Source organism: Poecilia reticulata, chromosome 14 (assembly GCF_904066995.2).
Source record: "Poecilia reticulata chromosome 14, P_reticulata-male-v2, whole genome shotgun sequence".
Taxonomy (NCBI): domain Eukaryota; kingdom Metazoa; phylum Chordata; class Actinopteri; order Cyprinodontiformes; family Poeciliidae; genus Poecilia; species Poecilia reticulata.
In genome coordinates this window covers 22,025,291-22,084,531 of record NC_088843.1, presented here as the reverse complement: position 1 = coordinate 22,084,531, position 59,241 = coordinate 22,025,291, and the positions used below count along the sequence as shown (strand labels likewise).

Below are 59,241 nucleotides of genomic sequence, written 5' to 3'. Positions count from 1 at the left end.
TCGTCCTTTTTACTTTAACTCTTAACTTTTAAACTCTTAACTCTCAACTTTTTTAACTTTAACCTTTGACTATCTTTACTCCTATGAACAACTTGAAAGCAGTTAGACAGACCAATCAAAAGCAGTACGAACGACAACTCAGTGACAAGCAGACAAACCTGGGAAACAGTACAGACAACGGCTGATAACTGAAATTTATACAGACCTGAGAAACAGTACAATGGTGTGTATTACCTTTCATATGGGCCCTACACCAGAGTACTGTTCCGTCTGCGCCTGAACGGCCAGTCCAATATCCACTCATGTGTCAACACAAAACCGTCCTCTGCTACCAAGTGTTGGGAATAAAAATCCCGATCGATGAATCATAATTTGTATTAACACATGGAGGCTGTGGCTCACTGGGACTGCACTAGCTGGAAGCTTTAGGACTAGCGGAGGGATAAGGGACCTAAAAAATTACCGGGCCCCTTACGTGCATCAGCTGCTGGAAACTGTTGAGTGGGGCGAGAGGGGCGCTTGTGTCGCGTTTGTCTTTTGATTTTTACCCAGGAAGCATTTCGGCTAAACCGTGAGTGAAACAGTCATTGGGGCTGACACTTGTCAGCAGCGACAAACGTAAACAATGGAGGGAGGAGAGAGATGCGCATTTTGTTGCTGGACAATCAGGAACTATTTTGAGTTTCTGTCAAGTCCGATTATTATAAGTGACTTTGGGTTTGTTTTTAAGTCGTTGCAAATTGAATGAGTCGCGGGTTGCAGTTTCTTTGGGCTTGTTTTTAAACATGAAGTTACTCATTTGGGCTACGACATAAACAGAGACGCATAATGAGACCCAGATGTTGTCTGACATCCAGGTAGTTTTAGTCCGGCTCTCCCTGTTCACCATTTCCCGGATGAACAGAGAAATGTTCATCTGTGTCTTTGTTAATATCCAGGTAATATAAATACATTTATAAATGTAAATATAAAAAATATATTTATTGCCGGTACTAGCCAAACGGGCTTAAATTTCTAATTAAATTTCATTTAAGCCTGTTAAATTTCAGTACCAAAATTAAATTTGGTCAAACTGAAATTTTTATTTCTGCACCAACCAATCAAAGTGAATTAAAATTTCAGTTTGACTGGTTGAAGCAGGCGGTGTTGTGTTGACGGCCCAGTTTGATCCGTCCGTGTTGTGTTCAGGGCCTGTACGACGTGACGGCGTAGTTGTGCCTGCAGCCGTCTCCCATGGATCAATAATACAGCCCTGATGTATTTCACATAATTAGAGCTGCAGATATGAAACCAGCGGCGCATTTTCTCTGCTTCTTGCCACAAATTGATCTCTCTGAAGGAATGGAATTGATTTTCCCTGGGAAACGAGCCTCTCTCTGCATCCTGCGGAGAGAGGCGGAAAGCAGAAAACTCTACTGTTTGGACAGTGTGTGTCTCTGCCAGATTAAATCAATAGAAAACAAGACAAAGTGTCCGACGCCTGGACACCGTGCTGCAGTATTTCACCGGGCTGCAGGTAGAGCTGAGGGTTTTCTGTCCAGCAGCACCTTCACATGGACGTCTGGAGATACGGCGGAAACAACCACAGCTGCATTTCCTGTAAATATATTTGGTGTTTGGTTCACTAAAGAATGAAAGTTAAATATGAAGAGCCATTTGTAAAGATACGATAAATAAAAATTAGCAGCAATAATTTGTGTTATTTAATATTTCACCAGAGAAAAAAAATAGGTGTCATTTTTCATCAAGTTATTCATTTATAAATGTCACAGTTTAAATAAATAGTTCGTCAATAGACAAAGTATTTAGTTAAAAATCTAAATATTACTATATTTACCTCCAATTTAAATATTTAGCTCTGATTTAATTATTTTGTTAAATATTAGGCTGGCTAACTAATATTAGTCTGCTAGTGTCACACTAAATATTTAGTTTACAATCTAAATATGTAGCTTGATTGAAATATTTAGCTACCCAGCTATATGTTAGGTTTGCTAACTAATAATAGTTTACTAGTTTGAAAATATTTAGTTTTAGCCTAAATATTTAGCTAGCTCTGATTTAAATGTTTAGCTGCCAAGCTAAGTATTTAGTTAGCTAAAAATTTAGTTTGAATCTGATTGATTGTTTCGCAAGCTAAATGTTTAGCTCAGAGTTTAGTTTTTACTAGTTTTAGTTTTAAAGGTGAAGCTAGCTAAGTAGCTCAAACCTCCATATTTAGTTTTGAGGTAAATATTCACTAAGGTCCCTCATTAGTCTCCATCTTCCTCTCATATTTTACTGTCTGACAGACATAAAACCAGAAAAGACGGATTTGAACCGCAGACCTGTTAGCTTATCACACCTGTATTAGAAACACTGACTGTGCTGAATGAGCTGAAACACGTTACAGATTTGATCAGAATTTACTAAAGCTAACCCTGGTAGCTGCTGAGTCACCCTTGATTAATCCCTCAGTTTAACACAGCATGGTGAGACTTCACTGCAGAAAGGTGAGGAAGAACTGAGTGAAGATGTTGAATGAATGGATGCTGTTGTCATGAGTCGCTGCTGTTTGGTCCAAACATGGATCCAAGTGTTCCAGTGATCCATGATGGATCCATCAACCAGCAGAGGGAAACAGGAACGGCTCCTCCAGAAAACCAGGAGATCTCTAAATGCCTTCAGACTGGTAACGATGATGATGATGCTCTGTATGCGATGAAGAAACTGTTTTTCAGAAACTTGTCAGTGTCAACTTAAAGGGTGATGACAGAGCCAAATCCTCTTATACTCCAACCCTCGTTGACCCGTCTGGATGCTTTCTGTGCATCTCAGCTGAAATCCTCCTCAGATTTAAGACGGCTCTCATTCCCTCCGTCTCTTTAAGAACCTGGACTGAGGAATAAACAACGTCCACCTCCAGCTCTTCCGCTGTGGAAAAGCATTGAACATATCCTAATGTTTCCCAACATACCATTAAACTTGTTCCTATTTCCTCAGGTAAACAACCTCTGCATCACTACGGCAAGTCAAACGGCTCAATTTCTTCTTTGCTTGTTCAGAAAAAAGCTTTTAGATTTGAATTCAATTCATTTGAAAAATCCCTTATTTACCCCAAAAGGAAATTAAATGACATTGTAACTCAGATCATCCAAGAGTCTCCAGTGGCAGTCAGTGTTACAACCAACCTGAATAGGCCTCTGACTGAAGACTACTGCTGCATAAAGGTCTCATGACTGTCATGGTACACTAACAGCTCAACATCCAGCAAGCAGTAAAATATAATTAGCAGACAGTGCTAATCCACCTCATTTGCTTTGCTTTTCCTCTTTAAACCTCTGTGTAGTTGTTTGGTTAGAAAGATGTTGGAGTAGGGGATAAGACCCCCATCCTTTACGACTGATGGAAGAGATTAACTTTCTTTTCTCTGCCTTCATGAAGCCTCCTTTCAACTTCTCAGGGCTTTTTTATGTCAAGTAATATGTCATTATTGCATTTCAGGAAATGCTATTACAACAAAATTATCTCATTAAAGTCCCAGCCCTAAAAAAAATCTATTAAAAATCAGTTTAATTTCTGTAAATATTGTGACGTCTCACCTTTTTATATGAAGGTTATTAAAGTATTTTAGGTTCTTCTTGGAGAAGCTGCAGTTGTGTGGGTTTGTTAAAACTCTGGCTTTAACCAAACAGAAATCGTTCAGATTGCTGCAGGAATCATCCCAGGAGACACACACACACACACACACTACCTGTGCTTTTCATGTTTTTAGCTCGTTAACTTCAAGGTGTGAAGGATCCGGATTGATCTGGAGTTCAATCCATTATCCGTCCACTCAGTCTCAAACTGGAGAGACGGGAATCCATCAGAGTCAGGACTGGTCTGGGATCTGAACACCAACTCCTAAAGTGTTTGTGACAACTGCAGCGCTGTGAAGCGTTTCAGCTGGCTGCACTCCACACCACTAATGTGCTTCCCTCCCTGAAAAAAGCTGCTCTGAGCAAAGCTTTCATTTAGGGAAGTTTCAGCTGAAACATTTTGATTTGGCCAAAGAAAAGGAGAAAGTTTTCAAATACAAGGTGATAAAGTGTGAGCGTTGGTCACCATCATGCATATGGAGGATTCTGACTTGTAAAAGTCACTTACATATCCAGTGGGAATACAGTGGGCGGACATGTGAATTGCTTGTCTCAATGAATAAATATCTGAGCTCAATGAGGGGTGACTCATTTCATAGAGTGCAAAAGGAAGAAATTGTGTTCGCCTCCGATTTATCAGGCTGTCAGTAAAGCTGAATCAGCTGCCGTCTCCACCAGATGTCTTATTGTCAGGACGCTCTCCGAGACATATTTAGAGTCAGACTTTCTCTGAAGAAGAACGCTGATGTTCCCGCTTCCTCAATGACGACGATCCAACAGCAGCGACAGATTCTGGGCTCTTCTATTCGCTCAACATACACCTTTAGCTTCTTTAGTTCAGTTTATCATGAATAGTTCATGATAAACTGTTAAACCTGACCTGTAAAAACAGGATGTTTGCAACTTCTGTTAAAGTCAACAGCCATGATAACACTGATATGATCTAAGCTAATTACAAATGATGCTAATGCAGGTGAGTAACTAAGGAATGACGAAGATTCTGCTGCTGACATGTTGTCATAGGGGCCCCAAAAGGCCTGGGCCAGCCGTCAGCACGGAAAGGTCTAAAACCCGCAGAGCTGTTCTCCTCACTATTTTCGTGTTTGCGTCAGTCTGAGGAGTCGCTGACTTTAGCGGAGGACTGGAGCTCTGCCCCGCGGTTCTGACTGACTCAGTTCGTCTGCCGCTAATCCACGGCTTCGTTCATGTCGTTGCGCTACCGTGACAGTGCGGCCTGCGCGGCTCTCTGGAGTCACGAAACAAACCGGAACCGCTTCTCTGCGGCACCGCAGGCCGGAAAACTCCCAGCACGGAGCTAAGTGGGATCTCACTGCGGAGTTTAGTACCAGCTAGCTGCAACTTAAAATCAGGACGCTAAACTTTACAGGAAACAAGTGAAAAGTGTGTAAAGTTACACAATAAAAGGTGTGTGTTAATTTCTCAAAGTCATATCTTCACCATTTTATTTCTACATTTATTAATGTAAGAGTTCCAAACTAAATATTTAATTCACAACAGATCAACCATGTTCAGCTGTGTGTGTTTGCTGCCCTCTGCTGGTCACTGAAATTCAAAAAGGTAAATCACATTAAAAATACAACAGAAAACTCAGAAAACTGATTTTACCTGGTAGATTAAATTACGTCGTCAAGATTCTGACTTAATTTAAGAAAAATAACGAGCAGCTTTGTTTGTTTTTTTATGACCAAACACTTAAATAAATGCTAAAGTTTCTTACTACTGCCACTTTGACACTTAATCAACATTATTATATTAATCACAGAAAACTGAAACAATAAGACAACAAGCCAGATTTAACTGACATTTAATTTTTATTAATGTTTCTAAAAGTACAGCACAGACAAATTAAATCCACAGTTACAATACCGTTACAGTACTTTAGTGAAGCATACAGAATGAAAACATCCATGCAGATTAAAGCAGAATACTGGAGCCTAAATTCATCTAGATTACAGTGGAACACCACAGATTACCAGATTAAATGAAAATATTTTAGAGCAAAGCAAAGCAGCAGGACGAGGTGAAATCAGAAACATTCAGCGGCTGCTAAACACCGACTAGAAGCTTCAACTCGGCCCAAACGACCAGCAGTGGCAGTAAACATTGATGCTGTACATTTTATCTTCTGTAAGGATTTTCACACAGCGGTGATGAATATTAAAGCAAAGCAACAACCTTAAAGGAAACGTGCAACTTAGAGCAACTGAGAGCTGAGACAATCAAACTGCTGCTGAGCCCGTAAACGGGACATTTACGTCTCTTTAGTCTGAATAAAACACATTTATTGTTTCAGATTAATAACTGTCAAATCTGAAGGGTCACAAAAATATCAAGTTGAGAAATTAAAATAAGAAACTAAAACTTTTAACAATCTTTGGTTGTTTCTGACACTTAGTAGTGAAAGTATAAAGATTTAAACGTTTAGTTTTCTTTTTTTTTATAATTTCTGGAGAATTAAACAGATTCAGTTTGGAGAAACCTGGCGAGTCAAGCTAACATTTCCATCTGCTACAGGTAAGATACTGACTGCAAACAGCTCCACATGACCACACGCCAGTTAGTCCAAACTATCACTTTGAAAAATGATTAAACTTTAACTCTGAAGTCCTGATTTATCTTATTTACATGGTTACAGTTAAAACTACATTCCTCCAGAGGAAATAAACAAAATAAAGTAAAAAAAAAGTGACCCAGTTAAACTTATCCTTACATTTTAAGTTTTTATTTTTTGCTCTTAATAGACCTTTGTATCTCTGTTAAATATTCGAAAAGTACTTTTAATATCTTCACATCCATCTGATTAAATGTTTAGTATTTGCATAAAGCATTAAGGAATATTGTAGATTTGACAGTTTGACTAGTTTAAGTTCTAACAAATTCTAATTTGATAATTTAAACACGTTTTTTAAATATCTTATCTGAAGATATGCACACCGGAGAGACAATGACTGGAACAGGTTTGTTTAACCTTTGACCTCTTGGTGTGTGTGCAGCAGCCTGACCTTCAGCTCCGACCCACAAAGCGAAACAAGCAGGCACGCGCGGCGCGTTTACGGAAACCAAAGGAAATTATTGCTTTGGCTGAAACAACTATAGAAACATTCAGGAAATGAAACAGATTCAAACATTCAGAACAGAAGAAAATGTGCAAAACTTCTGAAATGTGAAATATTTATAAGTAACTCAACTTTCATATTGAAATATTTAAACACCATTTAGCATTTTTTGTTTTGTTTTGTTTTGTGTTTAATATTGAGCTACAAACTAACTGCTGCTGAGTGTTTTTGGCAAGAAGACGTCTCTCGTGTTCAAGTGTCCAGAAAATGTAAATTACAATCTATGGCAGTTTCAATAACACAGGTACAAGGTGAAGCAGCTCATTAAGTTCATAAAACCACCAGGAGCTTTTCCTCTAAATACGTCAGAAACATCTGAACACAAAGCGTGTCGCTAACGGCAACATCCCAACAGATGAAATGATGAAAATGTTCATGTCTGAGGTGAAACGGCTGCGATACAATCGACACGATTCCTTAAAGCAACGATGAAACGGAGAGAAACGGCTACAATCGCCAAGGTCGTCCTGATGCTGGTGGTCTGAGCTGCAGCCGGAGGCAGTGAATGAGACGGGAAGGTCAAACTGATTCAAGGTCAAACTGGTCCAAGGTCAAAGAGACTGAAAGGTCAAACTGATTCAGGGAAATAACCAGATTATAGTATCTGCACCTGGCTTTAGCACGAGGATAACTCCACCCTAACAGATACTTTCCACACTTTCTGCTGCGTTTGAACTTCTCGTCCACATGCTAACTGCTAACTGAGTCTTTTTTGTTGCTAAACTTATTTCTGTTGAAATGGACCGCAGAGATCTGGGCTAAGATCTGGATTTATTTGGTTAAAAAAGTTCTTTATTGTGTTTAAAGTCCAGTTCTGTTGGTGAGGTGTGAATGCTAAGCTAACTCTGGTCCTCCAAACCTTGGTCTGGGTTTGGTTAAAGTGAACTCTGGTTTGGTTTGAATACTTATGAGAACACCAAGCGGGCCAGAGACCACTCCAAAAGCAGGAAGTGGACTATAGCACAGAGCATTCTGGGTAAATACAACCAAAACAGACACGCTAGGCCAGCGGGAGAAATGGCTTGAGGCTTTTGGCCAAAGACAAGGAGCAAATGCTCAGCTAACAGCAAAACACACAAAGAAAGACGGGATGTCCAGGTGAAAGACGGAGGAAGAATGAAAAGGTGTGCTATGTAGAATTAGGTAGGTAACATTACCAACTCCAGACTCCCCCTAGTGGTCTGGAGGACTTCTTATTTGTTTTTTGTTTTCAGTGTTTCTCCGTCACATTTTTTTTTTTTTTGTTTGTGTGTTTTGGAGTTTGCATTGCAACGCTTGCACCTTCTCTGCCACTAATTCAAATAAAAGAGGAGTTTCATTATTTTGGGAGAATGATGAGTTGCAGTGGAGGCCCGCAGTTAGAGGACGTCAGAAAATATCTGTGAATACCACAGATCTGCTCTAAACATTTAGAACGGCCTAATCTAACAGTTCACACATCAGATGTACCTCAATATGGATTAATACACACTGTAAAAACCAAGTTAGCAATACAGCTGAAGCTAACATTTAGTCTTCATTATCTCTCCCCTATGAGGGGTTCAGCCAATCAGCAGCCAGGAAAATAAATTCTGATTTGCATTTTGTTTAGGATAATTTACGAGGATTTTATTGTACGAAACAATCCATGAATTATTTGGAGTTACGTCTCACAGAAAAATGTGTGAACACTAAAAGTAGGCGGGGCTCCACTGAACTCTCAGGATCAACTTCCTGTGTGATATTTTAACTTCTTCAGTCAATTATCGCCACCTGCTGGCCCAGATTCTGGTGTTGCTGTGAGTTTTCATGTGGACAGACGTGTCAGCCTGACTTGCAGACGGTGTGGAGGCCTGAGGGCGACCAGGAGCAGGCGGAGCGCCGGGGACGGTGAGCTGCTGGCAGTGACGCCATGATGCTAGCTGGGGAACGCCTCCAGCGGGTCGGGGAACCGTCAGCGTGACGCTTCGCCGGCCCGCTGGAGGTCACCTGGGGGTCGGGGGGTCACAGGTTGACCAGGTGGAGGTCGGAGGCGGAGAAGTGGGGGCACAGAGCCATGTCTGGGTTCTTCAGCTGCCGCAGGATCCGCCGGTGGAACTTGGAGCGGACCCGGTTGAACTCCATTATGTCACTGGGATCCTCCTCAATCCAGAACCGCTGGAACTCCTGCATCAGGTAACCTATAGATAGATAGATAGATAGATAGATAGATAGATAGATAGATAGATAGATAGATAGATAGATAGATAGATAGATAGATAGATAGATAGATGTTTCAAAACTAAATATTTAATTATCAAGATAAATGTTTAGTTTGAGGCTATTTATTTAGCTTCAAACTAAATATTAGCACAAAGCTAATTGCTTGGTTTAGAGCTAAATATTCAGGTCAGTTTCCTAACTAAACATTTAGCTCCATACTTAATGGTCCTAGCAAGCTAGGCATTTCATTTGAGGCTAAAATTTAGCAGCTAAATATTTATTTAGAAAGATAACTCAATATTTAGTTAGCTTTAAATATTTATTTATTAAATATCTAGTTAAGCTAAATATTTAGCTTGATTTTATTAGCAAGCTTAATATTTAGGTCAAACTAAACATTTATCTAACCAACTTAACAACTTGGTGAAAATTTGACTTTTGGAATTGATCCCCTCTGTTTTTCTCTTCTGAAAAACTAAATAACCCAAATTATCTCTGCTAATTTTTTATTGTGTAACTTTACAAAAGCTTTTAATAGACTGAGTATCTAATGCTGTAATGCTAGCTCCTACATCCTCTGTCCCTCTGCTGTGGGAAGTTTTATTTATTACTGAACAGATAATTAACATTATTACGGCAATTATGAGCCAAAATTTACTTTTCTAACAAAATGACAACTTTTTTGTTACATTTTTCAGTTTTGGTCTTCAATGTTTTTGTTCCCAGTTGTTAAAATGTGATTGTTCTTGTTGTTGAGTTGTTTTTTTGTGTGAGCTCACAGAAGATCTGCTGGAAGTGCTGCAGGCCGGCCATCTCCGGCGCCACATTGTACAGGTGGGTCTTCAGGGCGCCGCTCACCAGCAGCGAGTAGGCCAGGTCCGTGATGTTGATGCCCACGATGGCGAACGAATATCTGGACGGAAACAACAGACGGTGAGCTACGATCGCAGGATCAGAACCTAAAGTTTGGACCAGTAAACTTCAAGCAGAATATTCTGTCTGAGCAGAGTCTGCAGCAGAACTCCAGTCCAGCTGAGCCGTTTGTTCCCCAAACCTTCAGGTTCCCTGAACCCACCGTCCCTTTAAGAAGCATCCACACCCCACCAGAGCTGAGTACTAGTTACATTTACTCAGTTACATTTACTTGAGTAACTTGTTTGAAAAACTGTACTTTTAGGAGTATTTTTACTACGCTGTACTTTTTACTTATACTTGAGTAATTTTATTATGAAGTATTTCTACTCTTACTGGAGCAAAATGTCTGGATTTTCTACCCACTGAATGAAAAACAAACATGTTTTAACCAAAAACTCACCAAAGACTCATCTGCAGTTTTTATTAAAGTTTCAGTTATTTTACTGAAAGATCATTTTTCTTTTGCCTGATTTTGTTTTGTTTTTTTTGCTCCTTATATGAATTATTGTCATTTTTGTCCTTAAAACACCAAAAATTTCCCCGTAATTTGATAATTTGGTCCATCTGATTATGTAGTTTTTAAATACTAAATTATTAATCATTTGATCAGTTATCATTACTTGAGCAGACTTTTTACCAAATACTTTTTGACTTTTATTTGAGTCATTTCTTGGCTACTTTTTACTCCTAGTTGAGTATACATTTTGGGAACTCTGCCACCTCTGAAGCCAGTAAATATCACATCACATTACAACCAAAAACAATGGCATTTATTGTTTTGATTTTTTGTGACAGACCAATGGAATGTGAAGGACAAACCTCCAGAAAACTGCAGATATGCTGAAACACTGAGTTCATTTAACTAAAAGCTAAAAGTCAAATCTTTAGAGTTGCTTTTGAACCATAATTAACTGATCATTAATTAAATTTGTTCTCAAATCAGTGACTGTATGATGATGCTGTGACTTTTTATTTTTGTGGTTTTTTGATGTAAAGCTCTTTATTGCTGTAATGTGTTATACAAATAAAATTAGCTGATTGATTAATCATTTAAAACATTTTAAAACCAGTTGAGCTGAACCTGCGGGTAAGACACTAACTGCTCATAACCGCTCCACTGACTCACAGACTCACCCGATGGCTTTGTCAGGGACCTTCTGCTCCCAGTCAGGCTGGTTCAGCTCACTGTGGACGACACGCCGTGAGTCACGGTGGGAAGCAGCACACACACGCACACACACACGCACACATGCACACACACACACACATACTGTAAGCTGCTTACACGAGCTGGTTCAGAGACGTGTAGAAACTCTGAGCTGGGGTCGCTTTAACGATGCAACATGAACTAATAAATATAAATACTGTAATAAAGTCTCAGCGGTTCTGATCAAATAAAAGCCGCTGCTGCATCAGCAGACCCAGAATTTATTTTCAACTGAAAAACCAAACACACACTGAAAAAAGTGATTCAGTTTTTGCTTTTTTGTCATATTTAAAGGTTTCAAATGATTTAAATATCAAACAAATCTAAATAAAAACAAATATAATTGCTCAGGAAAAAATATATTTTTACGAGTATTTTACTACCTTGAAATTTTTACTCATAGTTGAGTGAAGTTGTTTGTTCTTCATGCATTTAATGAAAAACAAACATTTGGTTTTAACCAAAGACACAAACTAAGAGTTTATGTCAGAGTGAGACATAAACTCACTCTGGGTTTATGTCTCATAAACATATGTACAGAAGCTTCTGTACAAGCTTGTACAGAAACAAAGCTTGTTTCTGTACAAGCTTTGTTATTTTAATGTTATTTTCTATCTGCTGAAACTTTTGTGGCTTTAAGAGGTCAAATAAAAACACAAACACCATAAACTTTAACCATCCATCCATTTTCTTTACACCCTTGTCCTTTAGTGGGGTCGGGAGGTTTGCTGGTGCTCATCTCCAGCTAACGGTCCGGGCGAGAGGCAGAGAGTACACCCTGGACAGGTCACCAGTCTGTTGCAGGGCCACACAGAGACACACAACCATGCACACACACACTCACACCTAGGGGCAATTTGCAGAGGCCAATTAACCTGACAGTCATGTTTTTGGACTGTGGGAGGAAACCGGAGTACCCGGAGAAAATCCACGCATGCACAGGGAGAACATGCAAACTCCATGCAGAAAGACCGGGGCCGGGAATCGAACCCAGAACCTTCTTGCTGCAAGGCAAGAGCTCTACCAACTGTGCCACTGTGCAGCCAATAACTAATAACTAGCTAACTAGCTAATAAAGATGGCAACGATCAGGCCAGATTATTATTATTCTTTGTCTCATCTCAACATTTATTTGATGATCTGAAACATTTAAATGTGACAAAATGCAAAAATTAAACAAGTCTGTATTTTACCGCTTTCTTTTTTTAAACTTAAGACCTTTAAGTAACAGAGAAACTATTTAAATGCAGTTTATCTACATGAAACATGACCCTGAAGGACAAATCAGTGAAAGGTCAATGCAAGTGAATGAAAGTGAAGGTCAGTACCTGGGCTTTCTGTGAGAACTCCTAGATGGACAGAAAGTAAAGGAGTGCGCAGAAATGAAGGTGGAGAGCAAAACAAACAGAAGAATCTTCATTTGAGAAATGAGACGAGTCAGTGAGAAGCAGCAGCAGTCAGAGAACAGTGAGGCAGCGATGGCATGGAGCGAAGCAGGCAGAGAGATGGAGGCTAGCGGCGGCTGGTCTGACTTTAACTAGCCAGTAACACAGACTGATCTCAGGTCAGGAAACGTCACGCCAACATACTTGTGCTTTGGCTGCAGTGAGTCCTGGAGCATCTGCAGCGCCGCGGCTCTGTCATGTTCTGCAAAATACCTGCAGAGACCCAGAGCAGGTGGACAGACGCTAAGCAAGGCAAACACTGCAGCTAGCTTCCTGTGCAAACCAAGAACGAGTTAGCGTGTTTTCAGATTAACAGCTGTAAACTAACAGGAGCCGTTTGTCAAAAACACAGGAAAAATTAACAGCAATAATTTCAGTTAATTTGCCTGTAAAAAGAGAAAAACTGCCAGCCTCTCACTGTTTTTATTCATTAATATATTTATTCATTTATTCACCTTAATATTTAGCTGGAAGCTAATTATTTCATTAGCAAGCTCCAACTAAAATGTTTAACTCAGAGCTAAATATTTAGTTTGAGGATAAATATTTAGTTAGCAAGCTACAATTTAGTTCATAAAGTTTAAAACTAGATATTTAGTTTGAAGCTTAATATCTAGCTAAAAATCTCTAGCTGGCTAAATATTGAGATGGAAAGTTCAATATTTAGCTTTAACCTCAACATTTAGCTCTGAGCTAGCTAATTTAGCTTGTAAGCTAAATATTTATGAAGCTAACTGTGACATTTATAATTGGATGAATAACACAAACATGACTTTAGTAAGTAAACTCCAGTTTTTGCCTCTAATTAATTTGAATTATTGTTGTTAGTTTGACCCTGTTTCCAGGCGCCGCCCCGTAGTGTGACAGTTTGTTGGTTTTCTGGGTTCTGAGCTTACAGCAGGTTCTGCAGGCCCAACAGGCCCATCCCTCTGAAGTCAGTCTTGGGATCGCTGCCTTGGAAACCGATTTCGCACCACTGCTTGGAGATGCGTCCGGTGAGGGGCGTGTCGGGACGCAGCTCCTTCCACAGCTACGACACAGAACCAGAAGCTCACAAAGCCATGACATCATCATCTGGGCTTTCCCAAATAGTTTAGAGGTGCAGCAATACTAGTGCATGTAAACATCTGAATATGGAGAAAGCCGCACTGGGCTCCACAAGCTAGGCTTAAAGCATCATAAGCATTAGCTATGCTAACGCTGCAGTGCTAATCATAAATATTAGCTATGCTAATGCTACAGTGCTAACCATAAACATTAGCTATGCTAACGCTACAGCACTACACAGACTGCTGCACACAGTCTTCATCCACTTCAGAATAAGAACTTGAATATAAATGTCCAAATATATTCAACAGTTGATAAGCAAAACTTTACCACAGATGTCTAAATTTATTGAACTAAAGGTTTACAAAACAGACAAGTGAATTAGCGCTGTAGAAAATATTCAAAAAATTTAACTTAGGAGAAGTACCCTAAACATTTTAAAAGTTGGTAAAAAAGCTAAATCACAAAGTAAGTAATTAGCTCCTCTATTAGCAGAACTGTGCCCACCACTGAATTAATAAACCAGTTGAATATTTCCTCTGCTCATTCTGGGTTTTCCCAGCAGACGGCTGTACCTTCATCAGCATGCTCTCATGCTCGGCGTTTTCAGAGTCGTACGGCTCCCTGCGGAGCTTCTCCACCTCGGCCATCAGACTCCGGTAGCCCACGATCTGCAGCAGGCTGGCCTGCAGCGAGACGCCCAGCCTGGAGGCACAGAGACAGCCGGGGTGACCTCTGACCTCAGTAGTTACCACTACACTCAGGATAAAACGGAGTCGTACTGCGGGTTGGTGTCCGGGTTGATCTTCTTCAGGGCCATGATGTTGTCGATGGTCTTCTCCACCTGGTCAGGATGGACGCTGAGGGCCGACCGCAGCAGCTGCACAGGAAGAGAAGAGGGAGATGTGAAGGAGAACAGGCGGAGAACAGGTGTGTTTATTTATCCGACATGGTGGCACTGCAGATGGTACCTCATACTTGGAGTAACGCAGGGACGACTCTGAAAGGAGAACGTTGAACAGCGTTAGTGAAAATGATGAGAATACCAAATAACTCTGTAATTATTATCATATTAATGCAGCGCTGCAGGTCAGACAGGGATCAGGATTTTAAAACTGAATTTTCCAAACATAGAAGGAAACAGAGATTCAGTTTTTACACAACATTCAGCAGCTTTTTTACTTTTTTAAATAAAATCTAGATTTAAAAACATCTTCTTGTTTTTACTCCTGTCGGTTTTATGTTTTATGTGTTTTTAGGCTCATATTGCCATTTAAAACAAATCCAGTAACTATGTTACCTTCAGTGTTTATAATAATGGTACATATATCTAATGTGATTTAAAACTTTTCACTTCATGATTTAACTCCTTGAAATTAGGAAACTCCTGCTCTTTCTGAAGCTCCGCCTCCAGGAAGTCATTCCAACATGGCTCCTCTATTAACCCTTTAATGTTTTTACCATCGCAGCTCTGAGCAGCACCTGAAAGGTAGACTTTAGCAAACTGCAGATGTTTGCTACTTGCTGCTGGCTAGTCTAGAGGAACTGAGTGGGTGAGGAGCTGTGCCTGGAGGGCGGGGTTAGGTCCACCCAGGCATTTTAACAGCTGAATGGCTGCCATGGAGATTGAAGGATTTCTCAAACATGAAAGAATCAAAGCAACAATGCATGTTTGATTTTGATGAGAGAATAACATTTTAATATGATGGAAAGATTAAAAAAGTTAATTTTACATGATGCTGTTACTTTAAAGTTTTAACTGAAAACATAGAAATGTGGAGGATGCTTCCTGACCTCTGACCTCTGCAGCTGCTGTTCCAGGTTATTAATGGATTCATTTCTGAACAGGTTCTAAACTTGAGGGAATCTTTCACTGCAGACGTTTGTTTCCTATTCTTATGTGACGTTAAGCGCCGCGCAGTGTGCAGGTATGGCGGTGTGCAGGGGCAACACGCAGGGGCAACACGCAGGGGCAGCACGCAGGGGCAGCAGCATGCAGGGGCAGCAGCGTGCAGGCGGCGGCCCACCTATCTTCAGAGTCCTGCGCGCTCCCGGCTTGTTGCTGTAGCAGATCCTCTGCAGCTCACAGCGGCCTGTAAACTTCCTGGTGACGAACTTCAGGCCTCGCCACAGACATTTACAGTAGAGGAAGACGAAGAACTGGGTCACCACTCTGCAGAGGAGGAACAAAAAATAAACACAAAACACACAGTGTAAAATCATGTGAAGTCTGATTTTACAGATTTTATCATTATTTCTCATTTTAAAAGGTGAAAATTAGAATTCATTTGGTACATAATAACATTAAGATTGTTCATTATTTTAGTTTTTTGTTTTGTTATTACAAGCAGATTAAGACTCAATGCTGGGGGGTTTTTTCAGTCTGAAGATGTTTTCACTTCCGACAAAAAGTTTCTGAACTGATTTGATTTCATATTTTCTACAAACTCTGGAAATCTTTCATTTTTAAAGTTTGTGGATTGAAACGTTTTTCTGTGGTAAATCTGGACGATCCAGATTCTAGACTTTTACTGATCCAAGTTTGTCCAGATACATAAAATAAGTCCTTTACTTTACGGCTTGCTGTCTGGAAAAAATATGATCAATTTGAGTTTTTATAAGTTTAAATTCCAATAAACATTAGAAGTGGAAGACATTTCAAATATTCAAAATAAATAAACAAAACAACAGAAACAACAAATAAGATAAATTATGAAGTCTTCAAAAAAAGTTCAAGTTGAGACCAAAACACCAGACTGAAAACTTTTATCATCCAATGTTTAGTAGAACGAGAAAAATTATAAATCATAAATGTTAGTTTTAATCTGTCATGTGATTAATTGATTTATTGATTAAAACTATAACTGTTTTGGATTCAGATCGCTGGCTCTGTTGAAAGTTTTTAAAACAGGATAAAGAAGAACAACTGAAATGAATTCATTTCTGTTTGCAATGAGATCAGAGTCAATCTGACAGGGAATCAGAGAAGTGGCCGGACCGCCACGCAGCAGCAGGTTATTTCTGACAGCAGAGCCTGAGTCGGCCTGCAGGGAGCAAACCTCCAGCAGCCTGAGAAGAATCACATCTGCATGTTAAAAATAGAGAAGACCGTCTTCACGTCCAGATCAGCCTCAGCCAAACGGAGCAGCAGGACTAAAGCTGCTGCAGGAGCAGAGCTGCGTGCTAAACGGCCCAGACTGACTCAGCCGCTTCCTCTTCGCCTCCAGGGGAAAAACAAACAGCGACAAGGAGGAAAACGGGATTCTGACTCCAACCAGTTTCACATCCTGGTGCTTCATTCTAAACTCTGAGCAGATAAACGGCATCACAATGAGCTGCAAACCTCAACAATGGTCTGCAGTTATTAACTCGCTGAAATGATATCAATTCTTACAACAAGAGTTCAGATTCAGCAAAAAGAAAAAGAAAACGCCGCTGTTTCAGCGGCACCTGCAGAAAAACACGTTTGTGTTTACAGTTCGAACTGAAGCACTGATAGGAGTTAAAGACAAAGAAATAAACAACAGCAACACCATAAATATAATATAATATAATATAATATAATATAATATAATATAATATAATAATAACACTGATTAATAATGCTAGCATTTCAGAAGGACAAAACCATAAATAAATAAAGTTAATAATTACTATTTTAACAAATAATTAGCACAGCTAGCTGCAACAGGAGTTTTGAAAAGTATTGGTTTCTACTTTCCTGGTAACAGATTTAAATGTTCTGGGATATTTAATAATGTTTTTATTGTAATAATGGCAGTAAAAATAAAAATAACAGCTGAAATTTAATCCTCACTTGTTCTTGTTTATGTTAGCATTGCAGCGCAGCGCAGCTAGCTTTAATAGCAAGCTAAAAGAGTTATCACTTTCGAACTGGTTATTTTATCTCCATGTTATAAATGAAGAACAGAAACTAAAATAAGAGCTGAAGTCTCTTCTGTTTATGCCCAGCTAGTTAGCTTTAGCTCCGCAGCTGCCACAGAAAATCAGATTAGAGCAGCAAGAGTTCAGATTATAGAAAATGAATACTGAAGGCTAAATTATTGCATTATACTGAAATAATACAACATGACTAAAATAGTAAAGTTCCAGCATTTTAAAAGTTTCTTTTAGAGTGATAACTGTCTTCTAAATTAGAATTAAATCAATGTGACCAGAAATAGATTTTGAAATGATTTTAAGCTTCTGGTTAAAAACTAAAAGTCCTCATTATGTCATGTCATGTTATCTGTTTAGTGTAAACATGTCCTTTAAAATCGGCTGGATTTTATTATTTACATCCAGCAGCTCAGACAGGTTTACCAGCCATCATTAGCCATTAATCTGATTCGGGTGTTTATCATCTAAAGGCTGAACAGTCACAGACCCTGAAATGGAGTCATGATAATCTGGATTTGACCAGTTTAATAAATTACAAACAGATTAAAAAAGCCTGATTTTTCCAGGATTAAAATCCTCTGAAATAAGAAGCTGTCCAACATGCTGGGCTCTAAGCAGAGCGGCTCTTTCTGTGCCTGCAGATAAACTCTGTTCATGAATTAATCAGATGTTTTATTGGCTCGGTTCGCCCATAAGCCGCGCAGGTAAAAACCCATTCGGTTCTGTTCGGTTCCGTCTGCTTTTCAAGCCTCCATCTTGATTCTTACCGGAGGAAGTGCTTCATCTTGGCGGCTCCTGCTGGTTCGGTTCGGTTCGGTCCTGGACCTGAGGACAGAGCAGATTCTCGGTTATTCAGGCCCGGATATCCGGAGCTGTCCGCGGTGCTGACGGGCCGCCGCGCCGAGCCTGATCCCCGGATCCCTGCAGGATCGGTTCGGTCCGGTAGCAGGTCCAGAAGTGAAATGTTTTCTTACCTGTTCTGATGACACGAGGCGATGCAGCGGAGGGATTCTGCGTTTGTTGCCCAGTTACAGCCTCTGCTGCGCCTCCATGACGGCCACCGACGGTATGGCAAGCCGTCACCACATTTAGTCTGACACCCTGGAGCCAATACGTCATCGATCACCAAGTCCCTTTTTTTTGGACGCATGGATGGTTCATGTGGAAAAACAACTCAGTCTGAGTTTAATTAACACAACAGGCGTCCCAAAAGTATCCATACCCCTTGAATTAGTTCACGTTTTGTCCTGTTCCAACACCGTTCATACGTTTCTTCGTCTTTACTGATATTCTGAAAAGTGTGGCATGCATTTGTAGCCACCGTTCTCTGCAGGTTGGTCGGAGAACATATGAAAGTCTCAGTTTGGACTTTGACTAGGCCATTCTAGGCCATGAATTCTTCCACAATGCCGCCTAAAATAACTGAAAAAAACCCAACAACAAACTTTTAACTGAGTTTGAACTCCTCTGGTAACACCTGAAAAGCAGGCTGAGCCCAAAATTATTCATACCCCTGGCAGATTTAGGTTTAAAATAATATCAAACCTGACCAACAGGTTTTTTTCTTACTTGAAATGATATCAACATTCTGGATAAACAGCTGTAGATTCTGATATTATAACATTTCTATTTAAACTAATTAAAGTTCTATTAGGCCTTAATAAGTGCAGCTAAAAAACTAATTTTTCATTGTTGATTTTTGGTTCACTGCTGGCTGTTTGATTCACTCCTGGATGTCAGAATAACGTAAATATTAAAAAAATTTCAGAACTGAGCTAATGTTATGATTCCAGATGTCGTCCTGTTATGACGGTCTCTGATAAATGCTAACATGACTTGCCATAGAGCTAAAAGCTGCAGCGCATGCAGACACTGCAGCGGACAGACATGCATCATCCCGGCGCTGCATGGTTTGTTTCTGCAGCTCAGGACGAATCCAGAAAACACGTCAATCATCAGAATCCCGCTGAATTTTGGGAAATGTAATTCAAAAATGCGGCCTGGCATTAGGATGTACGGGTTTGCTTCTAAGCCCTTATTTTCTCACCACTTGGTGGCGCTTGTACCAACGTCTTTGTCCTCATAATAAACATTTTCCTCAGATTCTAAACTTTTCCTGAGAGGAATCTTTATTGTTGTTTATTAAAGTTGATCACATAAAAGCCAGAGATGTGCTGATTTATGGATTTATTATCGGAGTAAAGAAACTAAAATGACATGAAGCCTGAATTAATCAAACTCACCACTAGATGGCACCAAATCCATCAGTTTAAACAGGAGACAGACTGCAGATTTCATTAAAAAAATCTATTTATTAACAAAACAGTAAACTGTGACAGCATGGTAACATGTTCCTCCGATGGCATAAACTCATTTACAGCATCTTTACCTTTGGAAAATTAATAACAAAACATAACAAAAGGCAAATAATTTGGTATTTAGACGACAGACTCTTACATCCAGTCCCAGATATTTACTGTAAATTAATTTAATAACCTCCTCAGGTGGCGAAACTTCAATCTATGGAGGCACAGATGAAACAAAAGGACACTTAGTGGAAAACGTTTCAGCTCTGAGTCACAAAATAAAACGATAAAAAGCTGTAGAAGGTAAACATTCACGTGTTTCTTCATGTAAAGTTCAGCTCAGAGTTATAAATAATATACAGAGTGGCTGAAGTCCAACTGGAAAGCTTTAGTGATGCACGATACATCGGCATCGGATGACGTTCACGGAACGTCCAAAATATCAATGTCAACATCATCAGTCTCGGCTGATCAGCCATTTTGTAACGCATCATATCGGTTGGATGAGAGAAACTGGGCTGATAAACAGCCGATGTTTATTTCTGTGATGTTTGTGTCACAGAAAGGGGCGGGGCTTGGTCATGTGACTCATCGTAATGCAGCAAAGGATTCTGGGAAGTTAAACTGAAGCAGGATGGCTGTTTATTCATGAGGTTAAAAGACGATAAATATTTCTGATATCAGTTATTGGCAACAGTAGTTTTAATATCAGATATTGATATTGGCACAAATCACTGCATCTCTAAAATAAAATAAAATTCAATATAATATTAATATATTAAATAAGTGATAAACTAAATTAATATTTAGGAACTTTTCAGAAGGTTTCACCATTTCATATGTTTGCAGTTTTGCTTAATTTTTGGTCGTATTTCACTTTTTGGAGGTAAAAGTATCCGAGTCCTTCGGAATGTTTAGTAACAACCTGAAATCAGTTTTCACCAAATTTAAGGCAAAAATTAAAATTTATTTTACAATAATTTACCCAGTCTACTGTAAGAAATGTGATTATGTAGAAATAGTCCAGAGAAATACAAACATTTACCTTTCTGCAACCTTTAGGTCAAGAGGAGTAGTTAAAGAATTATTATTTTATTTTGTTTGATTAATGCTCAGAATCTGATTTTTATTTTATGCATGGAGATCAGAACCAGCAGACTGGATAATTTTAAAAACAGTTTATCTTTGAGACTCATTCAAATGTGGAACTACAAAAATAAAGATTGATGAATGTGTCACAGCTTCAGCTCACTGGTTCTGAACTGGTTTGTTTACTGGAGGCAGGAAGGGAAAACTGGGCCACATGCTGGTGCAATGAGGAGTGTAGAGACCGATGGTCCGACCTGCTAAACTTATCAGGAATATTTAATATTCTCTAACAGGACTGTTCCTGTTAGAGAATATTTAATATTCTCTAACAGGACTGTTCCTGTTAGAGAATATTAAATATTCCTGATAAGTTTCATTATTATTCCACATAATTGAGAGGTTCAGAAACAGGAAAAACTAAAAGATCCGTGACCCGGACTGTAAACCGTCTGCCTGGCTTTGAAGCAGAAAACGATCCAGTGCAACTCGTAACAGTAACTGGCCTCGGTTACAGAACCTGGTTCCATCAGAGAGTTGTGAACATCACGACCGATCCGGTTCTCTGAGTGTCTCCGCCTGCAGCCAGCAGCCGGTCGGCGGCCGGATCGGAGGCAGCATCGGCCGCCTGCGGGTCGTCGCCTTCCGGAACGGCGGAGAGCGTCGGCACGGCGTTGAACATAATGAAACCCACAGTGATGATGATGAACGAGACGATGTACAGCACAGAAAACTGAGCAGGAAACAACATGGAGACGACAGAAGACCCATTTAGTAACAGCACCGAGGACCAGCGAATGCACCAAACATGCAATACCAGCGATGGCCACTAGATGGTCAGAGTCCTGATGGCAGTCGGCCTCACCTGGTAGCTGAAGAGGAAAAGGCCGCAGAAGAGGCTGAACAGGTCGGCGGTGAGCAGCGACAGGTTGACGGCCGTGGCGCTGGTCAGCCTCACCACAACCGGCATGAAGCTGTACAGCGCGTACATGCACAGGGCGTAGACCGCAAACAGCATGACTGCAGCACAACAACGGACGGCTGTTACTTAGCAACCAGAGACAGGAAGCACCATCACAGGTTGACATAAAGCTGCTGACTTACAGATGTAAAGATCCCATTTTATCGCTTTAACAGCATTGATTTCTAGTGCAGCCCTGAAATCACAAACCAGACGAATAAACTCAAAGCTGTAGAAACAGAAGCTCCATCATGGAGGCTAACGGCTCCGACATGGAGGAGCTCTTAAACAGTGACTTACAGCTGCGCGCCGCTGATCAGAGTCCCAAACAGTCCCATCATTCCCAGGAACTCGACCCGGCTCAGGTTCTTCACCGTGTGCTCCTGGCACAGGTTGGACACAGCATAGAGGACGGAGCTGAGCAGAACCAAGCCGTCACCCAGAACCACATCACTGGCTGCATGGAGGGAAAACTGACAGTCAGAAACACTGGAGATAATAAACTTTAATCCAGCAGAAAACACAGGAGATGGAATTAAATTAGTGAACCTTAAAGCAAAATGAAAATCATATCACGGTCCAAAATATTGTAAATAGATCTTCAGAGTGAAAAAATTTAACAAACCATAATTTTTTTAGAAACAGGAGTAATTTTCTGATCCAAGAATCTCTCTTGAGTTGTTATTTTTGCTTTGTGCTGAAAAGATGCTTTGAAGATTCAGAAACAAAACTGATTTAGTTCCACATATGGAAGTGGGACAAATTGGATTTTTGAGAGATAAAAAGATCAGAACTGGGCCGTTCAGAAATCGGATGTTGGTCCCACATGTGCAAAAATATCTGATTTATGTTGCACTTGCCCCCTGTATAACATAGCCTAAATGTGCACCAGCGTGCTAACTTCCCTGTCATGCATCTCATAATTAGCATTAGCTTAAAGTTATGAAATCAACTGCAGATGGACAGAAAGCATTTAAATGTTGTGGCAGACTCATTACGTGTAAAAAATGAGACATGCACAACAACTGCATGCCTCCCAGAAACCATTCTGATACATCAGAGCAAAGATGCAGATCAGAACTGGAGCAGACATTACGTTTATCTGAACGCTGATAGAATCCTTGAAAAAATTGCGTTTTTAAATCCCTGGGTAGAGTGCTGGTCTGTTAGGTCTCCATGTTACTGCTCTCATTTGTTCTGAGTTTCTCACCAAATTTCCTTCATGATCTCACAGCAAAGCTGCAGATTGACCACTTCACTGAGTGGACACCGTTAGCTAACCAGAGTTATCATCAAAGCTCTTCAGCAGTGAAACACTAGACTGAAAGCGTCCTTACTGGATCCCTGGTCCCTCCCAGCTACGATGTCGGCCCCCACCATGGCCCCCACCCCCAGCAGGCACACCATCACAGCTACGAAGTGCAGCGGCCTGTAGCGCGTCTTCAGGAAGATCCACGAAAGAACCATCAGCACCGGGATCACGAAGCAGTCCAGCAGCTGGAACCGCAACACAGGAAACACCATTCATCGATAAAAATTAAACATTTTTCTGTTAAAATGATTTCTGGTTCATTTGAAATGTGAATCGTTTCACTTTTCTGCAGTACTTGAAAAGAAACACCTCAGATAATGACAGTTTGCTGCAGCTGCCTGCACTTCCTCCGTACCTGAATGCTGGTCAGGGTGGTAAACTGGTACGCCTTCACCACCATGTAGTTTGCCTCCACATCGGCCAGACCCATCACCAGATACTTCCACCACTTGGTTCTCAGGATCTTCAGGATGTTGGCGTCACCTGCAGGAACACGTTGGCAGACAGATGCCATTTTCTCCCAAGTTTACAGAAAAACACAACAACTTTCAACAGAGCAGATCCACTATTCAGTAAAAATAAAATAAAAATAGTTCAGCTGGTAAGTAAATCCCTACAGTTCTGTTTTCTTCCATTAAACAGCAAGTTTAAATGCACCAGTATTAAAAAAAAGTCAAAGTGAGGAAGTCGCTATGGATGCTCAGATTCTCAGGGAGTCGTTCTGACCTCTGTGGATGCAGAGGGTCGGGGTGTAGGTGAGTAGCAGCAGGACGTAGTTCAGGAAGCTCTGCAGCATGGGTGTCTCCACCCCGGCATCGGCCAGGTACTGGCAGCTGCCCGCCGTCCCACAGATCAGCAGGGACAGGACCTGTCCCATGGCGATGGTCTTCAGCAGCCGGCTGCAGGGAGAGAGAGATAGAAAGAGGGTGGGAGAGAAAGAGAGAGATAGAGAGAGTGTTACAGTTTTGATGTTTATTTTGTGTTATTAGATTAGCTACTGCTGTGGTTAGCTAATCTAAATTAGCTAATCTGACACAGCGGTGGTTGATTAACTAATTTAAACACCTGCTCTCCTGATGATCTGTCAGAGTTGGTGTTTGGGTTGCTTTTTACTTTAACAGAACCAAAACACACCTAATTCCACAGCATGTCTACATGTTAAGTTGTCAAAGTCAAGCTAGTGTAACTGAGCTACTTTCCTCTCCCTCGCCATTTTTTTGCTAATTAAAATTTTTCCTGTCCTCTGAAAACTATTCACACCCTTTAACTTTTCATTCATGGTGCCATTACAAAACCAAACATCCAAATATTTCATTAGGATTTTATGTGACAAACCAACACTAAGTGGTGTGTGTTTGTGAAGAGGAAACATTAATTTTCAAGTTTTTCCTTAGTTAGAGTTAGATCTGTCATTAACATGTACACTTGCTGTGGCCATTAGGGCTGGAAAGTCCTTTCAGTTTGCCAAATATGTTACTTTCATGCAGAGCACAATGCAAAATCTGAACAAAAGGTAAAGGACCAGCAGCACATGATAAATCTGACAAAACAATCAAAGAAGAAATATTTTACACACAGTAACTAAAAACTGTAGATAAGGCCGAGAGAGCGCTGCTCACCATGAGAAAATGTCCTTCAGCCTGTCTCTGTCCAATCTGCAGCCGTTTCTCCATTTGCCACACAGGCTGTCCTCTGTGGGCCCCTCCATCGCTATGACAACTCAGCCTGGACCCACGGGATTAAACAGAGTTAATGTCATTTTAAGTCATCTTCATCTGACAAGCCGAGCAGAAAATCAGACAAATATCAAAAAACCCTGGTTCCTCCTCACAGAGGAAAAAAAAATTCAATTTTTTTTTCATAATGGAAAAATATAAATGTAAATGTAATTCTGCAGAAAATGAAGAAGAGACCAAAGCAATCAATCTGAATCATTTGGCTCAACTGGAAAACTTGAAAACACTTACTTTAAATAATACGTTTACACTTTCGCCCCAAAAGAAATAAGCCGATTGTTACATGAACCCTGACTGAGTCTTACAGTTTGTATTATTCCAGTTGACCAGCTTTAACTATCTGCCAAGAACCGCAGAAATGCTAAAACTGTTACCATTTCTGTGGAATTTGTTCGAGCTACTCTACACACGAGCCAGGCGGCGTTGATCCGCGTTTCTCTGTGTTTTTAAACAACTCTCGGCTCAAATGCAGAAAAAACATGAACGTGAACAAACCTTATTCTCCTCTGTCATCTCATTTCATTGCTCAGATATTTTCCAGACGAAAATATTGATCGTATTTCAGCTGTATCTTCACACACGCCTCGCAGGACCGACTCACTCTAATCTCGTGTCACTAAAGCCCGCCTCCTGCGCTCTGATTGGTTGAACAGAAGCTGACGGACGCGTACATTATTCAGTCATTGGTTTAGGGCTGCCAGTTTTCCAGTCTGTCTTTAATATTCAATGAATATGATTTGGGGGAAGTATTTACCCCACTTTGTTCTTTTTTGGTCATATTTACTGTAGATATTATACACCATGCTATAAAATAAAAGATTAAAATATCTGTCGATAACTATTTGGGCATTTTAGGAAAGAGATTTGATTCAAATTCAAAAATACTTTATTTTTCCCAAAAGTAAACTAAATGTTTCTAACTGGTATTGGTCAAGTACCTGCAAAGAGCCGCTTAGAATGGTGAGCCGTTGCAGGAAGGATCTCTGATTTCAGTCAGTCTCACTACGGTTCTGAAGAAGCCTCTGACTGAAGACTGTTGGTGTGTGACAGTCTGATAGCTATCTTGACATGCTAATAGTTCAACATCCAAGCAGTCGAGACGATATTCCACCAAAACATGTTTTCTGTGAACAATATCAACTGTTGGCTTGCTCTGCTAATCCACCACATTTGCAAAGCTGGACAAAAATGAATCTGAATCGCTCCAGCCCTTCCTAAATTTATTGAAAAGTGAAAAGCAAACCTTAAGGCTGGTTTTCATTTTTCAGCTCACCGATAATAAAAAAATGAGAAATAATGGCACTTTGTTATTTTATTCAAATGAAATCAAATTTTGTTTGTATAGCACATTTCAGCAGCAAGGCATTTCAAAGTGCTTTACATCATTAAACACAAAAAGACAGTTATTAATGAACTATCTTCCTTGGCCTTCATTTCTAACCCTTGAGAATCAGTCAGGACTCTGATTTCTGATCTTTCGCCTCTTTTCAGAAAGACAATGCATATTTTTCTGTAACATGTTGTAATATCTTCCTAGCAGGCATAGAGTCAAGGCCAGTTCTTCCAAGACAACAATGGTTAGAGTTTGACTAAAATTTCATTTGGACATTGTTGTGGCTCTGTATGTTGAATTTTGTAAATCATAAGTTAAGAACACACCAGGAGATGTGGTGGGCACCGGATATTTGTCAAATATCCGGTGTGATGACAGAAAGTTGTGATAAAATTATTTTTACCAGTTCACCACAGTGATGGCAGAAGGTGTTTGTTTAACATCTTTGCACAATTCCCATGCAGACTCCTGTCCTGGCGGTGAACATTAATGCCACCTGAAAGCAGGTCAACTTAGAAATTACCCAGGATTTTAAAATATTGCTTCAGTTTTCTGAAAATTCTTGTTTCGGTCTCACCAACTGCGTTGTTTGCGCTCTGATTATCTTTCCTGTTGTTTTTCTACGCAGGTTGAAATCCCTCCTGCTGACGAGGGAAACCTTGATCCAAGTTCGTCAGGCAGAACAAGGAATGATAACAAACACTGAGGTGCAGACAGAGCAGGAAGTTCCCCTGAGACAGTTCTGATATGTTCTGGTTCTGATCCAACTCAGTGAGATCTGTGTGAAAATCTGCCTTTTCCAGCAACGCCTACCAGACGGTGCTGAGGGGAAAAACCCGGGTCAATCCCAACATGGAGGAGAAGTTTGTAACATTGCAGAAGTTCAGTTTCTATTTATTAAAGAAATGCCACAATTAATAACAGCGTTGTGAAAAAGTATTACACCCCTCTACGGATTTCTGCTGTTTTTATATTTATATATTTGAATTGAGCCAGTCAAAGATTAGACATGATCAATTTTATAGTTCTTGGGTGACCCGTCCCTTTCTACTGCCTCCCTGGACAACTGACCAAATCAAAAACAACCAACATCTAAATATTACATTAGTGTGAAAAATGGTAAGTCATAGCATGATATGAACATTGCACACAGTGATATTGCGATAACAATATATTTGCGATATGTGCAGCCCTACTTAGTGGATAGAAAACAACATTACAAGTTTGCTCATATTTAACACAAACTGTAAGTGTGGCTGACATAATTTTGGTTAAAACACGTGAAGTTACTCTTAATTGGTGGAGGATTCAGAAATTCAACTCTAGTAAAAATAACAGTATTACTGAAATCAATATTAAAAGGACAGTATCCTAAAGCTACTTCCAAAAGTATTGGTACCCCCAAAATGTAACATTCTAGCTAGTTACCGCCAACCTCTGCCCAGTTTCAACCTGAAACATCCGAGGTGACTCGAACGCAGCATATTTCCCCACTTTTGATGTTCACGCGAGATTTTCCGAGAGGATAAGTTGAGGGAACATGGCGGCGCCGTCTAATTTGCTGAAGGTAGGAGCCTCAATTCAATGATGTGTTCTGTCGGCTGACTGCAACGGCTGTCCGGTCCGCGGTACCGCAGCGGTTCCGCTCCGGGTTTACCGAACAGCACCGGGCTATGACGGCGCTGTCAGGGCCGCACCTCCGGGTTGTAGCAGCTACACTCTGGGGCTACAGCAGAGCTAGCTGTGGGGAAATAAGGCAGAAACAACGGGACCCGATGGGGAACAGAACCCGGTTCTGAATGGGAGGTTCTGTCTCGGTCTCCTTCCGGGCTGGTCTCAAATCTGATCCGCTGTCATTCAGTAGATGTGACGGTTCTTCCAGACCCAGCAGGAGGTCCATGGATCAGCTGTCAGCCTCCTCATGTTGTCCCCTGATAAACTGATTCTGTCAGCTGGGCAGAGATGAGGTTTGGTCAAAGCAAATCATTTAATCTGAAGGAGTCCATTTATGTAGTCCTTCATCCAGTTTAGGCAAGTTTATTTGTGTTCCAGCAGCAGAACAATTCAACTTGTAAATCACAACAAACAAACATTACAGGAGTAAAACAAAGACAAGGAATGGAAAGTTGTAATCCAGATTGAAATCAGTTAATATTCCAGTTGTTATGAATGAAAAGCGGCTCTGACCAGGCGGGTTTTTAGTCTAGATTTAAAGGAACTCAGTGTTTCAGTTGTTTTTCAGTTTTCTGGATGTTTGTTCCAGATTTGTGGTGAATAGAAGCTGAATGCTGTTTCTCCATGTTTGGTTCTGGTTCTGGATACAGAGCAGAACCAGAACCTGAGAGGTCTGAAGGGTGATGCAGCAGCAGATATTTAATGTGTTGTGGTGCTAAGCCATTCAGTGATTTATAAACAGCAGTATTTAAAGTTTATTCTCAGACCTGTGAAGATGCTGCTGCAGTAATAAACAAGACAAATGTCTGGATGAGTTTCTCTGGTACTGAGACATTAGTCCTCTAATCCTGGAAATGTTCTTCAGCTGATAGAAGGCCCACTTTGGAACCATCTTTATGTGGCTCTGAAAGTTCAGGTCAGAGGTCAGCCTGATCTCTAGTTTCTATAACTAGATCTATAACTCTGGATCTATAACTGGATCGTTCCCCTTTAGGCGCAAAGATAACTTCAGTTTTGATTCTGTTTCGCTGTAGAAAGTTTTGGCACCTCTGTGCAATTATGGATGTGAATTTAGTTTTTTCTTTAAATTCATTAGCAGAAAATGTGCCTGCAAATATGATGACTTTCTGATGACTCAGGCCAAGGCAATCAATACCAGATGAAACTCAGTGGCCTTTATCCATCAAATTAAGCTTCTTGGATCATGTGACACCAGCGGGCTGGGCCACAGCCTGTCTATTAAAAATTAGCTGGTTAACGTCTCTAAACCAGAGCCTCTGCAGGTAGGTGGCGCTCTAGTTGTCAGTGAAACATGACATAAAGGGTGAAAAATCCTTACTGGCCATGAAAAAGTTGCTGGTATGATTTCTATTTAAGAGAGAAAAGCTCCTCACTCACGTTCATTAAACCATGCTGCTAACAGCAAACTGAGAAGAGGCCCGGCCCACTGGAGTCACATGATCAAAGGAACCTAATTTGATTGGCTAAAAGCTGCTTGACTCGATCTGGGGTTGATTGCTTTGGCCTGGGTCTCCAGAAGGTCTCCACGTTTCCAGTCAAAGTTTTGGTAATTTCATTTGAATCAGGAACTGATGGATGAGGGTTTCTGGTTCCCTGATGCTCTGCTCTTTAAGATGCTGCAGTTATGAGTTAATGTTTTTATTTATTAGTGAAATTAAATAACGAGAATATAACTTATGTAAAAGGAGAAGTGTGCTGTAGTTTGTGCTCCTCCTCTGTCTGTCTCCAGAACAAAGGCTCCCTCCAGTTCGAGGATAAATGGGACCTGATGCGCCCCATCGTCCTGAAGCTGCTGCGCCAGGAATCCGTCACCAAGCAGCAGTGGTTCGACCTCTTCTCGTGAGTCTTCCTGTAATTCTAACAGCTTGTGTTGCTTCCTGTGAGCGCCACCTTGTGTCTCCTGGTTGTCTCTGCAGGGATGTCCATGCGGTCTGCCTGTGGGACGACAAAGGACCCGCTAAGATCCACCAGGCGCTGAAGGAGGACATCCTAGACTTCATCAAACAGGCTCAGGCAGTAAGGCGTCCTGCTCGTCTTTCTGGTTAACCTGCTGTAGTCATGTTGTTATAACAGAAAATCTGGACCGGCAGTGTCATGAAAAATAACAAATTTTAGCTTTCTTTCATGTTATAATGTCAATCCCTCATCAAAAACATACCTGGAGAAATCCTTTAATTTCCATGGCAACCATTCACCTGAGCAAAACGTCTGGGTGGACATAGCCCCGCCTTCTAGCCACAGCACCTTCAGACTAGCCAGCAGCAATTAGCAAACACCCGCTGAGCTCATCATAGGAGCTACTTCTCTGGTGAAAATGTCAAAGGGTTAATAGAGGATCCATGTTGGGATGATGATTCAGAAAGAGCAGAAGTTCTTAAAGAGACAGAGACCCAATTTCAAGGCGTTAAATCAGGAAGCAAAATAAGTTTTAAGTCATATCTGACATAAATAGTATTTTTTAACCAACTGAAGGAAACTGATGATGCTGTAAAGTGGCGCTTTGTGCCTGTAAGACCTGGTGGTGTGTTTGGTCTGGCAGCGGGTGCTGAGTCACCAAGACGACACGGCGCTCCTCAAGGCCTACATCGCGGAGTGGAGGAAGTTCTTCACTCAGTGCGACATCCTGCCCAAGCCGTTCTGCCAGCTGGAGATCACTCTGATGGGCAAGCAGGGCAGCAACAAGAAGTCCAGCGTGGAGGACAGCATCGTCCGCAAGGTGAGCCGCCGTCCGGTTCCGACCCGTCTCCGGTTCCGACCCGTTCTCCTGACTCTCCCCCTCCTGACTGACTGCAGCTCATGCTGGACACGTGGAACGAGTCCATCTTCTCCAACATCAAGAGCCGTCTGCAGGACAGCGCCATGAAGCTGGTCCACGCCGAGCGGCTGGGCGAGGCCTTCGACTCGCAGCTCGTCATCGGAGTACGGGAGTCCTACGGTGACAAACTTCAATCATCTTTGTTCCTGCTGGCTTTTTCTGAACTCACAAACTCTAACGTTCAAAACAACAAACCAAAATAATGACTCGGTTTAGTTTTTACATCCGTTCCACATCAACAGGAATATATTATTAATTTTGAGGATTCTGATTAATAAATAAAGAATAAAGGAAACACAGGTTCTGCTTCTCAGAAAATCAGAACCTTACATCATCAGGCCTGTCAGTAATCATTCAGCAAATAATGACACTTTTAGTGCAAGAACACGTTTTCAAAGATCAATAAACTTTACATTTTAATGATCATTTAATACAACTGAAAAACATTTTAAATATCCAAAATAAACAGACAAAGCAACAGAAATGACAAATAAAATAGTTATATTTGAGACAAAAACTCCATACTGAAACTTTTATAATCCAGTTTTTGATAAAAAGAGAAAAACAATAAATGATACAAATGGAAATTAATGAGCTTGTTTTTATTTATCATGCAATTAATCGTTTTATTGTGATAGCTTCTCAGTTATGTTATTTAATTTATATGAATTACTGTAATTTTGATCTTTGAAACACCAACATTTCCACATACATATATTTCTACTCCATCTGATGAATAATTTTAAACATTAAATGATGTTTTGATCAGTTTTCCAGAGGCTTTTTAACAAACACTTCTTTACTGTTCTTTGAGTCATTTCTTGGTCAGGATGCTTTTTACTTTTACTGGAGTAAAAACATGTTAAAGTAGAATTACTACCCACACAACTATTGGCTGATATTGGATAAATACAGTGATGGGTTGCCATAGTGTGGTGATTATACCACACTATGGCTTGCCTTAGTTGCAGTTGAACACGTATAATGATTCCTTGAGCCAAACGATGTGATTACTGCATTAGTTTGGAGTGGAGTGCTTCAGATAACACATGCAGCCTTCACTCAGCTAAACCGACAGATTTATGAGACTCTGAGCAACAGAACCACCTGGTTAACGGGCCGACGTGATTGGCTGCTGGACTCCAGACGCTCCCAGCTGCTCTCTGACCTCTCTGTTTTTTAATTGTTTTTAATATCCTGTTGTTTACTGATTTCTCTCTCTTTGTTTGCTGATTTTTCTCAGTGAACTTGTGCTCCAACCCTGAGGACAAGCTGCAGATCTACAGGGATAACTTTGAGAAGGCGTACATGGACTCCACTGAGAGGTTCTACAGAACCCAGGCGCCGTCCTACCTGCAGCAGAACGGAGTCCAGAACTACATGAAATACGTGAGTTCAACACACGAAGCCACTAATTTACACACACTCAGTAAAAACTGTATTTTTTCTCTCTGTCTGAAGTTTAATCAGAACAAGCTTTTCTTTTTTCAGGTCAGTTAAAATGACAAAAATTATTTCTATTTGCAAAACGCCAGAAAACTTACTGAGAACATGTTTTAGGAATCTTTTGTAACTTTCATCGAATTCAAAAGTTTTACTTTGGTCAAACCTTTATGGTTTCCTTCCACTGAACACTGATATTTTAACTGATACATTTGAGTTAATTAGAGTCACTCATGTTTATGAATTTTAAACAAACAAAAGTCAAAAGAAATAAAGATGAAAAACAGGAATAATTTGGTTAATTCTAACTAAAGTAGAACAAGAAAAGTTTTCTTTTATTTAACTTCAGACAGAAAAAAAAGTGTTTGTGATGCCTTCATGTTTGATAACCTGGTTCTGGTTTCTGTAACTGGTTTTCTGCCCAGGCGGACTCGAAGCTGAGGGAAGAGGAGAAGCGAGCGCTGCGATATCTGGAGACGAGACGCGACTGCAACTCCGTCCAAGCTGTGAGTTTTACCTCCATGTTTTAGTGATGGATCATAAAACATTTTTATGGATGATATGAAATATTGTGACTGGATATTTCTGATGTGCTGGCAGCTGATGGAGTGCTGCGTAAATGCTTTGGTGACGTCCTTCAAGGAGACCATCTTAGCCGAGTGTCCAGGCATGATCAAACGAAACGAGACCGACAGTGAGTCCAGAACCCAAACGGACCCGTGGGACTTAATCATTATCATTAAACTTTATTTTTAATTCCACTGAGATTAAAAATCAATTTTACTAGAGAATCCTGACCAAGGCTGTGGTTGGAATAAGCTATGTGTGGATCAGAAACAAAACGTCTCATAACACTGCAGACTAACACTGCAACCAACCATTAGATTAGCGATAGATTTTTCTGACAGTTAATCTGATAAAAAATTGGCACATTCTGCAGTATTTTCATATCACCACAAAATATTAGAGTTACATTAAAAGATGCAAATAAAGAAATAATTCATTTCATTTTTTAAGCTAAGAAAACAAATATTTTATTGCCTAAAATACGCTAACAGCATTCCTTTAGTGAAAGCTTCATCATTTGTAGCAAAGGATAAAAAAATCCTTCTGAGATCAACATGTGAAAAGCTCAGATTTGTTTATTTAATTTTATTTTGATGAACCAATTAATAATTGATAGCAGATACTTATTTCTCCAGAATGTGCACCAGATGAAGCTAAAATATTTACTGATAAAGGTTTTTTATTTGTGTTTTTTTGTCCAGTTTTGACTTAATTCTGCTCTGACTCTGTTGTTCTTTAGCAAATGATCTTTTTTAGTGTCTCTATACTCCAGATTACTTGAGTAATTGATTAATCGTTTCAGCTCTTGTGCAGAGTTTTTTTTTAGCAGCAGAGCTTCTACAGCTTCTCTGAAACATTTGAGCTAAGCCTATGTTGACCTCTGACCCCCAGAGCTCCACCTCATGTTTTCCCTGATGGACAAGGTTCCCAGTGGCATCGATCCGATGCTGAAGGACCTGGAGGAGCACATCATGAGCGCCGGCCTGGCCGACATGGTGGCTACGGCCGAGACCATCACCTCGGTGAGGCTCCACCAGTTCAACCATCAGATCCAGATCAGAACCAGAAACTTCTTCCATTCTGTGAATTCACTCAAACTGAACACACTCTGGTTTATGAGAGAATTACAATATAACATCAAATACACAGCAAAACACTGTTACCCAAAAGTTTTATTTTTATTTTTATTTTTTTACTTTTATTGATAAAATCTCAGTGCAGACAAAACTTTCTTAAAAATGTCTTGACAGAAATTATAGGAAAGTGTTCACTGCAAACATAGAAACTCTTCAGGTCCAGTCGGTGTTTTCCTGCAGGGAATCATGTTCCAGGTGTGACCTGCAAAAACACCTGGATGATAAGAACCAACTGAATGTGTCATAATTAGGAGCCATGAGGGAAAACATGGAGGTTCTGCTTTTCTCTCTTGCTCTCGATGAAGGCGGACGCTTTTTCCTCTGCTCCCTCCCTGCCCATGCCTGTCCTGCTTGCTCTGTTTTTTGTCCTGAACCTTTTCTATATTTTTGGAGCCTTTCTTTGCACATCATCCAAATCTACAAATTATGGATCTGGTCAACTGGTCTCTCAATCAAATTTTCTCGATGAGAAGTCTGGGCACAGGAGAGCCCTCTTGTCCTGCGGGGACACACCTGGCGGGATTCACCCTGGATTTATTCATAATTACAGGATTTCTGCTGTTTGGAGCTTGTGGATTCCTGGATTATCAACAAATTTGTGATGGACTTGGCCGAACTAGTGAACACTCGGCCTGTTGGTGTGGACAGAGACGAGGACTCTAAAACTCACTAACAGGATGGAATCGATCTTGGAGAAGTTGCTAGTTTCGGTTCAGTGGAACGACTAAACTAATTTGGATAATTGGGATCAGAGAGACTTTAGGGAAGATTGAAATTCATAATCTTCCTGACCTAAGACATTCTGTTTCTGAATTGGCTTCCCCCATGTGGCCTTGGAAGTGCTGCATGTTTCTAATCTCCTTGAAGATATGTAAACACAACTCTCTTCCCTCCTCACCCCCTCCTGTATCCATGGAGCTGTGGAGCTGAACACTCCCAAGAACATTCCTAGATAACAACCTTTATCGGACTTCTGCCGGGAGGCTCAGTAACTTGACTTCATGGCCCTTTGACATCACCGCCTTCACTCATGTCTCTGTTTTGCCCTTTGTTTTGTCTGAATGTTGCCACTTGCCCTAATGTGTCCTTTCCTCTTTTTTGTTTTAGTTTGTTAGAAACTGTGGAGTACTCACTATTTAACCCAGAAAAAGATTTATTTTAGTTAATTAGTAATATTAGAAGTTGTGGAGTACGCACTATTTAGATCAACATTATACAGCCCAGAAATGGAATCAAAATTACAATTGGAATAACTACGAACTTGGAATCCAGAAATACTTAGACTCCTGTTCTCCCAGCCCAGAAATGGAATTAGACCAGAGGAAACTGAACAACCCTGAACAGGAGCTCCTAGTTTACATACTTTAGATCAATATTAGATTAGATTATTTTTCTTCTTCTTCTTTCCTTTGGTTTGTTATTTTGTTTCTATTTCCTTTTGATTCATGTAAAGCACTTTGAATTGCCTTGTTGCTGAAAATGTGCTATATAAATAAAGTTACCTTACCTTTAGAATAAATGTTTATGGTTTCAAATGTTTTCTGCTGCAGGATTCAGAGAAATATGTGGAGCAGCTTCTGACTCTGTTTAACCGCTTCAGTCGGCTGGTGAAGGAAGCCTTCCAGGACGACCCGCGCTTCCTCACCGCCAGAGACAAAGTCAGGTTCCTCTAAACATAAAAGAATAAAAGCATTAAAAAGCGGCGATGAGATTTTCCTCTGACGCTTCCTCTCTTCCAGGCGTACAAAGCTGTGGTGAACGACGCCACCATCTTTAAGCTGGAGCTTCCCATGAAGCAGAAAGGGTAAGAGCACCTCCTGCTGCTGATGCTGCGCCTCGAGGCAACCCTGACCTCTGACCTGCTGCTTTCAGGGTGGGGATGAAAACTCAGCCAGAGTCCAAGTGTCCGGAGCTGCTGGCCAACTACTGCGACATGCTGCTGAGGAAGACGCCGCTGAGCAAGAAGCTGACCTCAGAGGAGATCGAGGCCAAGCTCAAGGAAGTGGTGGGTCCACAAGTATTCATACTCCCCGCCGCTCCACGTTCTGCCGCCGCAGGGGATTTAAAGAGACGGATACAGAAAAATCATGGTGTCATGATTACAAGGTTTACTGGATGATTTTAAGATCATTTTTCAAATAATAGCATAAAATGAATACAGGAACGCATTCTCAAAGATTAATAAACTTTTAATTCTAATAAACATTTAACACTGGAAAACATAAAAAAATGGATAAACAAAACATAAACAAATAAAATGAATTATGAATTATTTCATGATTGTTTTCGTGTAATCACAGAAATTTGCGATAAATTCAGAGTTGCACATCAGCGCCAAATAAAAGCAAAGTTCTGTTGAGTTCAGGTGAATTTATCAAATGCAGAATCACAAATGCCAGAGTGTATGATTGATCTGGCAGAAAACAGATAAAAACTGGATTTTACTGATAAAATAATACTTAAAAACGAAGCTGTTTGACACATGGCCTAGTCAAAGTCCAGGAGCTAAATCCAAACTGCTGTTCTCAGATCCATCCAAGAAAGGAGTAAAATGTTCAAAGCTGCAGCTAGAAGAGTCTCTAAACCCAGGAGGGCTGAAAATAAATGCACTTCACACTTTTCAGATTGTTTGGGTGGAAGATAATCATGAGTCTTTATCTTCTGATCGATCCTTCAGAACCTGAACAAAAATGTCATGAAACGAGCCGGATGTGATCCCTGAGCAGAGCTCGGTGTGCTAACGACCCGTTTTCTTTGTGCAGCTTCTGGTTCTGAAGTACGTCCAGAACAAAGACGTGTTCATGCGGTACCACAAAGCCCACCTGACCCGCCGCCTCATCCTGGACATCTCGGCCGACAGCGAGATCGAAGAGAACATGGTGGAGTGGCTCCGGGTACCACGCTCAGCCTGCGGTTCTGATCAGAGCGGGTCTGCCGGTCCGGACCTGACCCTGTGATGTCATCTCTCCTGACAGGAAGTGGGGATGCCGGCGGACTACGTCAACAAGCTGGCCCGGATGTTCCAGGACATCAAGGTGTCCGAGGATCTCAACCAGTCCTTCAAGGAGATGCACAAACACAACAAGCTGGCGCTGCCAGGTAAACACAGAACCAGAACCGGGCTTTGGACCGCTGCTACAGAGAATGATACGCTCATATTGTTTCAACTATGCAAGAAAAACGGTGATCAACCAGGCTGAATATATACAGTAGGAATATTCAATGAAGTAGCCTGAAGGGGGCGCTCAAACATTTCATAAACCTGCAGCCAGTTCAGATCAAAAAGCTTCAAAATATGTAAACTATAATGAAGAAGAAAAGAAAATATTTTTATTTACTTTTGGGAACCAGCCTGACTGAGTTACCAGGTTTCCCTGTTTTAACAAGGCCACAGATCAAACTGTCCGTCCCGTATATGCAGCGGGGGGCACTGCTAGCTTAAAAGTTAGCTGCACTAGACCTCAAGCATAGATTGCAAACATTAGATCTACTAACGTGCTATACTAAGAGAGTTTAGCTGAAGCTAATGCTAAAGCACTAAATTCACCCACCATGTGTAACCAGAAGGACGTGAGGAGCCTCTCAAAGCAAATAAGTTAATTTATGTCTGTATTTGTTTAATTAACTGTTAGCTCATGGCAGTGTTGTATTTTTCTGTAGCTGTACGACTTGCATCCTGTAACGTGAGGAAAGGAAACAGAAGTGCTGTCTAGACAGACTTCACCAACTTCAAAATAAGAGCATGAATATAAACATCCAACTACTTGAGTATTACTCAAGTAGTTGGACATTTAACAGTCGATAACCAACTGAAAGTTTACAAAACAGCCAACGACATCAGCACTTTGGAATGTATTGGGAAAATTTTAACTAATGGGAAGCTAAGTGTGCTAAAGGTTTTCAAAGTTAGCACAGCTAACCGGCGAGTTAGCGGTGCTATTAGCATAATTGTGGGAACTGGTGCTGGTGTTTTTCTGAAGCTGTTTGCCTCCTGCAGCGGACTCGGTAAACATAAAGATCCTGAACGCGGGCGCATGGTCGCGCAGCAGCGAGAAGGTGTTTGTGTCTCTGCCCACGGAGCTGGAGGACCTGATCCCGGAGGTGGAGGACTTCTACAAGAAGAACCACAGCGGCAGGAAGCTGCACTGGCACCACCTCATGTCCAACGGCATCGTGAGTGCAGCTGACCTGCAGCAGACGCAGCAGAACGCTCAGCATCTAACCCTCAACCTGCCTCACGCCTTCAGATCACCTTCAAGAACGAAGTGGGCCAGTACGACCTGGAGGTCACAACCTTCCAGCTGGCCGTGCTGTTCGCCTGGAACCAGCGACCCAGAGAACGCATCAGCTTCGAGAACCTGAAGCTGGCCACGGAGCTGCCCGACGCCGAGCTGCGACGGACGCTCTGGGTAAAGAGCCGCAACGTTCTGTGGGCTGCTGGGTTTGGGTTGGCTGACTCGGTTCTGGTCTGATCCGTCTCTTCCAGTCGCTGGTGGCGTTCCCCAAGCTGAAGCGCCAGGTTCTGCTTTACGACCCGGCGGTGTCCTCACCCAAAGACTTCGCAGAGGGAACGCTGTTCTCCGTCAACCAGGAGTTTTCTCTCATGTAAGGAAGCGCAGGGCGGCGCGCAGGGCGGCGCGCAGGGCGGCGCGCAGGGCGGCGCGCAGGGCGGCGCGCAGGGCGGCAGCTGGCACGGGGGTCACGATACATCACAGTTGCTCAGACAGGAGCAGAGAAATGTTCAGGAGAGTTAAAAACGGGGTGTAGTTCTCACCAGACAACATAAAGCAAACAGAGTTGGTCTGATGCAGATCGGAAACTTAGTGTCGTAGAAAAGTTCATTTAGTTTCATTCAAATTATAACATAAACCACATAAATATATATTTTACTCAACCCAAACCTTAAATTCTCAGAGAATCACATCATATTGATAAAGAAAGGACTTTTGGAGAGGAAAGTTAAGTGGAAGGAAAATCTCTGATAGAAAAATATCAAGAAGCAACAGAGAAATGCATATCCCTGTGTGTGGAATGAATCAACAGAACCAATGAAAAGTTTTCACCCCGCTGGATATTTTCCCTTTATTTACATAACTTTAAAAAAAAACAGCTACGATCAACAAAAAGACCCCAAAAAATCCTTTTAATGTCAAGGCAGCAAATATACTTACATATTTTATGTATATAGAAATCAGTTTTCATTTATTAAGTGTTTTTGTAAAAAACGTCAAATTTTGCTGCTCAGGGTTAATTTCTAAAAGCCATAAAAACGATAAAACATTGAAGGAAGTGAATACTTTTTATTGACACACAGGGATTTGTATTTCTCATGACTGGCTGTTGCTTGTGGATTTTTTTCTACCACAGTTTTTCCTTCCACTTAACTCTCCATTAAAATAATTTTTTTATAGATTTGACGTGATGCTGTGAGGACTTGAGGCTTGGTTTCTGTTTTCTGTGTGAATCATCAAAATGAACAGAAATAAACACATTAAATGTGTTTAAAGACTCTACCTGATTACAGCGGTTCTGATCTGCAGATCCTCAGCTGTCCGTTCCCTGAACAGAACAGCTTCATGTGCGCTCGGACTTCTGCAATGACTTTTGAATTTTAATGTTTTCAGAAAAAACTCAAAGGTCCAGAAGAGAGGAAAGATCAACCTGATTGGTCGACTGCAGCTCACCACCGAGCGAATGAGAGAGGAGGAGAACGAAGGCATCGTCCAGCTCCGGATCCTCAGGACTCAGGTAAGAAGGACCAGCATGAATGCACATGTGGACTGCACCGCAGGGCATTGTGGGTAAATACAGCCTAAACAAATGTGCTAGCCTAGCGCTAGCAGGAGAAATGGCTAAAGATAAATCCAACCACTAAAATCTGACGCCTCCATTTTAGTTTCTATTTGGTGAAGAATGAAGTTGCGCTCAGTGTCTTCAGAGGGTTTCATGTTGTTTCCTTCAGTGGTTCTTGGTGCAGCGCCCCCACAGGCCAGGAGGGGAACAGGTTGCTCAAAGGGTTTAGTTCAGGGGTGTCAAACTCCAGTCCTCGAGGGCCGGTGTCCTGCAACTTTTAGAAGTGCCTCTGCTGCACCACACCTGAATAGAATAATTAAGTCATTAGCAAGGCTCTGGAGAACTGAGGAGGTAATTAAGCCATTTGATTCAGGTGTTTTGTACCTGTGGCACATCTAAAAACTGCAGGACAGCGGCCCTTCAGGACTGGAGTTTGACACCCCTGGTTTAGTTGGTTTGACTGAGAGCAGAGAGAAATGAACCACAGCAGCTGGAGGTGGAGCAGATGATGAAGTTCTGGTTTCCAATCAAACCGAGTCTATCAGGAGGGAAAACGGTCTGAATTTGATCATGCCGTGCTGCGACTCAAAATGCTTATTTAAATTTGACATAATGTTGTAGCTAGGTGAGACTCTCAGCACAAAGTATACAGACAACATTAATAATGTCTCCAGCTTCAAAATGTAAACATTACAAGGTTGTTTACCTTGTGTTGCTGAATTAATGTGACTTAATCTCATGCTGAAAACGTGATGTGTTGCAAATGACAAATATATCTTTTTAGGAAAGTAAAATGAGGAAAATATGACTTTAATTAGTACCTTTAATCTGATAACACATTAGAGTTCTGTTGCTTCACCTGCTCTCCTCCTCCTGCAGGAGGCCATCATCCAGATCATGAAGATGCGGAAGCGGATCAACAACGCCCAGCTGCAGACGGAGCTGGTGGAGATCCTCAAGAACATGTTTTTACCACAGAAGAAGATGATCAAGGAGCAGATCGAGTGGCTGATAGACCACAAGTACATAAAGCGGGACGAGACGGACATAAACACCTTCATCTACATGGCGTAATGCCGTCTGGGCTGAGCTTCCACTGGGCCGGGCCTGATGGACTCCAGAACATTTGCAGGACTCCCAGACTGCTGAACAGAACTTTGTTTGTTTACTGCAGGGAGGCTGAGTTCAAACGAGACGAAACAAACTTCCTGCCTTAAACCTGTACACAGAAAAACAGCAGCAGAAGAAGAAGCTGCATCTCTGATGCTGGGTCACCACAGGTTCTACAGAACCACGACTGCGACTACACTCCTGGTCCGGGTTTGAGGAAGCTGCAGAACCTCTGCAGTCCGACCCGAATCCAGACCACTTGAACTGAAGCGCTGCCATGTTTTCCTCGGACGCGATGCTGCTAAGTGACCCGGTCGCTCTGGTTCCTCACAGTTCTGATTTGACATGATCGGAACCGCTGCTCGGATTCATTCTGGGTCATCCTCAGAGAAACACTTCAAAGGTCAGAGAGGTGCTGGACCCAAACAAAGGGCTGGCTCCGCCCACATCTGGCCCCCTGGCTCCACCCACATGGGCCGCTGGCTTCGCCCACATCTAGGTTCTGTGCTGCAGAAAATCAGATTTCAAATTATTCTTAATTTTTGTTTTTTCATCCACTTTTAGAGACTGAATCAGAAAATCACCAAAATAAAAACATAATTCCTTAAATTCAATTCAGAACTCAAACTGAACACTCTGATGTTATTCAAGCCTTTATTTCTGCTAGTTTTCATGATTTCTCAGATAATTACAAATAACATCTGACCTTTACTCTTCAAAAACACAAAATCTTACCAGAAAGTATATTTTATGTGTAGTTTCTACTAATAATATTTCGGTATATCTGAAATGAGACGAAAGTAACTTTTTGGCAAGATATATCAGCTTGTTTTACGTCAATAATTCCTTAATATTGTTGAATAGTTCTTGTTCCACAGGCAAATTATTTCACTTAAAACGGGAGGAAAATGTCTAAAAAAAAAAAATCTATATCTTACTGCAAAGATACTTTTATTCTTTCTTAATTCAAGTGTAATAACATATTTGCATTTGAAAATAGACAAAATACTTTTTACAGTGTAGAACTTAATGCAGAACATTATTCCTGCTGAGCGGGTGTAGACCGTCTGCTCTGGGCTCCGTTTGAATTCCTGCATCAAAACGAACAGAAATAGAAGCTAGAAATGTCACTGTGTGTGTAATAAATATGAGTTTCATTTCTTACACAAATAACAGTTTCTAGATGATTCTCTGATTTATTAAGATGACTTTATTTAATGACAGCGGTGATAAACAGACATGGTTCTGGTCTTTGGTGAACTGGGTTTCATGGTGCGTTCGAGTTCAAAGATGGCCGCACGCACATGGAAAGCAGTGACAGCTGCAAAAATAAACATTTTATTTTCTTTTTATGATGCTTTGGTATCTAATTAAAGCAGCTGCTTTTGTGGACAAACCTTTAGAAAACAGGTCTTGAGTTTTTCATACTGGCAGCCATTTTGAAATGACCTCTGAGTATCTGAGACCCAGTTCCAACTTTAGCAGTTCTGTTGTCGAGTTTCAGTTGAAACTGAAAAATCCAGACTACCCAGAACAAACTGAATGCACCGTAACTTAAATAGACCGTATAGAATCAAATTAAACATTTAATAATCAATAATGCTGTTAAAAATACAAAATCATAATCATTTTGAATTGATTTAGATTAAATCAGTCTACATTTGTCTCGGTGCTTTTATGTTTTTCATTTAGCAGCATCAGAACCATCTGTGGGCGAAATGGGTTTGACCCAATTGGGTCCAAACTGGTCCAGAGTGATGAGGACTTGGTATGGAGAAAACCCTCAATACCCGGGGTCAGAGGGCGGAGTCGGGTTTGGGACAGAACCCTGGTCTCCAGGAGGCCGAGGTCAGTATTACAGAACCGATCCTACGTATCAGGAGCAGGGGGCGGGGCCAGATGTGAATAGTGGAATAAATAAATAAACAGCACCTTATTATGAGATATTGTACAGGTGCGTCTTTGATCGTGGCTCAGAGAGCTCAGGTTGGTTCATGTTTCATTTATTTATTTATTCTCTGTTTAGTTTCTGTTCACCTTTTAAAATGGTCAAATAAGCTGTTTTAGAATCAACCCAATAAAAGCTTTGCTTACAAAAAATGCATTTTGGGTCCAGTGCTTCAAAAAACAGAAGATATTTGACATAAAATGGTGTCATATTTCTGATTTCCAATTTTTGTTTTTGTCTCAGGACATTTATTTAAATTTAAGATGACACAAATAAACACAAAATACAGTTTTTAAATATTTATTGTGAAGTTAGAAAAAGACCTGGACGGCCCATAGGAAAGGGTTAGCTCCTAGTTAGCATCTCGTCAGCGCCGGTTGTCCTGCCTCACATGGGGAACAGCAGATGACCGCTGAAGGTGCAGATGTGGTTTTCATCGTCGTAGACGACATGGCCGGACCAGAGACGAACAAACACGACATCTCCGGCCTCCAGCAGCAGCGAGGCGCCGTTAGACGCACTGCTGAAGCCCAACACCAGATAATCACCTGAGGTCAAGTCGTTCCTCGCAGTGAAAACCTGCTGGTCATTCTTCACTAACGAGGTTATTGTGTTTTCATTGTTGTTGACGCCGATGTACCACTGAAAGTGGTAAACTCCTCTCAGTGGGGCGGTAAAAACTCCTGCAGGACAAACAGAGGAATCCTCTCAGTTTCTCTACTTCTGGTAGAACAGCAGCTTGTTTCTGTTGTTACCTGTCTGCGGGTTGTAGGCGTCTCCGATGTTTGTGACGACGTGTTTGAAGACCAAGGTGGTGGGTTTAAGGACGGGTCCAGTAGTTCGAGAACCCTGAGCCAACAAAGAGGCTGAAAAAGCCACTTTGTTGGCTGAAACTGAGCAGAAAAATTCTGTTTTCAGCTTTCATGTTTCATTACTTCAAATGCTAAACAATCAGATTTTCTTGTACCTTGAAGTTGCTGCTTTAGATTGTCAGCCAGAGAAATCAGATTCTTCTCTTGAGCGTCTACCTGAACCCGCTTCCACTCCTGTCCTACAGAAGAAAACAGATGATGTTTCCGTACATGCATTTAGAAGAAAGTAGAAGCATTGTGCATAGAAAGTTTATTAAATGTGGAAAGCTCTTAGATCTCTACCTTCAGTTTTCTCTGTCAGTGTGGTTATTTCATCTTTCTCCTTCCTCCAAGTTCTCATCTTCTTCAGTTTTGTTCCTTGCTCTAAAAATCAACCACCAATAACTGTAAGCTTGACTTGATTTGGCTTGAGACATTAAGAAAATATATTAATCTGAAAACAGGATCCGTTCCTCACCTTCAGTCTCCTGCTCTAGAACAGAGACTTTGCTCTTCAGGGCAGCCAGGGCAGCGGCCATCTTTGCCAGGGCAGTGTGGACGTTCTCCTCAGGATGGACAGCAGAGATCTCTCTGTCTGAGTCCATCTGATTCATGGAAACAGAGGAGAAGAGAAGAAACAGCAGGAAAACCAGGGCCACCTTCATCCTCATGGTGAAAATCCAGAGCTGTGGCGACTGCAGACCTGATGGAGATTTAAATGCTGCAGCTGGAGTGAAGGAAAGGCGGGTCTGAGGTCAGGAGGTCACTTCCTGTGATTCATGGACTTCAGTTCATAACAGATGGAGAAAACATTCATGCAGAAACATGTTGCAAGAAGCCTTGATCTAAAGGATCTCAGTGTTTTGGCCGTTTTTCAGTTTTCCAGACATTTGTTCAAGATTCATGATGCATAGAAGTTGAATGCTGCTTCTCCATGTTGGGACTGGATGCAGAGCAGAACCAGAACCAGGAGACCTGACAGGCCTACAGTTTGATCCAGCAGCATCAGCAGCAGATCTTTATAAACTACCAACAGTATTTTGATGTCTCTTCTCTCAGAAGAACTGGTGTGATGTTCTCCATCTTCCTGGTTTTAGTCAGAATGCCAGCAGCAGCGTTCTGGATCAGCTGCAGCTGGACCATCGATTTTTTTTTGACACAAATGTGAAGGATTGCCAAAAATCCTTCACAAGCATTTTCTACAAATATTTTCCCTGTAATAAACTCCAACACACTGAAGACCCATAGAGAAGAGATTGCATGAAATAATAAATGCAAATAAATGGCAGTTAATTAGGGTTCCTGCAGACTGCAAAGTCTGGATAAGAACAGTTTTACATAAATCTCCCTTTTCCAGAATTATCTAGAATAAAATAGACAGAAAAGAATAAAAATAATCTTTATGGTCCCACAGTTCAGGTATACCAGCAGCAAAGAAACCAAAGCATGTAGGTTCAAACATAGAAAAGTATTTAAAATACATAAAATGAATGTTCTGCAACGTAAAAACAAGATTTTAACATAAAATACTGTGCAATTATCAGAAATAGTATAATTTGATCCAATTGATTGTAGAAAACATCTGAAACAAACATCCATGTTTGTTTTTGCATTACATGTCAAACTGCCAGCAATGTGCCAGAATAAGGAATTGTCGATTAACAGAATTTATCTAAAATAATTTTTTGAGACATTTATAATTTCTGTTTGATTTTATTCTTACGATTTTGTGACGTTTATCAAAAATACAAATTAATCTAAAAACATGGCATTGATATTAAAAAACAGTGATACTCACTTTTATTTGTAGTTGGTTTGATGCTTTTTAGCCTTTAAACTGTCAGTTTCAAACTGTGTGTAAATTAGATTATTTTCAGAAACTAAAAACCTTAATGATTACATTTGCTAAAAAATAAAAATAGATAAATAATGCAAAAAACAGAAACTTTGTGCTAATTAATATGTTGCAGAACGTAAAGTTAACAAACCCCAAACAATTGAAAACAGTTTTTAGTCAAATATGTGAAATTTGGGTCACATCTTAAATCTAAATGAGAATCTGGATGTTAACTTGGTTTCAGTGTGAATGTCTGAGGCTAAAAGGCAAAGAAATAAAATATAATTCATGTGACTGAATGTCACATGAATTATATGTGAGATCCAAGACTCACTGATGTGAAGCAGGACATCAGTGAGTCTTGCTTCACCGTTCAGACGGAGGTCGTGAACTTCCTGTTCTGTTTGGCCGCTGGTGAGAGCTCAGGGTGGAGACGACAACGCCTCATGGTTGGGAAAGGTTTTGTTTTTCTCATGTTCTCTTCAAGCTCCACCGTGTCCAACCTTTGAAAAAAAGTCTCCCTTTGGGGTCGAAAGGCAAGCATGAACGAATTCTGAGAAAGGATGAACTTCAGCCTTTTTACTAGAGGCAGAGTTTCATTCAGGCCTAAAAGTCCAACCCAACTCGGCCCAAAGCCTGTAGCCATTGTGTCTGAGCCTGACCTGACTAACTCACTATAAGCCTGAGATTAAAACCTGGTGATGTGAGGGAGCTGGGTGGATGAAGCACCAACCATCTGACAGGTTAGGAGGAAGCTGAAGCTCCGCTCCAGCCTCAGACTTTAGACTCCAGCAGGTTTTCTTCCAGCTCCATCTCCCATCAACTCTCACCATCTTCCCTGCTCCTGCTGAAGACAGGTTGACTGATAGTTGCCCCGTGGACAGGTTACTGTGGGTCATTTGGTCCGGAGTCTCCATCTTGGCTGATCTCTGATCGGAGCTCTCCTTGTTCAACCTGGATGTTAAGCTGGACTTTGACTAGGCCTTGTCTAGGTAGGTTTCCAGTTGGGCCAGACTCTTTCCATTTCCAAATGATGGCTGAGCAGTGAGACGTTCAAATCTTGGTAAATCTTTTGAACAGGAGTGCCCAACGTTGGTCCTTGAGGCCCTTGAGGGCCGGCATCCTGCCTGTTTTAATTTTCTCCCTGGTCTAACGCACCTGGATCCAATGATGGCTCGTTAGAAGCCCTAAGGAGAACACTGACATGCTGAGGAGGTTGCAACTACCACCAGGCAGAGAACTAAAACATGCAGGATGCCGGCCCTCGAGGATCAACTTTGGGCACCCCTGCTTTTGAATCATCAAAATGCTTTGAGTCACGTATGATTTTCTTTCTACTTCACAATTATATTCCACTTTGTGTTGGTTTTTCAAGTCAAATTCAAATTAAATATATTAATGTTTGTGGTTGTAATGTGAGAAAATATGGAAAAGTTAAAGGGGTGTGAAAGCTTTTGTCAGCCCCTGTAAATATGGTTCTGCAGTAAAATAAGTTAAAAATGATTAAGCCGACTTGTGATCAGTTAAATCTAGTCAAAACGCTTGTCTGACAGAGTAGAAATGAAGCAATCCTTTTCTCTTCACCTCCTCCTGTGGATGTCCCACCCGAGCCGGTGTTATAGCTAAACACCTGCTGTCTGCATCCTCCCATCGATCATGAAGTACAATGTAAAAAAATCCAGGGTTCTTACAGAAACTGGAGATCAGACCGAAATGTGGTTTTGAACATTCAGAGTCATATTACAAAGTCGGCCTTCTAGCAACTGAAGAACATTTCCAGGATTACATGACTAACGTCCGAGTGTTAGAGAAACTCAGCTGTGTGTTTCTCTGTAGTCACATTGGTTCAGTGTCTTCTTTACAACACTGTTGTTAGTTTATAAAGCACTAAAACGGTTTAGCACCAAAATACATTAAACGTTTCTGTTAGGTAACCGCAGCAAACAGTGGCATCTTGGGTTTGAGTTTCCATAGCAACCTGCAGGCTACATGTAAATAGTTTAATTTAATCCTACCATAATAAACACAAACATCATCTCCACTCAGACTCAGGATTCAGATTTTCAGTTATAAACACTGAAGTGTGTCTAGTGAAGCAACATGTGGAGAAGAACCTCACTGTGTACGGTGGAGGATGAATGATGCTGCGGGTCGACTTTCTTCCAAAGTCCTTGGGGACTTTGATAGCAGTGAGTTATGGACTCATTGACAGCAGGACCTTTGGACAAAAATCCGACTCAAACAACCAACACAGACATTCTTTGATGCGCTTTATTATCTGAACCCAAACAGAAGAGAAGGAAATGTTGCACATCTGAACAGAAGAAATCAGGATTTACGGATGAAATCTGATCATCTGGATGCAGATTAGGAATAGTTAAACTTTTAGAGACTTTTCTCTACAGCCTGACAGGCAGATGATCAGGGATGGCCTGAAACCAGACGGCCCTGACTGAGGTTAGCATCTTGCTAGCGTCTCGTTAGCGCTGGTTGTCCTGTCTCACATGGGGAACAGCAGATGACCGCTGAAGGAGGAGATGTGGCTTTCATCGTCGTGGGCAGCATGGTTGTACCACAAACGAACAGACACGACGTCTCCGGCCTCCAGCAGCAGCGAGACGCCGTTAGACGCACTTTCATAGCCTAAAACCCCGAGCTCCCTTGCAGTGAAAAAGGAGTCATTGTCATTCTTCACCAACTGGGCTATTGTACTTTCATCGTTGTTGACGGCGATGTACAACTCAAAGTGGTAAGCTCCTCTCAGTGGGGCGGTAAAAACTCCTGCAGGACAAACAGAGGAATCCTTTCAGTTTCTCTACTTCTGGTAGAACAGCAGCTTGTTTCTGTTGTTACCTGTCTGCGGGTTGTAGGCGTCTCCGATGTTTGTGACGACGTGCTTGAAGACCAAAGTGGTGTCTCTAAGGACGGGTCCAGTAGTTCCAGAACCCTGAGCCAACAAAGAGGCTGAAAAAGCCACTTTGTTGGCTGAACCTGAGCAGAAATGTTCTGTTATTTCACCCAGTAAAAAGCTGAAAAATCGGACTTTGTGTTTTTGCAGTACCGTTAAGCTGCTGCTTTAGCTTGTCCACCAGAGAAATCAGATCCTTCTCATGAGCGTCCGTCTGGACAAGTTTCCACTCCTGTTCTGAACAAAAGACAGAAGAGGTTTCCATCCTATTATTTACATACATTCAGAACAAAGCAGAAGCATTGTGTATAAAATGTTCATTATATTCGCAAAACTTTTAAAATCTCTACCTTCAATCTTATTCCTCAGTGTGGATATTTCATCATTCTGCTGCTCCCTCCAGGTCGTCACATTCTCCAGCTTTTCTCCTTTTTCTAAAAATCAACCAAAAATACTTGTAAGCTTTCAAACAGAGATAAAATTATTAATCTGAAAACAGAAGCCGTTCCTCACCTTCAGTCTCCTGCTCTAGAACAGAGACTTTGCTCTTCAGGGCAGCCAGGGCAGCGGCCATCTTTGCCAGGGCAGTGTGGACGTTCTCCTCAGGATGGACAGCAGAGATCTCTCTGTCTGAGTCCATCTGATTCATGGAAACAGAGGAGAAGAGAAGAAACAGCAGGAAAACCAGGGCCACCTTCATCCTCATGGTGAAAATCCAGAGCTGTGGCGACTGCAGACCTGATGGAGATTTAAATGCTGCAGCTGGAGTGAAGGAAAGGCGGGTCTGAGGTCAGGAGGTCACTTCCTGTGATTCATGGACTTTAGTTCATAACAGTTGGAGAAAACATTCATGCAGAAACATGTTGCAAGAGTAAAAGTGGCGTAAGAGCATGATGCTTCCACCTCCATGCCCGTGTGATGCGTTCAGGTAACGCTCAGTATTTCTCCTTGATGCCACAGCAGCTTATTTTAGTCTCATCAGAAACCAGAACTTTCTCTCTAACCTGTCCTGAAGAGTTTGGACTCAGAGAGACCTTTAGTTCTGTCTGCTATTGTCTGTCACTAAAACCACATTCATTACATTTAGAACGACACCAGAGGAGTTCTTGGTGACTTCTGGATCAGAACCAGACGTCAGTGTTGGTTTCCACTTTTCATACTTTTTCTCTTTCTGGTTCAGAATCTAAAAATGACCGTCCCGAAGCTCCACAGGTGGTTCTGCATTGTAAAAAAAAACAAAATCATAAAATTTATGGTAAAAAACTGTAAAATACTAACAGCTACAGACCGTAACATCCAAAGCATTTTGTTATCGTAGAAAATAAACGGAGTTACCATCACTCAACTGATATAAATTTCTCATTTATGAAAAGTAGAAAACACAGAAGTTTATTGTGAAAACTTCTGTGTTTTCTGTGAAAATCTTAGAAATTGTAAAATAAAATTCATAGCATCCGCTGACGGTCAAGTCACGTGACCAACCACCTCGTTACTGTCGTTCCCAAACTCGTCCATTTTCCTATAATACAGCTGACTGTAGGATATTTAGGAGCGAGGAAATTTCACGAGTGGATTTGTTGCACATCCTATCACAGTTCCACACTGAGATTCACTGAGATCATGGGAGAGAAACATTCGCTCACTAATGTTTGTAAAAACGGTCTGCATGCCGAGCTGCTTCACTTAGACGCCTGTGGCCACGGAAGTGATTGAACACCTGATTTTGATCATTTCAATGGGTGAACAAATACTTTTGGCAATATAGTGTAAAGTATCTTCGGTAATGAAGTCGAGGTTAAATTTGTTTTTCCAGAATCCGGTCTTGTCTGATTCGATCCCAACAACAGACTTGGACACAGTTTACCCTGGAGCTTAAAGAAAACATCAGAAATGCCCAACCATGAGGCGTCGTCGTCTCCACCTCCGTCTGTTCAGTACCGACCAAGTGAAACAGGAACTTCATGACCTCCATCTGAACAGAGAACGAAGACTTCCCTATGGCAAATATCACAGTCACTTTCTTTGGCTTTTAACCTCAAACGTTCACACTGAAACCAGGTTGCCATGAAAAAGTTCAGTCTCTGCTATCCATTCCTGCAGATTAAAACGACGCTCATATCAAAGGTTATCATCAATTATTCAACCCAGCTTGCTTTGCTCTGTTACTAAATGCTGGGGTTGAGGCTCGATATGAGGATTGATGTTCATATCCATTGTTTTTGTAATGTTTAGTTTAAAATCCATTTGAACAAACCACTGAACAACGTCAATAACAGGTTCATGTTCATCCTGCAGCAGATTAATATGACGGTTACTGTGTCGTTTGTAGAGTTCAGGATGCTGACAGTCGTTTATGTAGGAACAAAAAAGGAGGGGGACAAAACACAGCCCTGTGGAACACCAATAGAAGAAAGGAGACATAAATACTTACATTGACCAGCTGAGGTCTGTGCATTAAGAAGTCCATGGCTGTTAAACCAGGACCAGTGAAAAACTGAGTTAAAGGTTTATGTAATTTAAGGTTTTATTGCATTGAAAACAGAAGTTTAGAGTGAGTTTTTGAATCTTCCAGATGTTTATGGAGCAGGTTCAGCAGAGTGATGGCAGCATCCTCCACATCCTGTTCTATACGCAAACTGCAGCAGATCCAAGTTGTTCTCAGCGTTAAGCAGAAGTTCCTTTTTCATAAGTCCTTCAAATGTCTTCATTACTGAGGATGTTAAGACAAGAAGATCATTTAGCTCTTTGGCAGCTTTACATTTACAAGAACAAATCTTTTCCATTTAATGGGAAACTTTTCCAGTTCCAGGGAGTTTAAAAATATACTGGCATCAAAGGAAGAGAAATACTGAGCGTTACCTGAACGCATCACACGGGCATGGAGGTGGAAGCATCATGCTCTTACGCCACTTTTACTCTTGCAACATGTTTCTGCATGAATGTTTTCCTCCATCTGTTATGAACTAAAGTCCATGAATCACAGGAAGTGACCTCCTGACCTCAGACCCGCCTTTCCTTCACTCCAGCTGCAGCATTTAAATCTCCATCAGGTCTGCAGTCGCCACAGCTCTGGATTTTCACCATGAGGATGAAGGTGGCCCTGGTTTTCCTGCTGTTTCTTCTCTTCTCCTCTGTTTCCATGAATCAGATGGACTCAGACAGAGAGATCTCTGCTGTCCATCCTGAGGAGAACGTCCACACTGCCCTGGCAAAGATGGCCGCTGCCCTGGCTGCCCTGAAGAGCAAAGTCTCTGTTCTAGAGCAGGAGACTGAAGGTGAGGAACGGCTCCTGTTTTCAGATTTGAGCTCAGTTTGAGCGTCTCAAAGAGATGATGCAGCCAAATCAAGCTTACAGTTGTTTTACTTTTCAGAGCAAAAAGAAGAGCTGGAGAATGTGACGACCTGGAGGGAACAGAAGAAGGATGAAATATCCACACTGAAGAATAAAGTTGAAGGTACAGATCTTCCACATTTAGTGAACATTTTTGTCCACAATGTTCTACTGTAACATCATCTGTTGTTTCTGTAGGACAGGAGTGGAAGCGGGTTCAGGTAGACGCTCAAGAGAAGAATCTGATTTCTCTGACTGACAATCTAAAGCAGCAACTTCAAGGTACAAGAAAATCTGATTGTTTAGCATTTGAAGTAATGAAACATGAAAGCTGAAAACAGAATGTTTCTGCTCAGTTTCAGCCAACAAAGTGGCTTTTTCAGCCTCTTTGTTGAATGAGACTGATGGATATACCGGACCCTTCGCTAAACACACCACCTTGGTCTTCAAACACGTCGTCACAAACATCGGAGACGCCTACAACCCGCAGACAGGTAACAACAGAAACAAGCTGTTGTTCTACCAGAAGTAGAGAAACTGAGAGGATTCCTCTGTTTGTCCTGCAGGAGTTTTTACTGCCCCACTGAGAGGAGCTTACCACTTTGAGTTGTACATCAGCGCCTACCATGATGAAACCACAGCAGCTGTGTTGGTGAAAAATGACCAGCAGGTTTTCAGTGCATGGGAGTACAGAGGCTTTTTCTCGACCACGAATGGTTACACGGCCACCAGTAGTGCTTCTAATGGCGCCTCACTGCTGCTGGAGGAAGGAGACGCCGTTTCTGTTCGTCTGTTTCCCCTCTGTGTCATATTCGACTACAGCCTGCACATCTCCTCCTTCAGCGGTCATCTGCTGTTCCCCATGTGAGACAGGACAACCAGCGCTAACGAGATGCTAACCTCAGCCAGGGCCGTCTGGTTTCAGGCCATCCCTGATCATCTGCCTGTCAGGCTGTAGAGCAAAGTCTCTAAAAGTTTAACTATTCCTAATCTGCATCCAGATGATCAGATTTCATCTGTAAATCCTGATTTCTTCCTGTTCAGATGTGCAACATTTCCTTCTCTTCTGTTTGGGTTCAGATAATAAAGCGTATCAAAGCATGTCTGTGTTGGTTGTTTGAGTCGGATTTTTGTCCAAAGGTCCTGCTGTCAATGAGTCCATAACTCACTGCTATCAAAGTCCCCAAGGACTTTGGAAGAAAGTCGACCCGCAGCATCATTCATCCTCCACCGTACACAGTGAGGTTCTTCTCCACATGTTGCTTCACTAGACACACTTCAGTGTTTATAACTGAAAATCTGAATCCTGAGTCTGAGTGGAGATGATGTTTGTGTTTATTATGGTAGGACACCGTTTGCTCCCATGCAGGCTGCTTGCTTTTGGGATGTAGCCTACAGGTTGCTATGGAAACTCATACACCCAAGATGTCTGTTTCTAACAGAAGTCTCGCTGATCATTCTGCTCACTCTGATAAGCTGATGGATGTAAATATGGCTCCTCTTGCAGCTGTGAGTCGCACCATATTTATGCCCCAGATAAACTAAACTGAATCAGATTAACTTCAGCATTTAAGGAAATGCTGCCAGCTGTTGATGTTGATTAATGAAATTACAGCTTAAAGCTGGTTACAAACTTAAACTGAGCACAACGAGACAAAGTTTTAGCAGAAAGCATCTGTATTTAAACCTTATCTGACAGATTTTAAATGGCACAGACACAGAAGGTGTGCAAGTATTGTTTATGGTTGTAATGAGACAAAATATGGGAAAGTTGTTCTGCAAACCACCTTAGATTACAAGTCTGTCGGTTTTAAATGCTTCACCCTAAAATGTGCGTCTGATTTTCAAACCTCTTTCTGCTGCTCACTAGGTGAGACGTGTTTCATCCAGGTGCTGAACGTCGGCATCAAAGTGAACATCTGTAGCTAGTTGTTGATGCTAATGAATTCAACTGCAGTTTAAAGCATAAAGGTAGGTTGACAACATAATGACATGTGAAGGAAAGTTTCAGAAAAAAGTCTGCAAACTAATTTTACAGCACCAACCCAAAACTGCTTTACTGTAAGAATATTAACAAACGCTTAAAAAAAACAGGAAGGCATGAAAATAAAGAATAAAAATGATGACATAGGCATTATGCAGATCAAAACTAAAACTGTCTGAATAAATTAGTGTCAGGTAGATTTTTAAACCTCAACAACGAATCAGTTTGTGAAGCTTTAACACTGGCAGCTTTAGGGAAGTTCAGGTTATGGTGAATCCGACCAGCAGAGGAAGGCTGACGCTGCGGCAGGTTCAGGGAGCAGACAGCCGTAGTTTTATTCAGGTTTTCAAATGTTCTGCTCAGCCTTCGACTCTACAGGCACACCACGCCGTTTTCTCCTCAGCAACTGGCCAACAGTTACACAGGAAGAGGCTTATGAATCCCCATACATGTATTAAACCAGCCGGCCCCTGAGAGAGATATATAGACACCCTTCTGTCAAATTTTAATCGGAGTTTGATGGATTAATTGATATTAATTGATATCAAACTCCGATTAAAATTTGACAGAAGGGTGTCTATATATCTCTCTTAAGTTAAAACATGATTAAAAAATGTAAGTTGTTTCACCTGGAGCCCAAGGAGGAGGGGAGAAACGGGAGGAGAGTAGAAAGGGGGGAGAGATTGAGGGGTAGACCAGGTCAGGGGTGGGGAGTGTAGGGAGAGGGGTGTGTGTGTGTGTCTTTGGGAGAAGGAGGGAAAGGGGTGTGTGTCTTTGGCAGGTGGAGGGAATGGGGTTGGTCGCTTGAATGGAGGGTGGTGGTGGAGGGGTGCGAAAAACAGCTTAAATTGATTGAACATTTAGATTAGTAGTTCTTCCCCAAACCTTGTCCTCAATCAAACTGACCTGCATTCTTTGACTTCAGCAAAACCCTGTTAATCAGACGTCAATTAAAGTCATGTGTGCTGAATTAGGGAAATGCCTAAAACTTGTAGGGCCTGGAGGACCAGTGCTGAAACACACTGACTTCGACGTTGGCATTTTATTTATTTGATGTCAACCACAAAACAACATCGATTCAATGACACATTTTCAATGTTAGTTAATTGGCTAGAATTGAATGATTGTTTGATGGTTGATCCAGCTTCTGTTGTCAGCCTTAACCATAAATTCAACTTTTGTGATCATAATTCAACATTGAATTAACATCTTTTGCCAACAAGCCAACAGCAAAGTGACTGTGTGGTTGGGAGATCCCACTCATGTAAATGGTCGGGGTGGACCGCTCCACTCCTTGTAGTAAGTTGTAGATGTTTTCGTGTCAATATATCACACACAAACTGTCTGTAAGAATTTTTATGAACAAGTAAGAAAATATACAGAAAGGAAGCAGCACTGACTATCAGTGTCATTAAAAATGTGATAACTCCTGCTCAGTAATAAAATGCTTTCACCCAGAGCTATGATGAGGAGGGGAAGGTGTGCGGCAAAACAGCTGACATTGATTCAACATTGATCAGATGTTGATCAGACATCGGCATTTCATTCATTAGATTTCAACCACAAAACAACATAGATTCAATGACACAGTTTCAACTGTTTGATTGGATGGTTGTTTGATGGTTGATCCACCGTCATTTGTCGACTTCAATCAAAAATCAACTATTCTAACTATAATTCAACGTTGATTTAACATCGTGTGCTATCTGGTAATGCAGTACTTTAGATAATAGTAGTTCAGGAAGGAGGTGGAGGAGATTAATTGTTTTCAATGATTATCTGTCTCATAACAAACTGTCATGACATGGTAACACAGCTTTAACAAATAAGGAGAAAACATGTTTTTTATTAAAGTTATATACTGCAGCATGAATAAAATGCAACTACATGGCATTTTTGAGAAGTTTTCTGATTGAACAATTCCAGCTCTTGGCAGGGCCCAGAAGTGAGCATAAAAGCTGAACCAAGCTTCAAGTCAGAAAAACTGAGTTATGAAATAAAGAAATAAAAAAGAAAATATAAGAATGTGATGACAAAAGGGACTCCACAATCAAAATTCCAATCTTCAAATATAAGCAATAATCCTGCATCCAGTGGAAGTGAGCTGAAGAAATAAAATAAAACATGACCATCCTTCTTATCCTTTTCAAAGAAAGTAAAGCAAGTAAAATAAAATACTGACCTTTTATTTACTGGATGCCATTTTTATATTTTAGTTTCTATAAACTTGTATTTTGGAACAATGCAAGAACATACATGAATCATATATTTGTATAAAACTGTATGTAAACTGTTTGTAAAGCCCACCACCCTCCATTCAAGTTTGATTAACCATCTGTAACAGCAATAAAGAGATTTGGTAAAACACAATGGGCATCGAGGTAAGGTCAGTGTCTGGCATAAAACAAGCTCCTGCAAGGAGGAGCCATAATGTTAAATTCCCACCACACTTTCTCACAAACTAAAACAGGACAAAAACAATATAATAGCAGAACTAGCATGACCTAGATTAAACATATTTCAATAATATGCAAAAGAAAACCATATCAACATATTTTATAAAATGCATAAATATATGCAAATCCAAATGTATGTCAGTTATGACATCACTCTCTCTGTGATGTCATAATATCATTCTCTTGTTGTGACATCATAAAACTGTCTCTAAGTACTTGAACTTTCCCAAGATCTTTCATTCGAGCACTGGAGAAAGACTGGAAGAGACCTTTCAAACTTTAAACATGGACAACAACCTGAGAGATGAAATTGAGGATTTTTATATCAGGGTTCAAAGGAGGAGATTACAACATTTGAATACAGAGGAGATGCTAGGTGAAATTACAGGTCTTATTAAAAAACTTAAAAGATCTTACAATTTAAACGAATCAGATCAGGATGAAATAGTGGAAGCTATTCTTGAAAATTTGAATCAAGAGCGGCAGCGTCCAAGCTGGAGCATGTGGGGCTTTTTATCAAATTGTGGAGAGTCGTTTGTGAGCGGGTTAAGTTTTGGCCTGGGTTTAGGGGCAGCTGCAGGCATTGCTATGATTATATGTACAAAACTTCTGTCCTAAACTGTCCTGTCCTCTTCTGAATCTGGATGGTGCTTGAGGAAGGGGTTCCCGTCGACCTGATCTTCCAGCTCTTGGGACGTGGAATGTCTCCTCTCTGGGAGAGATTGGGAGAGGGGTTCTTGCCTCAAGTGGAGGAGTTTAAGTATCTGGAGATCTTGTTCACAAATGAGGGAGAAAGGGAGCAGGAGATCGACAGGCGGATTGGGGCAGTGTCTGCTGTGAATGCTTTGGAATTCCCCCCGAGGAGCTGGAAGGAGTGGCTGCGGAGAGGGAAGTCTGGGCCTCCTTTCTGAAGCTGTTACCCCATGATCCAGAAACAGCAGAGGAAAATGGACGGTTGGACAGAGGTTTTTATCATGCAGTTTCTAAGGGCTCAGCATGTAAGAGGATGAGGAGGTTCTAAATACAATTTTACGAATGGTTTGTCACACTGCTCCTGGACAAAGGGTTTTTACAGGCACCACTCACCGACTGTAATGTTTAAAATTAAAAGAAAAATATTCCGCAAATACCAGGAAAATATACACAAATCCTAATCAATAATCTCTACTGTATCTGCTCCTTTCTTCTTCTTCTGCAGCCCCTGAATTAACAGGAACAACTGATGTTTGTTCGTTCTGTAAGAAAAAAAACAAAGTTTTGCTTCTTTTACATTGTTGTTTTTAGAACACACAAATGATACAGTACTTAATAAATTAAAATGAAAGTTGTTCATTTACATTATATTCATTTAGCCACAAAAGGAAAGTTATTAGTTATACTCTACAATTCAGAGGGGAAAAGGTTTTAGACATGTTAATGAGATCCAATTTTTTTCAAAGTTTTGACAAACCTTAAAGTCTCTTCAGCTCGTGGAGTCGTTTCAGTAAAGTTAGCGTTCGTGGAGGGAAACTTGCTGTCGCTGTTCTGCTCAGTCAGAAAGTTACTAACGTCAGAAAAATCTGCTGTCATGTCATGAGCTGGAAAAAAAAATCAACAAGCATGTTTGCAAAAATAGAAGTAGTTTCAGTTAAGACTTAAAAAATTGTTTTATGATTTTGGTTATGGTTGTAGAATTTAAACTGAGGTAACACTAAACAATAAATCGTTGGGTAGAAAGTGTGAAAAAGAGGAGATATTAAAGACATGGTAACCTAAATGGCTGTAAATGCATCCATTGTTGAAAATGAATCAAACACATGTAACAGTGTAATGATTCACCTCTTTGCAACACTTTGAGTCACCAAGCTTTATGCTTTCCAAACCGTTGCTATTTGGTCAGTTTGATTTCAGAAGAGCCGATGACATTTTTTATTACAGAAACATAAAATGTACTCATCTTTAAGATGACTAGATCGAGACTCACTGCGTACACTGATGGCGATGAGTTCAGCCAAAAGTAAAACATTCAGGATTCCCAAAGCCACGCAGAGGCAGAGCCTCTCTTTGCTCGAACCTTAACAAAAACCTGAACCTTAGCTAAATGTAATTAAATACATACTAGATTTATTTGAAACTTTATTCTTACCTGTGTTATTAGATGCAGTTTGTCAAACAGGCTCCATGTTGACGTAAATTTCCTCCATCGCTTCAGACTTTCTGCTGGCTTTTAACATTGACTATAAAATCCACGGCAGTCGTGGAACTAAGTGAAAAACTGTGGGAAAGAGGTGAGATGTGTCTGGTGTTCAACATAAAAAGTAACATATTTTAGAGATGTTCTTAATGTCAGAAACACTGACATTAAGAAACAACAACCCCCGAATTGCATTATTATCAAACTTCTATAACCGCTGGATCAAATAATTATGAAATTCTGCGTATTTATTCATAGTTTAAAGATATATACTTTTAGGGCTGCCATTTAGTAAAAAGCTGCATGAGCTGTCAACTAGTGTCTAAAACTCAGGCACCATGTCTTCTGAGGGAGATCAACAGTTTGACAAATAGCTTGCTTTGTGAAGCACCGCCTCACTGGGAGGGAATCGAAAGGCTAACATGCCAATCAGGTGCAAGTTGGGCGGGTTAAAGTAAGAGAAACCAGATACTGCATTCATAGCATGAAGAAGACCAGCAAGCAAAGCTTTCACAGAATGAATTCTATAGAATATCAGAGTACATGAGATACAGGATAGAAGATTTGACTGAATCAAGACATTGTCCAGAAGTTCAGACTGGGAAGCAAACTGGAACATTGCTAGCCAAGTATGTGGAGCAGGAAAATAGGTTGTGGTTACTTAAATTTATGCAAACCAATTGCCTCAAAAGATTCAATTACTGCAACATGTAAAAGACAAGTGTAGTTACATTGTGCGATTTTGACAAACAATATTCTTAAACTCATCATTTACCACCCCAAATCCTCGTTACTTTCAAATAGTTCACTTTTTATTTTATTCTAGTTGTTGCAGACTCAACTTAAAATAGATAAACTTGTAAAGCATCTATTTTTTTCTTTTTTAAATCCAAAAGTTCCTGCCGCTTGTTTAAGATGAGTACAAACAACAAGTTGATGACATTTAAGTGATGTTCACTTGAACTCTTTTATTAAGCAGAATGTTTTATTTTACAGTGAGGAAGGCCT

General features: G+C 40.9%; 6 protein-coding genes and 1 long non-coding RNA gene across 9 annotated transcripts; 2 read left to right on the top strand and 5 right to left on the bottom strand.

Moving 5' to 3' along the window:
• Positions 1 to 5,429: 5,429 nt before the first annotated feature.
• elmod1 (ELMO/CED-12 domain containing 1) lies at positions 5,430 to 18,572 on the bottom strand. Its single transcript, XM_008428611.3, has 11 exons — positions 18,427 to 18,572; positions 18,220 to 18,277; positions 15,580 to 15,725; positions 14,524 to 14,552; positions 14,335 to 14,432; positions 14,128 to 14,257; positions 13,402 to 13,535; positions 12,650 to 12,718; positions 10,988 to 11,038; positions 9,718 to 9,851; positions 5,430 to 8,916 (listed from the first exon to the last, which is right to left on the bottom strand). Exons 1-11 carry the CDS (start codon positions 18,569 to 18,571, stop codon positions 8,741 to 8,743), a joined length of 1,170 nt encoding a protein of 389 aa, XP_008426833.2. The 5' UTR covers position 18,572; the 3' UTR covers positions 5,430 to 8,740.
• A 1,172-nt stretch (positions 18,573 to 19,744) lies between these two features.
• On the bottom strand, positions 19,745 to 25,505 carry LOC103476337 (queuine/queuosine transporter SLC35F2). Its single transcript, XM_008428613.3, has 9 exons — positions 25,349 to 25,505; positions 24,737 to 24,842; positions 23,844 to 24,016; positions 23,473 to 23,600; positions 23,143 to 23,302; positions 22,106 to 22,262; positions 21,949 to 22,001; positions 21,710 to 21,864; positions 19,745 to 21,577 (listed from the first exon to the last, which is right to left on the bottom strand). Exons 2-9 carry the CDS (start codon positions 24,823 to 24,825, stop codon positions 21,374 to 21,376), a joined length of 1,119 nt encoding a protein of 372 aa, XP_008426835.1. The 5' UTR covers positions 24,826 to 24,842; positions 25,349 to 25,505; the 3' UTR covers positions 19,745 to 21,373.
• A 2,146-nt stretch (positions 25,506 to 27,651) lies between these two features.
• LOC103476351 (cullin-5) lies at positions 27,652 to 40,842 on the top strand. Of its 3 annotated transcripts, none has more exons than XM_081615545.1 (19): positions 27,652 to 27,753; positions 29,611 to 29,720; positions 29,798 to 29,897; positions 30,421 to 30,597; positions 30,675 to 30,816; positions 31,940 to 32,085; positions 32,565 to 32,645; positions 32,740 to 32,833; positions 33,598 to 33,728; positions 35,393 to 35,500; positions 35,582 to 35,646; positions 35,715 to 35,847; positions 36,605 to 36,736; positions 36,818 to 36,941; positions 37,840 to 38,015; positions 38,090 to 38,251; positions 38,329 to 38,447; positions 39,467 to 39,590; positions 40,515 to 40,842. In XM_081615545.1, exons 1-19 carry the CDS (start codon positions 27,727 to 27,729, stop codon positions 40,707 to 40,709), a joined length of 2,346 nt encoding a protein of 781 aa, XP_081471671.1. In that variant the 5' UTR covers positions 27,652 to 27,726; the 3' UTR covers positions 40,710 to 40,842. The 3 variants fall into 3 exon arrangements, with proteins under 3 accessions (XP_081471671.1, XP_081471670.1, XP_081471672.1); XM_081615546.1 differs by lacking the exon at positions 27,652 to 27,753 and adding an exon at positions 27,769 to 29,427; XM_081615544.1 differs by having other exon boundaries at positions 29,611 to 29,897.
• A 2,135-nt stretch (positions 40,843 to 42,977) lies between these two features.
• LOC103476352 (cerebellin-2-like) lies at positions 42,978 to 44,276 on the bottom strand. The gene is made up of 5 exons (XM_081615547.1): positions 44,023 to 44,276; positions 43,848 to 43,928; positions 43,661 to 43,744; positions 43,449 to 43,586; positions 42,978 to 43,376 (listed from the first exon to the last, which is right to left on the bottom strand). Exons 1-5 carry the CDS (start codon positions 44,213 to 44,215, stop codon positions 43,081 to 43,083), a joined length of 792 nt encoding a protein of 263 aa, XP_081471673.1. The 5' UTR covers positions 44,216 to 44,276; the 3' UTR covers positions 42,978 to 43,080.
• Positions 44,277 to 47,634: 3,358 nt separating this feature from the next.
• On the bottom strand, positions 47,635 to 49,053 carry LOC145554838 (complement C1q-like protein 2). The gene is made up of 5 exons (XM_081615543.1): positions 48,803 to 49,053; positions 48,640 to 48,723; positions 48,443 to 48,526; positions 48,235 to 48,372; positions 47,635 to 48,162 (listed from the first exon to the last, which is right to left on the bottom strand). Exons 1-5 carry the CDS (start codon positions 48,993 to 48,995, stop codon positions 47,882 to 47,884), a joined length of 780 nt encoding a protein of 259 aa, XP_081471669.1. The 5' UTR covers positions 48,996 to 49,053; the 3' UTR covers positions 47,635 to 47,881.
• A 2,255-nt stretch (positions 49,054 to 51,308) lies between these two features.
• On the top strand, positions 51,309 to 52,721 carry LOC145554837 (cerebellin-2-like). The gene is made up of 5 exons (XM_081615542.1): positions 51,309 to 51,564; positions 51,661 to 51,744; positions 51,819 to 51,902; positions 51,977 to 52,114; positions 52,187 to 52,721. Exons 1-5 carry the CDS (start codon positions 51,372 to 51,374, stop codon positions 52,486 to 52,488), a joined length of 801 nt encoding a protein of 266 aa, XP_081471668.1. The 5' UTR covers positions 51,309 to 51,371; the 3' UTR covers positions 52,489 to 52,721.
• Positions 52,722 to 56,365: 3,644 nt separating this feature from the next.
• Positions 56,366 to 58,726, bottom strand: LOC145554923 (uncharacterized). Its single transcript, XR_014090977.1, has 3 exons — positions 58,186 to 58,726; positions 57,511 to 57,637; positions 56,366 to 57,295 (listed from the first exon to the last, which is right to left on the bottom strand). It is a non-coding gene; the product is annotated as an uncharacterized LOC145554923 (long non-coding RNA).
• Between the last annotated feature and the right edge of the window lie 515 nt (positions 58,727 to 59,241).

Coding starts and splice junctions, on each gene's coding strand:
- elmod1 (XM_008428611.3), bottom strand. CDS start 18,571: ATGACGTATTGGCTCCAGGGTGTCAGACTAAATGTGGTGACGGCTTGC. Junction 14,433..14,523: donor TGCGTTACTCCAAGTATGAG/GTACCATCTGCA, acceptor CTTCCTGTGCAG/CTGCTGCGGTCGGCCCTCAG. Junction 14,258..14,334: donor AACCCGGACACCAACCCGCA/GTACGACTCCGT, acceptor CTGTGCCTCCAG/GCTGGGCGTCTCGCTGCAGG.
- LOC103476337 (XM_008428613.3), bottom strand. CDS start 24,825: ATGGAGGGGCCCACAGAGGACAGCCTGTGTGGCAAATGGAGAAACGGC. Junction 22,002..22,105: donor CTGATCAGCGGCGCGCAGCT/GTAAGTCACTGT, acceptor TTGTGATTTCAG/GGCTGCACTAGAAATCAATG. Junction 21,865..21,948: donor AAAATGGGATCTTTACATCT/GTAAGTCAGCAG, acceptor GTTGTGCTGCAG/TCATGCTGTTTGCGGTCTAC.
- LOC103476351 (XM_081615544.1), top strand. CDS start 29,640: ATGGGACCTGATGCGCCCCATCGTCCTGAAGCTGCTGCGCCAGGAATC. Junction 32,834..33,597: donor CAAACGAAACGAGACCGACA/GTGAGTCCAGAA, acceptor TCTGACCCCCAG/AGCTCCACCTCATGTTTTCC. Junction 33,729..35,392: donor CGGCCGAGACCATCACCTCG/GTGAGGCTCCAC, acceptor TTTCTGCTGCAG/GATTCAGAGAAATATGTGGA.
- LOC103476352 (XM_081615547.1), bottom strand. CDS start 44,215: ATGAGGATGAAGGTGGCCCTGGTTTTCCTGCTGTTTCTTCTCTTCTCC. Junction 43,929..44,022: donor TCTAGAGCAGGAGACTGAAG/GTGAGGAACGGA, acceptor GTTGATTTTTAG/AGCAAGGAACAAAACTGAAG. Junction 43,745..43,847: donor ACTGACAGAGAAAACTGAAG/GTAGAGATCTAA, acceptor TTTCTTCTGTAG/GACAGGAGTGGAAGCGGGTT.
- LOC145554838 (XM_081615543.1), bottom strand. CDS start 48,995: ATGAGGATGAAGGTGGCCCTGGTTTTCCTGCTGTTTCTTCTCTTCTCC. Junction 48,373..48,442: donor GCTAAAGCAGCAGCTTAACG/GTACTGCAAAAA, acceptor ATTTCTGCTCAG/GTTCAGCCAACAAAGTGGCT. Junction 48,163..48,234: donor CGCCTACAACCCGCAGACAG/GTAACAACAGAA, acceptor TTTGTCCTGCAG/GAGTTTTTACCGCCCCACTG.
- LOC145554837 (XM_081615542.1), top strand. CDS start 51,372: ATGAGGATGAAGGTGGCCCTGGTTTTCCTGCTGTTTCTTCTCTTCTCC. Junction 51,903..51,976: donor TCTAAAGCAGCAACTTCAAG/GTACAAGAAAAT, acceptor GTTTCTGCTCAG/TTTCAGCCAACAAAGTGGCT. Junction 52,115..52,186: donor CGCCTACAACCCGCAGACAG/GTAACAACAGAA, acceptor TTTGTCCTGCAG/GAGTTTTTACTGCCCCACTG.